Here is a 72,089-nt window from a genome sequence, read left to right on the forward strand (position 1 = left end):
ATCCTACCTACCTTTGCCTTGTATGGTATGTGCACACATGAAAATGGTAGGCCTAGAATACGAAAGGTTTTCCTGTGAAAAATGATAAGAAGTAATCCAACTGTTTTACAGATAGAGCTCAATGCAAGAGGGATATCTGCGAAGAGAAGCCAGAGAGTCATCTTCACAGCCTTTTCTGAGCTGCGGTAGATAACAGCACACAGTCAAACCATCCATCCTAGAAACCGAGTTACAACCAAGGAATCAAAGGGAAAGCGACGGCCAGATTGAGCATGTTGTACCAGTTTCACTCGATGTTCGGCCTCATCATGGAGAGAATATTAGAGAAAAAGGACAGAGAAGTTGGAATATAAGTTTTTATTTACAACCAGACTGATCCTCTTAATGGAAAATGTAATATTACAAAGCAGCAACAACAACAACAACAACGACAACGACAACGACAACCATTTTGCTCCAACAGCACTTGGACAGAGTTCTGTATCGACAACAGATTGCTTAATCCCTAACGCGGAAAAATGGTGCAAATTTTTTTTTTTTTTTTTTCCGTCCTTGCACCCCCCAAAAAATATCAACTTTGTCCTTATTCACACGGAAATGATGAATTCACAATAGAACTGTTTGTGAATCCATTTTACTGTATACATCAGGAGAAGAAACATTGAAAACAAACCTAAAAAGGGACTCACATAAATGATCCCCTCTGCAATGTGACAGATATACAAATACCTGCACTTTTCAGGCTAAGCAGTGCCATCCATTCATATATATTCAATTCCAGGCTCGCGAATCTCTCTCTCCAAAATTGCATTACTTGTAGTTTACATCTGATTCATGATTTGTTTAAGTTTCTGCAGAGAGAGTTTGCAGCCCCATTGAGGTGACGGAAGCTATGTTGCCTGTACTTGGTCTCAGCTGAGCCCTGGCTGCAGTATTGGGTGGAAAGACCACTCGGAGCTAATGGGGGCCTTGTCTAAGATTTCTCCCTTAGTGTTGTCGAAGTTGAACTCATTAATAGACCCCAATGTGATGGAACGGTGTTTTCGATGGCACAGCTCTTCCTCCACGTCTCCTGAAGCTTTCCTTTGTATTTCATCCAAAGCTTCCCCAACACGGCATTCACTACAATTCTCTGTGGTCTTTGCATTCTCTTCTCTTTTGGTAGTTTTTTCAGATGCTATATCATGTAGAGATTCTGATACAGTTTCAAGTGAAGAGAGGCGATCCTTTTCCATACAAGTTGGAACATTATCACTGGTCAACTCAAATGAGACTCTGTGATCAATTACAATTTCACCATTTTGAGATCCATTCTCTGAGTTGGCGAGTGATGCTACCTCAGATATTTGGCTATCCAAAAGTAAACTGTCTCGTGAGGCAGGTTCTCCACCATTTGGAGTCAAAGATCCAGAACCTAGCCTCGAACCCCACTTACGAACGTAAAAATGTTCATAGCCAAAAATCTTGGGAGCTTCCCCCATGCGAAGTTCAATAATAGGGCGTTTATCAGCAAAAGGAGAAGAGGTGCCTGAATTTGAAATTGCTGAGCCTGGTGATATGAGGTGGCTAACTGGGCTTTCTGGGTATAGCTGATAAGGCTGGAACTCATATTGGGATAATGAGAACTTCTGATTGGTCCCACTGTTCCTTCGAGTGCGGGCCAACGATGATGTCAAAAGTTGAGCAAACGGTACATCTGGTGATGAAGGTGTTGTCAGTTGCACAGGTTCAGGTGGGGGAGTGAAAGAAGCAGTGGATGGTTCAGTAGTTAAGGTAGAAAATACAGGGGGTGAAACTAGCTGGGTCTCGTACGCGTAAGGGCCAATGGCAAAAATGGAGGCAGGTCCACCAGGGGAGCAGGCTTTAACAGAGAGCGAAGTAAGGGAGAGTAATCCAGCTGGTGATTGTGTGGTGGAGGGAGGATCTGATTGCAGAAAAGATGCAGGAGAAGAGGGAGGAGCAATGAAGGGTAGTACTATGGTGGTTGAGTGATTCAGATTATCAGGGACAGGAGGGGCTGCAGCTCCAGGCACTGTTGGTTCAGGAACGAGTTCAGCGTGACTAATTTGTTTGCTGTGTTTGCAAGACCCAAAACACCAGTATAGACTCCAGAAGCTTCCCCATCTTCTCTTCTGAAGTCAATCCAAAAAATGCATTATCAATAATTAGGTCGTGCTTCTTCTCTAACTAATAAGACCCTCAGCATTGATGTAAGACACTGGTTACATACTATCATTTACTTGTAAATTTCAGACCCAATAGTGACATGAATCTAGGTATTCATTATCGACAAAGAGCAAGCCAAAGAAAACATATATAACTTCAAAGATCTCTCCTGGGCAATGGAGTAAAAAAGAACAGAAAAGGCACTGACCAATTAACTTGATTTTATAAACTTTACCACTGCAAGTCCTCTTAGGATCAACAATCATCAAGCTGCATGTACTAATTCGAAGTTTGCAAAAAAAGATGATAATGTGAATGACTAGATTCCATTATTAATCTGCATGTACGTGTGGCGTATTAGGTCACATTCGTCATGTTGATGACTATTTAAATGCATGAACACGAAAGAATTGGGCTTAAAGACAAACAATTAACCTTTCCTCCAAAATTTAATGGCACTGAAGAAGCAGTATTGACTCAGAAATGCAATTTTTATTGAAAGGACAAAAATGCATTTCCAGAATATAAACTCACCCCATAAAGTGAAAGAGCAAAGGGGTCTACCATCTAATCTTGATATAAAATCTCTGTAGTACAAGACCACTCCAATTCTTAAGCACAAGTTGGACTCATCTTCAGAATGTTCCAATAGTAGATGACAATTGAATCAAATCTATTAAAAATTAAGCTAAATAAGTATATATTTTCAGGAGGAAACCTTAAGGGGCAGCAGAAATTTTTGGATTGAACTACCCCAATAATCCACATCAAAATCAGTCAACATGGTCAGTGACATGAACCTTTGTGGGATCCTTGGGGCATGTAGTACCAGAGTTCAATTTTCAGTGTTGTAAAACAAATTTGGCTTACTGAATACAGGAAAAAACCATCAGTATGAAAGGTATAAGCAAGCTACTATGCACAATTGACTATTCTTCCCAGGTAAGTTACCTCTGTCCAGTAAACAAAAAGCAGACACTAAAGGCCCACAGGAGAAAAAGAATGTAGAAGCAAAGGTGTGCATGTCTTTGGAATATAGATGCAACAAAGGTGCCCACAGCCCACTTCATGCCTAGGTCCTTGAAATGGACACAGCCTGTGATGTTTCTCAATAAGAAAAATACCCTCGTTTCCGAGATAAGTTACTCGAATGATGTTTCTATAATGAAGCAAGTAAGAGGGTGTATCATGTTCCTATTATTCTTTTCCTCAAAGTGATGAAACCATTCAATTAAAAATTAGATCCTTAATATATATAATGCTAAGTTCATAACATACAGATATTTACTTACTAGCCTCCTATGCAAATCCCTATGCCTCATTGTGTGGAGTATAGTATCTAATAAATAGTTTATAGGGAACAAAAACAAGATTCCCTGAAACGAGTAAAAGCTTCATTGTAGAAGCATTTAAGCAAGCTTTAACACAGTTGCATTTCTTTATTTTAATTATAACATTTATTCATGCTTCAAATTTACTCCTTTGAAATTTTATTACCACTCTTCTTGCATTTTGAACCACACTCTAAAGATTATTGGGACATTTTCTTCTAATTGGAATAGTAGTTGTTGTCAAGATCTGTTCGTAAAGAACTGATAATGAATAACAGTGAGTATAATAATCGATATATATGCAGATACAATCTTATAGATACAATTTTAACAGCATCACTTGTATTTGTAACTAATAAGCCATGCATCTCTATTCCTAATTTCTATATATTACATCTCTAAGCACCCTACAACTACTTGTAATAATCTAGTAATGACTTCTAAAGCAGCCTCGTTGCAACCTGCTTTCCCGCATTCTGCCTTCTATTAGATCAGGGTATAAATGCTGATTGAGCAGGTTGTTCAACTTGACACTGGCCAACTAGGACCACTGAGATTGTTTTATGTAGCTTGCACCAAGCTTGTTCATTAACATTACTGACATCCATCTGCATTTTCAAAATCCATCAGCCCTACCTTAATCTAAGCTAGTTCACGAAAGTCACCAAAGGTTTCTCAATTAATCATCATGCCTCACTTGCCTCGTCTTACTTGTCAATTTACTTTAAAATGTTTTTGGGAAGAAGTTTGTCAATGGATTAAGTGTCTAAAACTACTGAAAGAATAACTCAACCGTTTTACAAGATTATGCTGGGACTTGGTCATCTTTGGCATTCAAGCAAGAACTTAAAATGCAAGCTTGAGTTTGACTTCTTTAGGCTGGTTAATGAGGCAGTCATTGAGCCAAGATCAAGTTTTTAACAACTATCTTGTTTATATACCCGCCAGATAAAGAAGCTATAAACTAGAACCTTTGGGCAAAACTAAAACCTTATAGTTCATATGCATATGCCCAATGTTCATAAGCTTTAACTAGAGCTGAGAGTAATTGAGTTCAGTGTGTCAAGGAAATAATCCCAGGATTAAAGCTGAAGCATGGCTTATTTAATAGGTGATTGAAAGTAAACAAGCCTCCCAAATTGCTCACAGGGGGGGTGGAACCCTATATTTGAGCTTAGCTCACTCTTTATTCAACAAAGAAAATGAGCTTAGCTAATTCAGTTTTTCTTTCTTTTTGACTTTTGTTAGGACTGAAACCTGACCAGGAGAACTTAAACCACCCTACAGATGACTTTACTGCAGTGCTATGACAGCAATGGCCAGTAGAGTTGCCACATCCAATTCAAAATCCGGTAAAGAAAGGCTATAATACATGTCTCTCTTTGCATTCTTCTAAATCATTTTGCATAATTAAAACACACTCTCACTTTTGCATCCTTCTAAATCATTTTACATAATTAAAACACAATTTCTCTTTATGCCCTTCAAATCATTTTTCACAAGTAATACGCAAGCATGCACAAGGGCACTTGTGTTCGCATTACTTACAATTTGAAGATTAAAATCCGTGGTATGGAAATGAATAAAAAGAGTGTGAGCTTTAAATACAATTTATAGTGTTGGACCAATTTAAGCTTTCCTGCAATGGCACTACAATTATTTACAGTCATTTCCGAAATACAATGTGTGCGTATAGCGAATTCTACTTTCAATATACAAATTAACTACATGAAGCCATTCTTCAATCTGGTGTTCTAATACGCCCTTCATAATTAAGCCCAAGTTGCCACTATAAACTAAGATAAATCACTCTTTAACTGAGAACTAAGCTCACACAACACAGCACCATCCAAGTCTTAAGGAACACTAAACAAACAACTTTAAGCTACATCCAAACACAATTCACTTCAAATTCAAGAACTGAAGCACCAGACTAACAATAAAATTGCAGTAAATTCATATAAACAAAACTAGAACAATAAAAATTAACAAACTAGATCATATAACTGCAATAACTACTACTTGAAATTATATTCCTTTATTAAAGCAAAGATCAAGAACAAATCAATCAAGCAATATATATATATATATAAAGATACACATATATAAGCACCTGAGCTGTGGTTGGCTGTACACGACTCTCAGCAGTCACTATCGCAGTCGCTGCGGCGTTTATGGTCTCCACGCTATTATGTACGGTGCTCATATTGAATCTCGATCACGATACCCTAGTTTTCAACACCCGACCTTTTCCGGCGACGATTAGTGCCAAATTCCGGCTACACGGCGGTCGTAGATTACCGGAAAACGATGAGTTTTTTTCCGGCGAGGTTAGTCGGAGACCTGATCGGAAAACGGTAATCACATGAAATTCGAGCGAAATGTAGAGAGAGATAGAGAGAGGAAGTAACAAGAAAACTGTGACTTATAAATGAAACGAGAATCAAACACACACTCTCTCTATATCTATATGTCTATCTTCTTTCTCGCTCTACTTTCTCTCACTAACTGTTATTTTGTAATAATGTTGGTCATGGGGTCACGCACGTAATAACAAAGATTTGCGAGTAATCAAAGAGAGGTCCATGATTGTTTAGTGGATTAATACTTGCATTTAGGTGTCGACTGAATTTACTTGATTAACCCTATGGTGTACTACTCTTGCAACGGCGCATGATAGAGCGTTTACGCTACTAATGGCAAAACTGACGCCAGGTGGAGTAGGGTACTCTGTATTTATTATTGTTTGTGTACCACTGTCGAATTTCACTCCTGTCACGTGACTTTCGTGATTGGAGTTGCTTGGACAGCCCATTTGGATCTCGTAAGGCCACAAAAGTCAGCTCATTTTAATCAATTCCAGCCGTACGATCAGGTGACTTCCATAAGTAATCGAACGGTCATTTTCTTGGATTAATGTCTCTTGTTTCATCATCAATTGCCCAATTTTAATTTTAGTTCTAGCTTGTTTGAATAAGACTTGATTTTTATGAGATTGTATTATTGGGTAATTTTAGTCCATTGAACTGATTTAAATCATTCGAGGCAATTTTTGAGATCATAGGGTGGTCTGATTTTTATTTACTTTCGATGATGATTTATTTTAAAATATTTCATAATGAGCAATGATACATTATTCCAACATAGAGAATGCTGTATAAAAAAATATATGAGTAGAGATGTGGGACGTCTAGTGGTGAGGCCACACCCTCCCACATATATCTCACATCATCCCGAATTGGGAGGATATATTATTTTTCTTTTAGTAATAACCATTGCAACTGATTTGATTTTGATTTATCCTTATTTGTGCAGTGTGCAACTAAATTAAATTAGAATATGAATCTAAGAAACAATAAGGACTTATTTGATTTGTAATTTTGAAAACAGTTCTCAAGAATTCAAAGAATAAAAAACTGTTTTCAGTAAACTATAAAAAACATTTATCTGAAAACAAACCTTTTTATAACTCAGTTTTTAGAACACTAAACCAAACAAAATTTTTTGTATAATTTTCTATTTTTAGTTTTCTGAAAACAGTTGTTTTGTATAATTTTCTATTTTTAGTTTTCTGATAAAAGTAAATTATTCTTAGAGTTTTAAACCAAGCACGCTCTAAGAATTCCTGATCTCTCAATTTTTTTCCCAATTCGAAAATTCAGAATTTCAATTGATATCCTTCCATTACTGGGAGGGATTCAGGAAAGGGATTTATCGAGAAAGATTTCTTCTTCTTATTGTAAAATTGTGATTGAATTCGGAAATAGATGGATCAATGCTTATTTTTAACTCTCAAAAGCATTTGGTTACTTACTACTCCACTCCTTGTCTTTGGGTGCTTAGTTAATAGTTTAACTTAATTAATTTCTATCCCCATATGTCTTAAAGTGAGTCATATTAAAGACCTATTTTAATACATTTAATAATTATAAGTAATTGGATTAAATTATTGCCCAAGGTATACACTTCAAATCATAGTTTACAATTACGTTATTGTTTGTGATCGCAGTGTAACAAATTTAAGTGTAAATCAACAAATTTGTAAAAATGTATAATGATATTGAACCATTAAAAAAAAATTACAAACTGCACAGAACATCAGGTATAGATGGATACGGGGAATCTATGCTTGAAGCATATGATTAAGGGTATATTTGCCTAGGAATCTTTCTCATCCATACTCTATTTTATTTTAATTTCTCCAACTTTTTTACCTGCATTAGTAGAACTTTTTGGCAAGGCATGCACGTGTGCAGATCCACTTGTTTGATGGGTTTTCGTGCTCACCCTCGTGCGTAAGATAGTGACAGTCTTCTAAATTCTTCACCCTATAATTTTCACTACTTTCCACGGTTTGGTTCCATCTATACACACATTTATCCTTTTTCCACTTTGATAATGATATCACAACGCCCCTCCTTTTGGCCTCATTTTTCTGCTTTTCTCTCTCTATATAAACACATATACATACTCTCTCTCTCTATATATATACATACGTTTTTGTGCATGAGGGTGAAAGCAAAAGTGGGCTTTCATGAAACTTTTAAGAAACCTGAAAAACTTTTGTGGGAGTTTCTTTTAAAATCAGCCTTTTTTTTAACCTTTTTTACTTTTTTACAAGTGTGAGTGTAAATAATTAAATAGATGATCTATCCTAGATCCATCTAATGTATGTGTGTAACAAAAGAGAAGACAAAGTCTAAGAAGAAACTAACAATAAAGAAAAAGGCCTATCTTTTTTGGGTACCTAATTTTTTTAAATTGGGGTCCACTAGGATGTACCACTACTGGATATTTCTCAAGCTGACCAGCTTATGGGGTGGCTTAGTCTGGTTATGGTCCTACAAGGCAAAAGCTACACCAGCACACCACATGTTAAAGTGGGTGGTGGTTGAAATTAATTATATATATATATATATATATATATATATATTTAGAGAGAGAGAGAGAGACACACACACACATTACAAGGATGGTATATCCCAGGTCACACCTTTCTAACATATTTTTGCATTTGTGATTGTTATTTGTTCATGAATGAAGATCTCACATTTCTTTGCTGGACTTTTTGGTCCAATGACCATCTTTATATGCAAATTCGTTAAAAATTATTACATGATCGGAATATATGCTGAAATTGACTGTTGGAAAACGTGTAAGTTTTAAAAAAAATTTGAGGAATTTTTATTCACATATCTTGATTCATCATATAGAGACAAATTTTATACAAAAATAAAATATGATATATCATTCAATTAACAGATTGAATACTTATATCAAATGTCTAAGTAAACCTTTAAATCTTTCCTCTAAAGTGAATGTTCTCACTTATTGTAAATCCCTTAACAAAATGCATTCTCCTTGAATCTCTATCTTCTTGGTAATTGTTTTACCGTTAGGAATCACTCATAAGCCTCCACGAATGACCTTGGAAAACTAGGCTTGTGGGAGTATCCATTAGATGAGAATATTAACCCTAACTTTCTAAAGAGAGAAAATAAATTCCTTTTTCCTTCTTCCAAAAAAGCATCCCTAAAATATACATAGACCATGTATATATATAGGCAATATAAAGATAAAGAAAAGGAAACAATAAATCATTCTCAATCTCTAATTCACATGTCTCAAATCTAATAGGATTCCAATATCAAGTTGGACGTGAATTAATAATTGGCCCGGTCCATGAACCTAATTTAATTAATTCATAAATTAATTTCTACTCCACTAAATAAAATTAATTGAACTCCAATTAAATAATAAATAACCTCTAAGTCAATATTGCACTTTGACTTCTCTATACATAATTAGTTATCGGATAAATAAAGCCATCAATCCGACTACTTAATTAATATATTTATTTTGGTACCATTGATTATTTATGGCTCGATCACAATAAAACATTTATTTGACAAAAATAATAATTTAAATAAATAAATATATAATAAATCATTTTGTCTAAAAACACACGAAGGCCTTCGAATTTACTTTATGATCAACCATAATCAATACAAAATAAATACAAGTAACAATGATACAAATATTAAAAATATAACCATTTAACTATTAATTACATAACTACCCAAAGTGTCGGTCTAAGGATCCCAAAATATCCGCCGAACAAATCAAAGTAATTATTAATTAATAAATGAGTTTATACTTTTCTCATACTTAAGAGTCAAATGCCCTGACAGTGATAGGGAGCAATTACATACGACGGCTCTCGCAATATATCTCAACCTAACGCGGATCCAGTTCAAGTCTTAATTAATTATGAGTACATCCATAATTACCGACTATGAATCATTTATGATTACTTTTTTATATTCATGTATTGATCGACATCACATACATATATAAATATCTCTTGTAATCAAGTGGACACTATCAATTCTATAATGAATCGAAACATAATACATTGAATTCACCAATTGTATCAAGCATAAATATTTCAGAAACGTCAGGAACATATGTCACTATAATCCAAATAGGAATTTGCTATGTCGGGGCATATAAATCCCAACAGCTGCCACTTGCCCTCATAGCCAATTTAAATTGCATCTAACTCCAATGTTATCCAGGTGATGATCAAAACTATTGATCGATAACACCTTTGTTAATGGATCAACAAAGTTGTGTTTCAATGCAATGTTCTAGCCATGAGCATATTTTCTTGCCGGACAATATCATCTAGGACATGATACTTTCCTCTCAGTGTACCTTGTTCCTCTATGGAACCTTGGGTCATTGGTTTGGACTACTTCTGCATTGTCGCAATATAGCTCGATAGGCAGGCTAGTATGCTCCACAACCTCTAAATCAGTGAAATCAAACCAAAAGGCTTCCATTTGCCGCCTTTAAGGCTGCAATGTACTTCCCCTGAAGGTTTGAGTCAACAATTGAAATCTGCTTAACAATTTACTAACTGATTTCTCTTCTATTGAGAGAACATACACTAAGTCATGAAGCTCAAAATATCTACTTCTGATTGGAAAACAGAACTATCATACCTGACTGGAACCACATCATCACATCCATAAATGAGTATGAGATCATTGGTTCTCCTAAGGTACTTTATGATATTTTTCACAACAGACCAGTTTTCAAGTCTGAGTTCGGACTGATATCTACTGATTATCCCTACCATATAGCGGATGTCTTGTTTGGTATAGACCATGGCATATATGAGACTCCCATATGCCGAAACATATTGTTCCGGTCTCATTTGTTCAATCTCCTCTGATAGTCTTGGAAAACTACTTACTAGAGAGAGCAATCCATGTCAATAACGTAATAACTCATTCTTTGAGTTTTGCATACTAAACCTGGTCAAAACTTTATCAATGTAGGATTATTAAGATAAGCATATTTTCCTTTTAACTTGATCTTGCAAAAGCTTGATCCTAGGAATATAGCTTACATCTTGAAAATCCTTTATTTCAAAATAATTGAACAACTACTTCTTTATTGATGACAAAACTTTCTATATTATACTAAATGAGTAAGATGTCATTAATATATATAGAATTAGAAAAATAATGACATTCCCTTGTACACTCACGATTTAATTACTAAGAAATCTTCTGGTATCCTTTTGTAGATTAACTTGCCTTCCATAGGTATCACCCTACTAGAAAGTTCTACAAGATCCCAGATTTTATTAGAATACATAGATTCCAACTCTGATTTCATAGCAACTCGCCAAAACGATCTGTATCCATATCGGTTCATGCTTCCGTGTAGCTTACTGGGTCCAACTCATGTTTAACAGGGATATCCATAACGGTCTCAACTAAAAACATGACTCTGTCGGATTGGATGATAATCCTCCCACTACAATAATGTACCGATGCAGGAATCTGTGTATTAGATGATGTTGACGCATCAATAGGGAATTCATATATTATTCTCAATCTCTATAATAAGTGTGTTCACTTATGGTACATCTGGTACTCATACCATATTCTCTAACATTATGCTACTAGGTATATGATCTTCCTATAAATAAATAATGAGTGTAAACAATCAACTTTTTTCATTAAGATCATAAAATAATCCATTCTAGTGCATTCAGAGTAGCCATTAAATCAAGCATGCCTATGATCTGCTTCCAACTGACTTGTCCATATCAAGCGCACATGTGCAAGACTACCCCATATGTGAATGTGATTCAAACTAAGATTTAATTAAAAACACAGCTCAAACGGTATCCTTGAGACAGACTAAGATAGAAAGCAGTTCATAATGCGCATCGATATCATTAATGCTAAACTCTTGAATGAAAGAGATAATGAAACATATCAAATCATAGATCTAACCATGTTAAGCAGAATGCTGTTATTTCTATTTGACACCTTAATTCATTGAGCGTCAATTGCGGAAAAAATTGGTACACAACACCTTCATTGACTATATAGTCTTTGCACTATCCCAAGAAATACTTATATCCATGATCAGATCGAAGTATTTTAATAAGTTAACCTAATCTGTGCTCCACATCAGTCTTAACATTCTCGGAATATACCAAAGTTTAAGACTTATATCGCAACAGGTAAATTTATCCAAAACATGAGTAATCTTGCTTGGATGTTCATAAAACCACACGTGTCAGTATGTACCGACTCCAATTGTTCTTTATATCTATTTCATTTGGCTGATTTAAAGCCCTTAAGGTTATCTATCTTTCAAAATAGGATTCACAAGTTGGTTTAGGCTCTCGTGCCTCACTAGGTTATAAACCTTCTTTGACCAATCTTTGAATTTCATTTTGACTGATTACAACCCCAAAAATAGACACTAAAAATACAATGAGTCAGGAATAACAAATTTTCTCTTAACATTCAATTTAGAAGATGCAACATTAGTTTCTACATCCTGCAAATATTAAGAGTTTGTGGTTATAGTATATCAACCATCTTTCAATGCACCAGAAGTAATCGCACATCCATTCAATTTTATAAAACCTTAAAATAACAATACAGTTTTTATAAACAAAAAGTGAAACAAGAATTAGATTGCGTCTAACATCTGTGCATAAAGATAGTTCTCAAATACTCATATCCTCATACTTTCTAATTTCAGATGTAATACTCCCACTGACTTAGTTATAACTTTGGCATCAGATCAAAAGACAAATATATATCCATATCATCGAGGCTTCTGGATTCCTGAAATCTTTGCAACGAATTGCAAACATGTTTAGTAGCTCCAGAATCTATCCATCAGGAATTAATAGATACAACCACATAACAATGCTCAATGATTAAATATACATTTTTCTATGCCACGTCATTGCTTAGACAGTTCGTCCTTTAATGTCTTAGTTAGCAGCAAAAGAAACAGTTTCTTTCGCCCTCAACATACATTGCCTTATTCCCTTAAATCTTTTGGATACCTATGTTTTGTGCTAGCCTAGTCCTATTATCATCTTTCTTCTTTCATTTGCCCGTCCACTTGGGCCTAGGAGAAGATGGTATAGACTAGTTTAGATTAATAGGAACACCCATATTCTTGATTATCTCTTCATTTGTTATCAATTCTATAAGAATATCAGCGAGTGTGAACTCAAACTGATTCCTTATTTAGTTTACTCTGAAAGAGCTGAACCAGTTTGGTAACAAGGCAATAATCATGTCAACTTGAAACTTACCACCCAAGTCAGCCTTATTAACCTCCAGTTAAATTTTTAAATAATAAACAATCATTTTTAAAATACGATCTCATACTGGAGTTCCTTAGGCTATCTTAATGGTATTCAAGCTGACATAGTATTTAGACATCAGCTCTATCTAATCTCACCAAAACATCTAATTGACATTTAACATGATGCTTGAAGAAAATAAAATAATGCAAATGTTAGCTTTGGAGCATATTTGAAATAAACTCTAAAATATTGCACTAAGTCATATTATTTGTCTTATGTCATTTATTAAAAGTATTAATGTCAAATTGAGTATCTTAAAGTAAAAATATTAAGTATAGGAGTAATCAATACATTTAGTACCACTACATTGTGAATAAAATATCTAATTTCCTTTTCCAGTCAATATATATAAGGTCCAGTTACATTGAATATGTAAGCAAACAGATAAAATGGATTAGACATAATATCTGAATATAAATACATTCATACAATATACAAGGTGAATTATTAATTCTATCATGCATATTGAAAATTAAAATGAGTTTTGTCAACCATATAGTATAATAAATCTCAATAGAAAAAGAGTTCATTATCACTATTGGTGAACAATTCCTTTTAATTAATGCGGGTCCCTCAACTTCATAGCATAATAAATCACACAATCAATAAGTCAATAACATATCTTGATGGAGGAGTTCATTATTACTATTGTTGAGATTTATCTGCTATTAAGTGAGCACTTCCATTAAAATATATTTGTGGGTCCCTTAACCACTGCATGAAAAATCGGATAACCAATACGTCAATAACTTATTCAGTTGGCGAAGTTCATTATTACTATTCGCGGTCAAATCCCATCATTTCCATATCTCTTAAGATAATGCCTTGTCTATCTATATGAAATGATTCCCGATTATATTTAGCCTTTCTAAAACCACCTAGTGTAGACCACTCCGCTGGGGAGCTAACACTATTGACTTTAGATTGAGTGTATAACGTTATTAAAGCTCCAACGAAAAATAAAAAATTAAATATATTATTATTATAAACTAGACTACTTTAAATCATGCGTAGGGCCTTATTTTTAAAGATCTAATTATAATGAATATTTAATATTTTTATTTTCATGAGACAATCATTCTTGTAATATTAAGACTCTTTAAATCATGCATGAGGCCTTATTTTTTAAGATTTAATTACAATGGTTATAATAACGAAGGTCATGGGGTAATATATAAAAATTCCCGCCTCCACTCAATTTTTAATCATTCATAATTAGGGTTTTCTATTCGTGATTTAATGCATGCAAAACGCCTTGATTTTAATCCAATTAAATTTTAAAAATATCTGGATTTTAAATGATTCACTAATATTTAATTTGAGGCATTATTTTAAAATAATTTACAAAAATAATTTTTCATTTCCCAATAAGTGCCCTCAAATTAATTAGTAATCAAATCCAATCAATTTTCATAATTTAATTAATATAAATCAAGTTATTTAATTAAATATCATGGATCCAATGCATGAACAATAATAATTAGCAATTAATTATTTCATGCATCACATACATCAATATATGACAGATAAAGCAAATTAAATGGCTAATGAATTTAGCTTTTAACATTTAATTGTATTACGCGAGGGTCAATCAATGGCTTGTGAACTCCTGCAGAGGCTTGTACGCCCCTAGAGAAGCAAAACGCCGCCTGGAAGGCCCCACACGAGCTCACACTCGCCTGGGGCATGCAGTAGTGCAAGACACGCGCCCCCGCGCGCTGGCATGCGCCTGGGGCGTGTGGGACACGCCTCCACGCGCTGGAACGCGCCTGCACGCGTGTGGAGGGATTATGCCTTGGGCTGGCACGTGCATCTCACGCGCCAGCATGCCATCAATTCTCTTTCTCCTGGCGCGTGCTCCTCACGCGCCAGGTTTACTCTTGGTGCATTACACCTGATCACAGCCTCCTCCGACGCCTCTTCTCGCTGCCGACGATGCTCTGGCCACCGGAAAAACGCCGAAAAATTCTAGAAAAATATGGAAAAATCCCAAAAAATTAAATTAAGCCTAAAAAATTGCAGAAAATTTTTGAAAAATTTCAAAAAATTACTGAAGCATAATTTAACCCTTTTGGACCTTCTTGAAGCTTCTTAGCATCCTTTGATGAAGATTACATGACTTTAAATAAATTTACAATTTGAAATACAATGTAAAAAATTAAATTACAACATTAAATTTTTAAACGGCTAAATCAAAGCCTTAATTACATTCATCAAAAGATAAAATTACATTCAATTATTCTATAAGTTTCATCCATGGCTCAAACACACATCATCATCCATTCACAATTATACATACATCATAATGTTTCAACAAATAAATATATGCATATCAAAATTGGATCCATGAATGATGAATTTTGATAATTACATGATCTCTAGTAATGAATCAAACCATGCTCTGATACCACTGTTGGGAAACGTGCAAGTTTTAAAAAAAATTTGAGAAATTTTCATTCACAGATCTTGATTCATTACATAAAAACAAGTTTTATGCAAAAATAAAATATGATGTATCATTCAATTAACAGATTGAATACTTATATCAAAGGTCTGAGTAAACCTTTAAATATTTCATCTAAAGTGAATGTTCTCACTTATTGTAAATCCCTTAGCAAAATGCATTCTCCTTGGATCTCCATCTTCTTGGTAATTGTTTTGCCTTTAGGAATCACTCATAAGCCTCTATGAATGACCTTGAAAAATTAGGCTTGTGGGAGCCTCCATTAGATGAGAACATTAACCCTAATTTTCTAGAGAGAGAAAGTAGATTCCTTTTTCCTTCTTCCAAAAAATCATCCCTAAAATATACATAAACCATGTATATATATAGGCAACATAAAGATAAAGAAAAGGAAACAATAAATCATTCTCAATCTCTAATTCACATGTCTCAAATCTAATAAGATTCCAATATCAAGTTGGGCTATGAGTGAGAATCCTTTAGGCCTATTATTTTATTGGCTACAAGGAATCAATAATTGGTCCGGTCCATGGACCAAATTCAATTAATTCATAAATTAATTTCTACTCCACTAAAAGAAATTAATTGAACTCCAATTAAATAATAAATAACCTCTAAGTCAATGTTACACTTTGACCCATCTATGCATAATTAGTTATCGGATAAATAAAACCATCAATCCGACTACTTAATTAATATATTTATTTTGGTACCATTGATTATTTCTGGCTTGATCACAATAAAACATTTATTTGACAAAAATAATAATTTAAATAAATAAATATATAATAAATCATTTTGTCTAAAAACACACGAAGACCTTCGAATTTACTTTGTGATCAACCATAATCAATACAAAATAAATACAAGTAACAATGATGCAAATATTGAAAATATAATTCTCTAACTATTAATTACATAACTACCCAAAGTGTCGGTCTAAGGATCTCAAAGTATCCGCCGAACAAATCAAAATAATTATTAATTAATAAATGAGTTTATACTTTTCTCATACTTAAGAGTCAAATGCCATGACAGTGATAGGGAGCAATTGCATACGACGGCTCTTGCAATATATCTCAACCTAATGCGGATCCAGTTCAAGTTTTAATTAAAGGTTAATTACAACGACACCCCTGAGGTTTGCTATATTGACAGCCATATACAACTTAGCCATTTTTTGAACAAAGACACCCCCTAGGTTTACAAACTTGAACAATGACACCCCATTTTAAAAAAAACGGAGCCAAACACAGCCTTAAGTGACATAAAATGTCTAATATACCCTAAGATATATTTTAATCCTCACCTAAAATGACCAAACTACCCTCGCAACTCATATCTCTCTTTCAACATCTCATTATCTCATCTCATCTCATCATCTCATCTTTCTCTCTCTCAACCCAGTTCCTCCTCTTCTTCCACACCCTCCCAATCCGTAAATCAAACCCAAAATTCTCTCTATCTCTCTCACACACACAATATCTCTTAAACCCCCATCTCAAACCCCTAATCTCGATTCTTGCTCGCCGATTCCATGTCGCAGTTCCTCTCATGACCAAGCCCTCCACTGGCTCAGCCGCCCGCCGTCATCGAGTGTCGTGGAATTGGGTTTTAGATTCGTGTGATGGGTAACTATCTCAATTCGGAAAGCATTTTTAGGACGACGGCCGGCGAGCAAAATGGAGTGCTCATCCGGTGGAGAGCTTGACTGTGGATAGATCGGTCGTGGAGGACTCGCGGCGGCCGGTGAAGGCTTGGCTGGTGAGGGCTCGGCCGTGTTTAAGACGACCTTGGCTCTGGGCGACGGAAAGACGGCCTCGGCTGTGGGTGACGGGCTGTTAACATTGAACACCGGTGGATAGCTTGGCTGGATAGAATCGGCGGCAGTTGGCTCGATTGACTTTGGAACGGCGATAAAGGGCGCGGTTGACTGATAGTGGCGGTGACGGGCGTTGACTCGTCCGAGTTGGACTAGGTGGTGGCAGAGCTCGGATGCGGTGAGCGAGGTTAGTTCAGCTCGCCGATGGTGGCGATGGCTGTGAGTAGACGATGGAGGAATGGACTGCGGTTATGGATGGCTCGGATAAGGGCAACGGCGGGACGGTGATGGACTCGGCTGTGGGCCTGTGGTGGCTTGATGGACTGTGGCTGTGGATGGCTCGGATGAGGGCGACGACGGGACGGTGATAGGCTCGTGGTGGTTTGATGGACGGCGGGGAAGAAGGGCTCACAGAATGAATGGGAAGATCTAAAAATTGGAAGAAGAAAGGATATTTTGGATGAGGGTAATTTGGTCATTTTACATGGTCAAAGGGTAAACATGTATTTTCATCATATTTGGGGTGTCATTGTTCAAGTTTGTAAACCTATGGGGTGTCTTTGTCCAAAAAATGACTAAGTTGTATATGGCTGTCAATATGGCAAATCTCAGGGGGTGTGGTTGTAATTAACCCTTTAATTAATTATGAGTCCATCCATAATTACCGACTATGAATAATTTATGATTACTATTTATATTCATGTATTGATCGCCATCACATACATATATAAATATCTCTTATAATCAAGTGGACACTATCAATTTTATAATGAATCGAAATATATTACATTGAATTCACCAATTGTATCAAGCATAAATATTTCAGAAACGTCAGGAACATATGTTACTATAATCCAAATAGGAATTTGCTATATCAGGGCATATAAATCCCAACATTGACATGTAAGTAAACATGTTAGTTTTATTTAATTTTTTATTTGTATGTCAATTTATATGTCAAATTCACTTTTTAAATTCGAGAAATTATTACATGGTGCGAGACATGTTATCTTGGCTAATTATAAACTGACAAGCAAGTAAATATGTTAATTTAATTTAAATTTTTACTTGCGTGTTAATTTTTTATTGATTGAAACTATGGATGTCAATGGGACGGTTTGGGGAGGGGATCTTATTTACCATTCCCATCCCTATCCCTCTTTAATTTTACACCCCCATAATCACTCCAAAACCTGCGGGATTTTTCAAAGCAGTCCCGTCCTCATTCTCGTCCCCATTTATATAATTGGTTTCCCAAAACGCTCCAAATGGAATGGGGCCCCACCGGAGTAGGGATTTTTGCTTTCTCTACTTACAACTTTCTTTTTTCACAAGACTTGAGACATGAAATGAAATAAGGGTCACGTTTTCCTTATACACACACACACACACACACACACACACACAAAAACTTAACTTATTTTATTAATATATTATAGTATGTAAGGGTAATTTAATAAATTTATAGCATATTCGGAGCAGAGCGGGGAGTGGCAACCCTTCCCCCAAAACTTCCCCAAAACCTATCAGATTTTTCAAAACAGCCCCCATCCCCGTCCCCATTTATATAATCGGTTCTCCAAAATCGCCCCCAAACGGGATGAGGTTGGAGGGGCGGGGCAACCCTCCCCCAAAACCGCCCCAAAACACGTCGGTTAAAGCAATCCCTATCCTCATCCCCATTTACATAATCAGTTCCCCAAAATCACCCCCAACAGGGTGGAGCGGGGCGTGGGCGGGTCGCTGTCGGGACGAAAATTTTTGCCATCCCTAACCCGAACAAATAATCCTGGACTATGTAATAATTTTTCCTAAAATCCTACTTATTTTTTCCATTCATGTCATTCACAATTGCATATAACACTACAATTATGCACCATACTTTTTTGAGCAAAGGTTGCATTCAAATTACACAAAAAGGTGTTTGTTGTATGCATAAAAAAGATGTGATATTCATATTTACGCTTGCACTTGAATTTTTTAATTTAGAAAATGATTCGAGTATAATATGAGCATTCATTTAAATAATAATTGTGACAATTTCTTATTTTCTTTGAAAAATTAAACAATAGGTAATAGGTTGTTCCAATTACCAAAATAAAATTTGTAGATTTCGACCCAAAAAAAAAAAAAAAGACGAATAAGAAGAAGAAAAATAAAATTTGTAGATTACAATTTTTCTTAATATATATATATAAATTAAAAAAAATATCAAGTTTACCAATGGTTTGGGCTAAGGCTGACTAAGCCCAAACCTTTTGAGGCCGAGTCATGTTTTGGTCATGCAACATAGACCATGATCTTTTTGGGCTTTTCTATTTTCTTTTAAGACGTTAAGCTTGGACCCAGTCCAAACTATTGGAGTTTTGTCTCAAATATCTTATTAATTTACAAAATATTGTAAATAACAAAGAAATACCAATACTAAATGATGTACGAAAGGTACCACAGAAATTCACAGAACAGTACAGCAACATCATGTGCCCATCTAATTATTTGTCTGGATAATCATTAATTCTAACGATTCTACAAATTTTTGTTTTGGGTTTTCTCTAACAATAAAGTGGCCTACTAAATATTTAGCATAAATAATTTTTTTTTTTTTTTCCCGGAAAGGTAATTTAGCATAACTATTCCTCTGCGTTTGGTGCTAGAGAATCCAAAAAAAACGTAAAATTACAATGAACTACACTGCAAGAACAAATGTTTTTGCAATCAATGCAACACCCATCAATTAGTGAGTGAAAAGTTAATTAAAAAAAAATGGTCATATATACATGGGTCGGTTGATAATTCCTGGAAGGTTTGTCCTTGGCCTTGAATTGGATAGATTTATGAAATTTTTCAAGTCAAAAATGGTTAAGAAAGTGAAGCACAAATGACCAATTGATGTGACATAATATAATTGGTTGATGACATGGATGACGTAATATAATCGTTGTTTGATTCGTATAAAAGATTAATTTTAAAAGAACTGAAAGGGTGTGTCAAGAACTGCAGAAGTTCCAAAGGAGTGATCAAACAATATTTGAGAGAGGAAAGTTGACTATGAAGAGGTTTGGAATGACCATTTCACATTTGAAAATGGACTTAGGATTTGATTATGACTAAAGGAAAATAGACTAAAAAGTATTGGACTTGAAAGTAAAGTGTTGGAATGTAAAGTATCAATATAGGACTGAAAATTCAACATATTGAAAAGACAATGCAAGAATGTAAAGATTGATGAAATTGAATTGTATTGAAAATGCTATTTGAGATGTGTGTTGAATGGTTTGCAAGTTACAACATAGGGCCTTATTTATAGAATTCTCTTATGGCAGTTATTGTAGGTGGTTACGTTGATTTGATCAGATTTTGCAGAGTGTCTCACATACTCCTTCGCCTTCTTATGATGCTTACATGTGTGGGACCATATTTTTTCACATTTCTGCTATTTTTCTGCATGACTCTCCACTGTCTGGGAAAAAAAAAAATTAAAAATTGGTAACTTACCATGTGATTTATATCAAATCGACATTCATAAAATATAATTTCTATACTTTTGTGCAATTGGTTGTACACTCAAATTTTTTTGTCATTAACCACCATATATTGAAACTTCACCATTATGACTCAAGATAAGTTTGTGAAACGAAAAAGACTTGCGTACTCACTATAGTTCAATCATAATTGTACACATAATCTGTGATAAATAAGTAAATTAAAGAGATTGATTGACGAATAATTTGTCCATTTATAATTAGATCACATCAACTATCAGTAAAAATGACTTATTCATTGGTGAGTAGGTAAGTCTTGTTTGAAACGAAAAAGATTTGCCTACTCGGAAGTCTATTTGATAATTTTTTTTTTGCGAGTACTGAATATAACTTGAGATACTTGTCTATACTTCTTCTACAAGTATATACATTTTCAATATTAATATATATTTTATATGCCAATTAAAATAGAGTTAATACCTCTTTATACTAATAAATTATGTTACATAAATTTTTTCTTCCTAAACAATGCTCCTTTCTTGTTTTTCAAAGGATTTGGAAGTTTCACTATTTGTAAAGGTATGATGGTGGTTGATTTATATTGTTTGGTAAAGCCATGAAGAAACTGGAGTTAAAGGAGTTATAAAGACGACAACTGTCTAAGTGTGATGCGTATTGCTTTATATATACTTATATATATATTTTCTACAATTGTGTATCCTAAAAGTACATCAGTCATGTTTATTTATTGTTCTCCAAAGTCATTTTTATTTGTGGTGGGGGTGTGTACGCACGCGACAAAAAATTTATACAATTGCTTTGACTATATAATGGCCCGAACTATCAATCTTCTATTTTAGAAGGCTAGCTAATATTACAAACCTACAATCATTAGTTATGCATGACTCATATGCTAAAAATCAACCAAAAAAAAAAAAAAAATATCTTTCATCAAAATACTATTCACTTTTAGAAATATCTTTCACTATAATACTATTCACTTTTAAAAATATCTTTCATTTTTCAATTCTAACTTTGTAACGAGAGTTAGATTAAGGAAAAAAAAGAGAGCTGAACTCTTTAGAAAGGGTGTCGCCACCACCAACCTACATCCCCACCTCAACCACTGGCCGTGCCTTTCTCTCTCCACTCACCGCTGCAACATTAATCCCATAACAACCACTCAGCATCGCAGATCCGTTCTCACTACTAACTGCCATCGTCACTACCAACTGCCATAACTGCCATCGCCACCATCAACCTCCATCGTTAACTCCACCACCGTCTACCCAGGGCCGGCCTTGGCCCAAGGCGGTCGCCTAGGGCCTCAGAATATAAGGGGCCTCTAAATTTATAGGCCCATGTATGATGGGCCAAAAAAAAAAAAAAAAAAATTTACAACCAAATGCAGCAAATCAAAATTTATAGGCCATGAATGTTGGGCCACCAAAAAAAATTTATAACCGCAGCAAAGGGCCTCAGGAATGATGGGCTACCAAAAACAAAAAATAAAAAAATTAGGGCAAGCATATCACTAGTGATATGTATAGAGGGCCTCACATTTAAAATCCGCTTAAGGCCTCTCGAAATTTTTTCAATCTCGGGGCCGGCCCTGCGTCCGCCCTTTTCTTTCTCTCTCTCTCCCTTCATTACTGCAACATCCATCCCACAACCACCACCCACCATCGCGATCTCAACCACCGAGTAAATCCCTAGCAAAGTACACCTCACTTTGATGACACAATGGAATGAGAGTGTTCAAACTCCTAAGGTGAAATGAGAACGAGTCTCTGAGCTCTCAAAATGAGCCTAGCATAACGCGACTTCTAATTAAGGAAGTGAGTGTTAAAGTTAAAAGATTGTTTCGAGATGAAAAATTGTCACTTTTGAAAAAATGATTTCGAAGTTGAAAAAGGGATAAAAATTGATGTTTCGAGTAGACAGAATTTTGATTTTGAAAATGGACTTGAAAATTGACATTTTGAATAAGTGGGTGTTTTGGGCTTGAAAGTAGAAGTTTTGAAAAGAAAGTGTCTGTGATGTTTAAAAATGACCACGTGAGAGAAAGTGGGTTTTCAGAATGGGTTAGAAAATCGGGTTTTCAACTTGAAACGCAGTAGAAAAATGGATATTTTGAAGAGAGGAGTTTTTGACATGAAAAAGACCACGTAAACCCAAATTTCGGCCAAGATATGAGTTGGTTTGGGCCGAGGCCGACTAAGCCCAAATTTTGCAAAGACCAAGATGGTTTTGATTCATAAAGCCATTGAGTAGTTCCATTTAAACTCAGAGACGATTATTTAAAATTAATATAAATTGATAAGAATTGATATATAACGGATAGAAAATTAGCACTTAATATAAACTCAGAGAGAATTGTTTTAAAAAAATTTACCTTAAATATTAATAGGCAGTTTTTTTTACCAACATTGTTCGTCCTAGCTAATTATCGAGTTCTATAGCTGAAGAAAAATCTATTTTGAGCCTCTCTTAAGAATAAAAAAATTATAACTAATAAAATTTTGGGTTCCAATTGAGCCTATCTTAAAGAATAATAAAATTAAAACTAATATAATTTTGGGTTCCAAATATAAGTTGTGGATCATAATTCGGAAATTTATAAAAATCTTTTACGAATTTGTATAATATGGACTGTCCAAGGTCCATAATGAAAGAAACAAAAGGGTTTTTCATTTGTCCATGAAAAGCATTTTCCTATATGCTGATCGAGTATTGGGCTGGCGAGCCCAATATACAACCCAAGCTTGAAACCACCTCCCCATAAAAGAGCATACAATAAAAATGGCAACAATAACCAATTTCTCAAATCAGTATTTAGTGGATGAAATTCTTATCTCTGGATAAATCTAATTATGGGTCACATCTAATGCATCAAAAGAATAGAAGTCCTGTGCAAGTTGCGACTTGAAAAATAGCTTTGAATAACATTGTTCTTTATTTAATTGAAAAGTAATTTGGATATTTCTAACTGTATATTGATATCGTTTCCTATTCATATGGATTTGTCCGACTATCAAACTATATTTACTGTATTTGGACAAAAGAAACAAAAGGGCCTTGGATTTGTACATTACCCAAGTTTGTATCAGATGGGATGATGAAGAATTGGGCCACTTAGCCCAATATTCAACCCAAACTTGAAACCACTTCTAGATATATATAGAACAAATATATATGCAGTTTTGCTCTGTGACTAAAATGCTAAGAACGAACCTTTTCCACAATACATATACCTTTCGTTCACAAGATTTATATTGGTGGACCTATCCAAACAACCCATGATCCAAAAGACCTCAAAAATTAAGGACAATATCTTCATATGAGCTCTACAACCATGGCTTCTGCAATTTCTACTCCAATATATTTGTTCTCATCATCATCATCATCATCAGCATCTGTGAGCAGGAAACCAGTCCTCTACACTCTAACTAATTCTTCAATTTCATATCCCCAAACCCCAAATTTTCGTTTCTCCACATGGACTCCTCAACTGGGTCTCGGTCCCTTTTCCCCTTGGTGTGGTTTAAAGCATCTGGGTATCTCAATCTCGCAACAATCTGTGAAAATAGGTAACATTTCAACTTTTCTCATATGGGGTTGTGCTATTTTCTCATATATATTGTTCACACTTTTATTTATTTGTGTGTGTGTTTGTGTGTGTGAATCTTGAAATTTGAAAATTTGAATGTTTGTGTTGCAGGAATGAGGCGCAAATGTAAAGGCAAGGCTGTGTACGCATCTTTATTTGGAGTTGGGGCTCCTGAAGCTCTGGTGATTGGAGTGGTTGCTTTGTTGGTTTTTGGCCCCAAAGGTCTTGCTGAGGTGGTTTTTTACTTGCAACTCAATACTGTGTTTCTTGCAAGCTTTGCAACATAATTGGGGCTATTCAATTATAATTTGTAAATTCCTCTTATTTTAAAGATTTTTAATGATATTCTCAACTTTAGAGCATATATTAACTCATATCTCCTTTTCGATTATTTCAATCGAGTTACAATTAATTTGATAACCTTATTAGTTGTTGCGTTAGAAAATGGCATGATAGTTACCTTTTTCTGTATAACAGGATTATGAGTCACTTGGTGGATTTATTTGGCACATATCCCATTAAGTGGTTTATACATTCATGAACTCATACATGGACACTCTAGCACAAATTCTGCTATTACCGCGCATTGTTGAAATAAGAAAAGGGAAGAAGGGGGAAAAAAGGGTAAGAAACTATTGGGGCTAGTGATAGGGGTCCAATTATGTACTTATGAGTTTCATATGTTTGAGTAGAGAAATGAATTCTTCTACTTCAAAGCTATAGGAATTGTGCCCACTTCTAGCTTAAATTTGATTATTTTTGGATACTTAGATCAAATAATGATGCAGCCTAAAAGGAATGATATAAACAGAATTAAGCATTTAAAATGATGGTCCCAGTTTAAAATCTTTCTTGTCTTTGATGGAAACTGAACTGGAAACTTTACGTGAGGAATACATATGGAAGAAAGTAGGGTGATAAATGTTCATGGTGATTTATTAGTGTTCCTTGAAACTATATTAGGATCCAACAAACCATTAATTTGCAATTGGTATCTACTTTGGAAGATTACACATCAAAATTAATTTATTCGGCTCTGTCGAGAATTTGGTTTCAAAGACATGGTGTCTAGAACCACATTACCAGTCCAACGCAATGTTCGTGGTAATTTATTAGTGTTCCTTGAAACTATATTAGGATCCAACAAACCATCAATCTGGTTCACACTTTACTAAAATCCTTCCTCACTTTTCCTATGCACAGTAGAGATGCCTCTTATTTTGCTTGCTTATTTTTTATTTTTTAAAGTTTAATAACCATAGAAAGTAGATAAGATTATTAGACATAGTGAAACTTCTATGAGAGATTTTATGCCAAAAGAATTTCTTCTATTTTTCCAAAGATGTCAAGCGGATTATTACCTTTTACTTAGTAGGCTTCCATAATTGGATCACTCAAGAATTCCAACATAGAGGAGGTTTAGGTGACTACAAATTTGTGAAGGTTGAAGTGCAGGCTTAATTGATTTGATATCCGTAAGAAACAAATCAGCAGCTTTCAAGGAGAGGAGATTGTCAGCAGTGGGGTTTAGATTAGAAACATCTTTGCATTCTTAAAAGCAAACTGGAAAGGAGTGATGGTTTCAAAATGACTCATATGACTGCTTTAAGACACCTATTAACATCTGACATTCCTGATATGGGTTGAAGTCCAATCTTATAGGTAAACAATTTGTTGATTTACCCCTCTAACTTTAGGCAGTGAGATGATAAGAGCTCTGTGCAGTGGCATGAAAATTCTGGAACTCCTCCATCAGGTCTTTGTTCTGTGTGGTCATGGAAACTAGCCACAGTAAAACCATCTTCTAGGAGTTCATTACTGTCAGAATCAAATGCCACTTGCCTTACCTCTTTACTCTCAACCCTCAAGAGGTCTTTGGAGGTCATCATCATCATTCATCATTCTTCTTCTTCTTCTTCTTGACAATCTTGGAAAGTAGCTACAGTAAAACCATCTTCTAGGAGTTTATTACTGTCGAGATATATTACAGCTATGAAGAGATTATGCTGAATAGTTGGCACATGGTGCTGTTAGGACTGTGTTGGATTCGCAGTCCGGACTTGTAGGGGTATGAAAGGAGAGGAGTTATCCATCCCCAGCCCTAGGGTTGTGAGTGTTGCCATCTAGTGTAGGAAGATTTAATTATTAATTTTTTGAGATCCAGGTCTTCCTTCCTTCTTATCCTTTTAGTTCTCGTCCTCTTTTTTATTAATCAGCCCCTTCAAAAGTCTCAATGAAATATCTAAATGCAGGTTGCTCGGAATCTGGGGAAAACTCTACGTGAATTTCAACCTACAATTAAAGAACTTCAGGTAGGAATGTGTGACTTTTGGCTCAAAGTGTTTTCTTCTTACCACTCTTTTTCAAGCATTGATGTTACTAGTATTGAATTTTTTTTCTTTTCTGTAGGAAGTTTCAAGGGAATTCAAGAGCACCCTTGAACGAGAGATTGGTCTTGATGAAATTGAAAGTTCGATGAAAAACACTTACAGCTCCAAAACAATCAGTACTACCTCAACACCTCCTGCAGTTACAAGCTCTAAGGATGCTGAGATGGTCGTTGACCCTAGTGAGTAATAAAATATTTTGAAAATTAAATTCTTTTTCTTCTTATCATATTGAAATGCGAGTTTTTCCTTGGTTTGGTATCTAGTTAATGTTATTTGCTATAATTTAGTGGACCGTTAGTGATTCAGTGCATCATGTGAATGACATTATTTTACTAGGTTTCAGATGAAATATAGGTTTTTCTAAGAAATTTAAATTATTGGGATAGTTTGAGCACCCCATTTTAATTACACAATTGTACTATTGTTTGATCATTTTGCAATTGAATATTACATATTCAAACAATCGTGATGTATAGATAGTTACAAATTGGTGCATGACTTTACACAAGGGGAGGCCTGTTGTTATCTAGGTTCAAAGTACTTGCATATTCTAAGCTCTAAGGCATTGCTTTTTTATCAGCGAGTATGAACTTCCTGTTTATTCCTAAAATTCTGGTCTGTGTAAATTGGGGGTAATTCTGATTTGGAATTTGGCAAACAAAGAAGCAGTTTTTAATTTTCCATAAATTGGGGAAATTTTGTTTGAATCATTAGTAAATTCAGTGATGTTAGGACAAAAACTTAAAATTAAAATTTGATTTTTCCAATTTGACTGAAAACACATAATTCAGTAAATTACAAATTCATATTGAAGTTTTGAATTACCTGAGGTAACATTTATTTTATTTTATTTTTTTGTGTGTGCGTGTGGGATGGAACTATCAATTTACAATTGAGACACAGTGATGATCATTGTTCTAAGACTGGTATTTACCAGCTGAATACAAAAGCAACATTAAAGCAAGTCTGGCCCTGGTTACTACACTAGTCTCATTTTTTCAGATATTAGGTATTTTATTTTGAGAATTATGGCTGCATAATATGAAAATAAATATCTTTTCTAAACATAATTTGTTGCATAATCAGAACTATGATAATTCTTACTCTTGAATTATTGTAGTTTGCATGTAGTGTGTAACATGCTTTCACATTCAAATTATTATGGAGATTATGTATTTATTCCTGTCAATGAAGTTGATGGGAGTATGATTTTACTAAAATTGCAGATGGTACACCATCTCCAAACAAAGCATACTCGAGCGAAGACTACTTGAAGATAACAGAAGAGCAGCTGAAAGCATCTGCTGCCCAACAGCAGAATCAGACACCCCCTCTAGGAGAAAGCCAGTCCGAATCACAGAGTCAACCGCAAGGTTTGTAATTTTTTCAAACAACTTGCATTGTTTATAGTCTTCTAACAACTCTCTCTGATGCTACTTATATTGACTGGGACCAGGTACTGTTCAAGAAGCTGCTGCTGTGAAATCTCCACAACCGAAGCCCGAAAACAACACATAAAACTTTACAGTAGGTTGGAAAAAGTGCAGAATTCATTTTTTTTTTTTTTTACTATTAGTGGAGAGTGTTCTTTTATAGGCCTCTTTAAAAGACAGTGAAAAAAGGTTTGAGTGTGTTCTATGCATTTGTAGAATAGGATTTTGTATACTAAAAACTATTTTAGTGAGTCAAACCAATTTTCTGTGCCAACCATCTTTTTTAGGAGTTAATGTACATTATAAATACCATTTTCTCTGTTCTGGTAAATAGTCATATATATATATATATATATATATATATATATATATTTATTTATTTATTTGACTATGATAGTGTCGGGCCTCTTAGAGCACCTCCTAATCAACCACTGGGCGGGCCTCCTGTCCCACATGTCCTGCATGCACTGGGCAAGGAAAATTTCATTCTCTTCAGAGGGGCAAATATAAACTGGTTATAAGGGCGGTGACCATGAAACTGATGAGTTTATAGGATGTTACAAGCATTATCTTTTCATTTCACATGTTCAGAGAGGTAGTATCTCAACTCTTCAAGGTAAGTATATTGTCTACCATTATCCTTCATAAAGAGCGCATCACTTTTTCTAACAGTGTAATAATTAGCTGTTGCTGGACATGGTTAAACCATCTTAATCGATTCTCTCTTAATTTGTCATGATCAGTTCCGTAATTTTGCGGACCCTTGAGTCAGCCAAGTGTGCATAACCCCCTCTTATGGCGGCCCCCACAAAGGGGCTGTGTTTAGCCGGCTGAGTTGATCTCCAAAGTTGGTCATCTTATTAAACTTAATGAACATTACTACAGTGTTGCAAAGCGGGTTAAACTCACTCATACGTTTATTACGTTTCTTATTGATCCCCAAAATGGGTTTAATAATTTCATTAGGCTGTATATGATTGAATTTGTGTGTATATATATATGTCTGTGCGTGTGTATATACCGTGGAGAGGAAGAAAGGAAAAGATTGGGACCTTTAGACACACATCTTTTGGCTCATTTCTTCGAAGAAATGTCAACCCCTTCTTGCGCGAAAGATCATAGGAGTTTGGTTATGCAACTATTTGGTAGCAACTATTTGGTAAAATGGATAATGTATAAGAAAAATCCTTAATACTCTTTTTTTCATTTGATAGCAACTATTTGGTTAAATGGATCAACATAGACACTCGAGCATAAAATGGTCACGTTAAACTTGATGCATGCTCTGCCATTTTAAGGATGACATCCAAATGGTCTACTTGACCGGATATTTATCTTGTAGTCACTCTTGAGCGGGTGTGTTAGTGTTGAAGTCCCCATTTTACCGGAATAAAAAAATAAAAATAGACACAAATTGCAAAATAATAAATAAATAACCCTAATTTGCCATATATATATATACTTTTAATACTTCTACGGAATCCGATAGCTCGGTTTGGGAAGTGAAATTCTATACCAAAAATCGTGTATAGTCCGATACCGAGGGAAGCTTCGCTTTCGAAGAATCTTGTCGATCCCTCGCTTGTAGCTTCAAAAAGTCCCAGAGGTTTTTGAATCATTTTTGAATTTCTGCGTTTATTTAGCGAAACCCTATTTCCTGTGGTTGGATTCATCAACCGCTTTGTCGCCCAGTGTCCTCTGTAAAGTCACCCGGAGTTCAAGTTCGATCCATTAGGTTCTTCGATTTGTTCAGAAAAGAAACGAGAGACAAGAAAACATCTTTGATTACTATTAAAAGGAACAATCTCATATAAAACTCCCTAGCAAATATCTAAGTCCAATAGATTTTATGCAATTTGTTATTTCTTAAATTTTTATGAAGGGATATTTTCTTCATTGTAATATTATTTTCTGGTTTCACACGCAATTTAACCGTTAACTTTTGTAAAATGGTCTTCAAAATTAAAACAATTGAATAGTTGATGAATTTTAGATCAAATTTTAGTCTAAAGTGCTTATCTTTCTATTTGTAACCTAAACTTACAAAGAGTGAGATTGAATGAAAAAAGAGTATTAAGGATTTTTCTTATACATTGGCCGGTCAAGAAATTTTGATTGAAGTAAGACTTCTACAATTCTCTCTTTTCATTTCTGTTTTGAAAAAAAAAATAGGTGGGCAAAAGAGAAATATCAACTATTAACATGAAATCATCGAATTAGATATGAGCTATGTAGCAAGGACACAGACATGGAATATGGATACAATACGATATGCATACATCGATACGTCAAATTTTAAAAACGTAAGATACGGAAATGCCATAGACTCAGTTATATATAAACATAAATATTTATTTTTATATAGTATTATAAAATTTTAATTCATTTATAATTTCTAAACTAAGAGTTGGTTTGAAATGAATTAGAAATGAAATTATATCATTATTGTAATGATTTTTATATCATATATATCATTATTTACTATCATATTATTTTCAAGATTACTGGATAGACTTGTGTTAGAAACGTCTGAAAAGTGTTGTCAAAGTGTTCGGAATAATAAAATTAATTTGTTCCAGTGGCTTGGTAGAGTTGGTAAGGAAACAGCCTGAGGTGCCATATGTCCCAGATTCGAGCCCGTCCACTTCCATTATATTTTCTGACTGAAATTGGTGCTGAGGTGTGGGATTGTAGCCAGCATCCCAGGTTTGTAACCTAATGTGGGTGTCGAAGGAGTCTTGCCTAGGGGAGTTTATGGTGCCAATAAAAAAAAAAATAATAATAATAAAATTAATTTTTGTTTATGGACACATATATGAAATATCGGACACGTATCAATATGGGTACAATACGAATACGACTCTTTTGTAGAAATATTCGTATTTCTTAGAACATGAGTTATGGAAAAATATTTTCCAACAAGACCTTACGAAGGAAAACCGAAAAGTAGCAACTAATGACAGCACTCGAGACTCAAAATTAGAATCTGTTTCTATTCAAGACCACATTAAATGATTAAAAAAAAAAATGTCATGTTATTACTCGTGTAAGTATTCGCTATGACATTTTATGCACAACTTAATCCAATCAATGACGGTAATGTAATTTTTTGTAACTGTTAAATCTATGTTTGGAGATTTATTTATTTAATTTTTATTTATTTATTTTTATATACTTTGTAGTTAATTTTGAAGTCTAGCATTTTTATAATTAAAAATATATATATTGTAACGTCGGTATCGCAAACGGTCCAAATGATCGCTGGGCCCCGATCCGTTTCCAAAGCCTTGCCCAGTTGGCCCTTTTTGAGAGCTCCGGAGGAGCGCCTAAAACAACGATTTGAAAACCAAAGTACCCAACGGCTACTTCTCTCTCCTCTCTCTCATACCGATCTCTGTCACAATACTCGAATTTCACACTGCGTTTTAGTCTGAAAACTCCACTCATCCATGGCCGAACCTGGTTGCATCAAACCTAGTCCCAGAGTCCGAATCGTAGCAAAAATTCGGGGCTTTACAGATCATGAATCGGAACCTTTGAGTGGAGATTCAACATCGTGGATCTCTGTACACAAACCCAAGGAAGAAGATTCATCTGAAAGAGTTAAAATCTCCTTTGGAGACCAATTAACCAGGTAATTTACCTTTTATGATTCCATAAATTTTTGAATTTACAATTTTGTAAACAAAGGTGAAACCCTAAATCCCCATTTTGGCACTGTTATCATGCCTCTTGTATCTGAAGTTTGTGTTTAAGGTTTTGAGTTTTATGTATAGATATGGACATTTAATTGACGGTTGCTTCTAGAAGAACTAGGGTTTAAGCTTTAGACTATTTCTTGTTAATGTTGGTATCAAGAAACTGAGGAATCATTTTTTTTTTTCTCTTTATTTTAAAGGAAATATTCTTGACCATCATTCTTTCACGTTTCTTATTAATTTTCGTAAATTCTTGAATTTGCAATTACAGAGACACATAATTTACAATTTTGAAATCAAAGATGAAACCCTAAAAGCCCCATTTTGGCAGTGTTTATCATGCCTCACGTTTCTGAAGTTTTGTGTTACAGATATGGAAATTTTATTGATGTTTGTTTATACGAGAGTCACCTTTTAAGCTTTAGACTATTTGTGGTTAGTATTTGTACGACTTTTTTTTTTTTTGAAAGGAAATATTCTTAACCATCATTGTTTCATGTTTGTTATTACATTTTCCTAGTAATACTGTTCTTGTTTCATTTTTCTCTAAGATTTAAGAACAAACTATTTTGAGTTTTTAATTTAGATGAAGATTAGTTCTTTCTATGTCTTGCAGTTGTAAAGATGCATATGAAGTCGATTATTGCTACAAACAAAATGAGGACAATGCTTTATTTTCGAGAGAGGTGAAGCCTTTGATTTCAGGGGTTTTTGATGGTCAGAATGCGACAATTCTTGCGTATGGAGCTAGAGGTAGTGGGAAAACCTACCTAATTCAGGTGAGGTTTTCATAGATACATATAAATATATATTTATATGTAGTTTGGAAAATTAATGTTTAACCATATCTTGAGCTAGAATATTGGGTTTGCTTGCTCTTGATAACTTTTCCAATTTAAGGGTTCCGAGAAGACACCAGGTTTGGCGGTTCTCGCAGTGGCTGAAATCCTCTCAATTGTAGAGGAAAGAAGGAACTCAGTTACCATATCTTCTTATGAGATCTTCCAGGACCATGTTTATGATCTCTTGGATCCCAAACGGCCCGAGGTTCTAGTACTGGAAGATGCTCTAGGCAAAATTAAACTTAAAGGGCTTTCTCAGGTGAGTTAATAGGTTCTTATGAAACTTTATCCTTATATGTAGCATCTTTTGTGTGACATTGCTGTTGTTCAATTTTCAATTACAGGTTTCTGTGAAATCAATCTCAGAATTTAAAAAAATATACTTCAGCGGGTGTAGTTCACAAAAATTAGTGCAGAAGAAGGCACTTGAAATGCCAAAAAGAAGCCACAGAGGTTTAATAATAAGCATTTCTTCTTATGATGAAAATTCAAATACCAAGTGTGTGGGCAAGATGAACTTTGTTGATTTAGCAGGTTTTAAACTCTTAAACTTACAATTGAATTTTAAATTTTAAGCAATTTTGTCAATAAGTCCAGTGCTAATTCTTCTTCTATTTACTATTCACTAGGCTATGAGGATCCCAGAAGAAAGAGTAGCGATAACCTTAATCTTGTTGAGAGTACTAGAATCAACAAGTCTCTGTATGCTCTACTGAATGTCGTTTATGCCCTTAATGCTAATGAAAGCCGTGTGCCATACCGGGAATGTAAAGTCACACGCATGTTACAAGATTCTTTTGGAGGGAAAAATCATGTAGTGATGCTTGCTTGTTTGGTGAGACTCTTGCGTTACTTTTTAAGGTTTTCAGTTTATAGTTTTTTTTAAGCATTTTTTCTTTTCTCTCTCCCCCCTTTTCTGGGATAAGTTTTTTTTTAATTATTTGATTGCATTAACTTTATAGCCTTCTTTGAGTGTAGAATCCATCTTTTTGTCAAGACACTATCTATACAACAAGTTTGGCTTCTCGGTCTTGTCAAGCCATCAATCGAGTTTTCACAGGCTCCACAAAGAAATTTAAAACTGCATTCAAACCAATGGTGCTTTCGTCACTGAAAAATGGGAACCTTGGGACTGTTTCCACTACTGCAAAAAAAGAAATTGGCTCCCGAGTGCGATTCTCTGAAAAGAAAGGCAGTTGCAAGGAGAAGGGAAGGTATTAAGGTTTCTTGAGCATTGTATTAAGTCAAAATTGATTTCTTATATAACATACTGCTAAATACTAGTTTCCCTTTTTACTTGAAGGAAACTATTTGATGAAGGAAATCAGTTGATCAGTTTTGAGCAGGTAAATGATCTGTCACCTTATACCAAACATTCAGTATTAACTCTCATCCTTTTTCTTCTACCCTTGCCCACTCCATGGTGCATGTAGAATTAAGAAAAGTGGAGAAAAAATGTATATGCATATGATGAAGTTGGATATTTGAAATCTAAAATTTGCATAAAGCCTCTGGCTCATAGGGACTTACCTTTCTGATGTGCAAACCTTTGTCGTCTAATAAAGTTGAATATTTAGCTACCAAATAACCTTCTTTTGTAATTGTGTATCATGAGATTTACACAATCATCATTTTTAAAACGTTTTAAATCCTAAAGTAAGGCTAACTGAAATTCAATGCAGGCAAAGTCCACATCAGATAATGCTTCAGCAATGAAGTCAAACATTTCCTCGAACATTGATTCAGCCATTGAACCATCTTTGCAGGAAGAGGTTTGACAATCGAAACCGTACATTTTCCGTCTTCTAATACTTTCTTTTTTCAGGAAATACTTGATTGACACCATCAAGTATAATTAACCTTCTTGTATAATTGTGAATCATGATATTTACAAAATCATCATTTTTAAAACAATTTCAATCCTAAGGTAAGGCTAATTGAAATTCAATGCAGGCAAAGTCCACATCAGATAATACTTCAGCAATGGAGTCAAACCTTTCCTTGAACATTGATTCAGCCATTGACCCATCTTTGCCCGAAGAGGTTTGACAATCGAAACCGAACAGTTTCTGTCTTCTAATACTTTCTTTTGTCAGGAAATACTTGATTGACACTATCACCTCTTTGCAGGAAAAGTCCATTCCAGTTGCTTCTTTAGCCACAATATCTAAAGAAGAGGTAAATAGTATAGTTGGGATAATTTATAACAACTTCAAATGACTTGCTGAGCTCATTACTGTCCTGATGCAGGAAACTTTGCTGCCAATTGTTTTTGAGGATGCAGAGCCTGCTACGACAGAAAAGGTAATAAACCATCCTAACAGATTTTTGGATGCTTCTTCAGCCACAATATCTAAAGAAGAGCTAAATAGTATAGTTGGGATAATTTATAACAACTTGGAATGGCTTACTGAGCTCATTACTATCCTGATGCAGGAAACTTTGCTGCCAATTGTTTTCGAGGATGCGGAGCCTGCTATGACAGAAAAGGTAATAAACTATCCTTATAAATTTTTGATTCTACTGAGACAATTTTTCCGCAAATGCTATATGTTAGTTCAATAGGTTCAGCTGTTTAAATGAACTGTGACCTTTTATCATACCTGACAATAGTTATTTTTCTTGGTTCTGACAATGGAGTTATGTTTTGCACTATTCTTATAAATTTTTGATTCTACTGAGACAATTTTTCCGCAAATGCTATATGTTAATAGGTTCAGCTGTTTAAATGAACTGTGACCTTTTATACCTGACAATAGTTATTTTTCTTGGTTCTGACAATTGAGTAATGTTTTGCACAAACCCTGTGTTCTTAGATTTCTCAGGATGTTTCTCCCCGAGATGAGAGCAACTGTGTAGAAGTTACTCCTGGTACTAATAATTATGCAAAAACATTGATTGTTTTTGAAGATGGTAGGTATATGTGAATTGAAAAGGCTGATTTGCAAAGATAGTAGATGTGATTGTGATACTTTTATCAATTTTCTTTTATGTTCTATGACATTATAGGTAATAGCATAGAAAAGGAGAACCAAAATTCACTTGTCAGTGAAGGTGGGTCACCACCAATAAGTGCAAGACTACGAGAATTGTCAAATAACTTGAAGACCCTATATTCTTCAACTCCATTGCGCTTAAAGGTGATGCCAAAGGAAATTAATACTCCATCTAGGGGTCAACTAGTTTGCACTGATATTGTGGAACCAAAAACCCCAGTTGTTCAACAAACTTTGAGAGTAGGCAACTGTGATATTGCAACATTTGATAGTCCAAAGGAAACATTCAATATGCAAAGTTCGGGGATGAAGGTTAGGTTCCTTACAATTTTTTTTTTTTTTCCTACACTCTTCTTTTGAAATTCATTTCTGACTTTCATGTTGCTAATTTGAGTACATGTTTTGTTCTTGCAGCATTCCCTTGTTCAAGAGTACCTCAAATTCTTAAATTCTGCTAGCAAGTGAGTGCTTTCTCTATTTGTTTTGTTATTTATTATCCATGAATATTTGAGATCGTGGATCATTTTGATTCATTTTTATATCGTATGAGGATATGAAATAACCATCCTTTTTATATGATGGATCCCTCCCCCACCACAAAACTTGAGATAAGGTTTAAATAGGAAAATAACTTTAGTTCTATACCGGTATTCATTTTTAATTTGTTACAACTCGGGACTTAACGCAAGATATCTTGATTGTTGCAAAAGTTGCCCCAACCAATTTTTCACAAAAATTACTTAATGCATACATGATCACCTCCTCCGCATTTCTTCTTGATGAGCTAATACTATTTTTCCCTTTTGCAATTAACAGGGAAGAGTTGAAAAGAGTAAAGGTGATTACCCATTCAAAAATTACATGATGAGTACTTTCATGAAATCATTTCTATCTTTAATTATCGTCTTTTTTTGCCTTAATCCCATATAAGTGGGGTTGACCGTATGAATTATTATCTTATATTTATGTTTATGTGTATGCATAGGGTATTGGAGAGAAGAGAGCGACTTACATTCTTGAACTTCGTGAAGAATCTCCTGAGCCTTTCAAGCAAGTAAGAATTTTACAATTTAATGTGTATTTTACCAGAGCTTGCTATTTTTATGGCTAAACCTCTTGTTTTGCAGCTCGATGACTTGCAGGACATTGGCCTTTCAGCAAAACAGGTAATAGCACTATAGCTATTCAGCTTTCGCTTACTGTATGGTTTATTAATGTTTTTAGTTTTCCCAATTCCCGACTAATAATTGTTGCTGTTTTTCTGCTTTAGTTCTCTTTCTGCCTCATTTATTTAAATGTCCTATCCTCTCTTACTGTCTAAAATTATTTTTTCTTTCTTGTTCATCACATTCATGAAGTCATTTGCTTCTCACTATATATTGCTTCACTTATATTGTTATTGTTACTTCTACAGATCAAGGGCATGATGAAGAAGGTAGCTGGGGAGCTTTTCAATTAGTTGACTAAAGCAATTTAATACAAAACATTGTGTTTGGTATTGGCAACGTGAAGTTGCCACACAAGTATTTGGCTCATTGCGGTAGCGAACACTGTGTGTTTAAAAATGAACATTTACTTTTTGTACATTGGCTTGGTTTTGTTGCTTTGAAATCTGTCTTGTTTAGTGTATGCATTAATTCGGGGGAAAAAAAAAAAAAAAAAAAAAAAAAAAGTTTATGCATGTGGGACGGGGACTGTTTGGTGGTGGATTATGATTTATTCTAGCAATGTGCATAGAAATAATAATAATAATAATAATAATAATAATAATAATAATCTGAACAAAAACTTATTTAGTTGTCAGAAAGAAAACTAATTAAAAAATATTTGTTTTCAAATAAAATTGCCGGTGGCAACCCGTAATTTTTATTTAATTTTTTAATATTTTTCTATTTGCAAAAGAACTACAGCTAACCTTATAATACTCCTTTATTAAGCAAGTTTGGACGGCCTGTATTCAATTAATATCATAACATCAAATTGTACTCACAATAGGAGTAGGAAACCAAACTGAGTTGGGAAGCCTACTTAAGTTGGCAAACTTTTTGGTTGTTTTTTCTTTTTTTAAAGGGCGTACAGAGTCTTTCGACTCAAGGTGTTGGATAGCCAATCCTTGACGTCTATCAAATCAGAAATCGATCTCTAGTGAATTAGGCAACTGCTGGAAAGAAAAGAATAAACCCTTCCTTCAGTAAGAGGACTTCAACAAAATAAAGGGACTGAAATTGGATGAAAGGGAGCAACACTAAATGCACAAGCATTCATCAGTTCTATAGAAACTTACAAAACAAGAATAGAGGGAACATATAAGTTCTAGCATCTATTTTATTCCATAATTAATATTCCTATACAAGAAGACTAGTACAAGAATTTGATTTTAATAACACTACTCCTAAGGAAAAAGAAGTAGAAAGATTAGAAGTGTAAAGACTACATTGTGTAAAGTAAATGCAGAATTTGTATTGGTCGTGGACCTTTCTTGTCAAGCTCCGAATCCCAGTGACCTGGTAAATGAGCAGATACAAGATAACCCGACTCTTAATCGAGTCCTAAATGCAGAAGTTATAAATGATAAACCATCACCCGAGGTGATTAACGCCTCAAAGCTATCAATGGAGTCTCAAAGTAAGTCAATTGGACTAGGGGTGGCAATTTATGTTCGCGGATCATAATCGCGTCTTGTCAATCTAAGGATATTCTACTAAATAGCTCATCCCGAACATGACCCGTTTAATATTCGTGTCAAAAACTATCAACACTAACTCGACCTGTTTATTAAACTTTATTGACCTATTTACTAAAATAAAAAATATATATGATTTAAATTGTCAATAATACTCAATCAAGCAATAAATACTAAAAATATATAAGTTTCAATCTAACCAAATTACTAAATAATCTCTAGTTTACAAAAGAGTAAATTATAGGACACAGGTTTAGATAATTATTTTGGAACTTAAATATAAATTTGTTTATGACACGTATAGTTAAACAGGTTAGACGAGTTGAACTACCTTAACCCAAACACGTTATGATTAACTAAACGAGTTAATCGTGTTGACCTGTTTACGACCCAAACCCGTTTAAAGTAAACCCAAACCCATTTAACTCGTGTCGTGTTTGTGTCATGTCAAATTTTGTCATCCCTAAATTGGACTCTCACTTAAGTCCCACTATACGTTCAATAACATCCATTAGGATTCTAGAAATTATGAGGAATATAAGGAAAATCATAATCAACTCTCACTAAAATAATTATAACTTCTTCCATGGTTGGAATTTTTGAGTGAGGTGAGTACCACTGGAAAGCTTACTTTGAGCTCGTCAGTTTGAGCATAAATTTGACCTAATTTGGATTTAAAATGAGCATTTGAAGTTAGCAAGTCAAAACTGGGAGGGTGAACAGTAGCGAAACCTATTGCGAACCCAACTTTTGGACAAAATAAAGCAACGCAATCGATTGTGATTGGGCACAATTGGCTCTGCTTGGACAATAGGCTAGAAAAGGCTAAAAAATGCCCCTTTTCAAGGTTCAAGGCCATGGACTCCATCTAAGTCTCAAACATGCATTCCAAAGGGTTCAAAAACTAAGATTAAGCATCCCTTGCTTAGGATCATGGACAATGTGAATCAAATGTGTGTGCAAGCCAATATGATCATAAGTGTGCAAAATAAGATGAAACGTGTGTAATGCCATGGATACAACATACAACATACATATAAATAGGAATGGCCTTAAGGCCTCATTACAACATTGTCCAAGTAAAATACCCGTCAAAAGAAATGTTACATTATCCAAAAACACACAAGAAGTTAGATTAAAATCCATAAAAATACGCTACACATATAACATGTCCAAATCTTCATGAATATCCCAGAAATCCATCATGTTCAACACCAAGGTAAAAATGAGGGGAAAATTCCACAAGTGCAATACCATTTTATGAGAAAGATTAAATCAATGTGGGTGAGCAAAATAATTTCTCAGTAGGGAATATGCTAGGTAAATAAGTTACTTTTCTTGGGACCTTATAAGCATAATATGGCTAAGCGATGCATGAGACATGCTCCCTAACGCCTAGTCTCAAAAGGGGACCTATCAAAGGATCATCCTAGACTATCATATGAATGAACTATATAATGCAAAATCAACCATTTCACTATAAGCAAACATAAGCACAATAGTGAAATAAAGAAAATCACAAGTTGCAATAACACATGAATGCCAAATTGAATAATAAGATTCGAAATCAACAAATGGGATAATTGAAACACACCCACACTCCAAGTCACATAGCCATGATATGCGCCAAAAAAATGGTTATTTTAGGGCTATTAACCCTGTCAGAAACCAACTAAGTAACCACTAAAAATTAAGGAAACTTATGTTTCACTCGTGAGCTCATCCTCTTAACAAGTTAGATTCCCAAAAAGGGACATTTATTTTAGGACGGAGGGAGTATAAGTCTAGAAAAATATCTTTGAAGTAACTGCAACCAAGTATTTGAGCTGTTAACTTCTTCTGTCTTATTTTTCCTTTATGAAATTGAGAATGTTGTAGTATTCAATCTCCACAACAATAGAAAATGATGCTGTTGACTCTATGGATTTCTCCTAAGGGCAATCTGGTACTTTTGATGATAACAAACCATTAATGATGTTCGATGTACTAATGTTTACATTGAGTTTAATTCCATATCAAAAGGATCTTTGTGAGGAATAAAGGATAACTCTAACACAAGAACAATTCTAAATTATTGAAGCTGAAATCATTCTGGAACTTGTCACCAAAGCAAAATGCAACTGGCATAAGGGAGTCTATGCAACTTCAAAGAACAGCAAAGCTTGCCTATTGGGTAGACATGTTGGTGAGTGACTTAGGAACAAAATGTAAAGAATCTGTGAGATCATTTGAAGCTTATTCTAAGATCATTCACACACTTCAAATCATCACATTCATGAAAATTAAGTTGCCAATCATTTTACAAGACTGACGCTCTACCACTGAGCTATAGGGGCTCTTATATGTTATTAGGGTGGCAGGGACAACGAATTTGGTGATGGAGGAGGGTCCCCCCTCCTCCCCTTTCCCGCCGGCGGGATCTTCAAGCCGGAATCCAGTCCCATCCCCCTCTTGGTGCCGTTTCTTTAAAGAAACCATATCAAATTTCCAGAATTTGAGTTATTATAGTGAGGTACGTGGAAAGAAAATTTTGATTAAGGAAGAAGATGTTGTAGAGGAAATCAAATATTGGTACTCATTTGTGGTTGGCTATGTGATGGGGAAAAAGCCTTATTATCCTTATTTTAAATCATTTGTTGAAAAACAATGGTCTAAGAACTCCACTCTAATCTATTTGAATGATGGTTTTTTCTTGGTCCGGTTTCATGATGATGCTGATGTGCAGCAGGTCTTATCTCGTATTCATACATTAGAGGGAAGACCAATAATTCTCAAACGATGGAGTAAAAATGTCAATTTAGTAAAGGAAGTATTGGAATCGGTTCCAATTTGGTTGAAGATTTATGACCTTCCAGTGCATTGCAGAAAAATATAAGTGGTTTCTATGATCTGCTCTTCTTTTGCCAAGCCTATATACATAGATGATTCCGATTCTTCTAGAGATAAAGGGAGATATGTGCAAGTAATGGTAGAAATTGATATGAAGGATGAGTTGCCAGACTCAATGGAAGTGGATTTTCACAGGGTTGATTGTGTGCTTCACTTTGAATATAACTGGAAGCCACAACTTTGTACCATCTACCAGAGGGTTGATCATGTTTCTAAAAGGTTCCCTTAAAAGGTTTTACAGACCAAACCGCAGAAGAAGAAAATGGTTGATAAATGGGTTGTGAAACAGAAAGGAAAATTGGTGGTTCAAGATGAAGATGAGGTGCTTGAAGAAAGTACCACTAAAGAAGACAATAGGAGCAGTTCTATTGTTCCTATTCAAACCTCAAATACTTTCCAAGTTTTACTTGAAGATTCACAGAAAGAAGACGTGGTGTTTATTTCAGAAGAAGAGGGGGAGATCCTCTAATTAGAAGAAATAGTGGTGACACCTAATAAGGATCTACAGATAGAGACAATTCAAATAGGAAGCACAATTGCAGTGAAAGAAGGCTTAGTTAATCAAGAAGTTCCAAGTATAAATGATATGTCTGATGTGGTGGGTGCACAAGATGGGGTTAAAAATGATTTAAGTTCACAAGTAATATCCATTAGGGTTCTTGCGAATTCCAGTATCAAAAAGGATATTACTAACGATACACCTACCATCTCTTCCAGAATCAAAAAAGATATTACCAAAGCTACACCTGCCAACTCTTCCAGTACCACAGAAAAGATCAATGTTAAGAAGAAGAATATAGGTTCGTTGGCTTCTCATAGAGTGACTAAAAGTCAAGGGGGTGCTCCCTTTTCTCCCCCCTCTCAATGATCACACCTTGGAATGTGAGGGGCTTGAATAAGCCCAGACGACAAAGAGAGGTTCGTCAGTGGATCAAATCCAATGACTCTCATCTTGTTTGCTTACAAGAAACAAGGGTTAGATTATCTAAGTTTGAAGTTATCTCAAAGAAAATCAATAGGAAATGGAGGTGGACTTATAACTATAATTCTCATGATTCGGGTAGATTATGGATTGGTTGGGATCCATTGCTATTTAATGTCACTGTGGTGAATAAGATGGATCAGTGCTTGCTCCTCAAGGTGAATATTGTTCAAACTGCTGGTTTATTGTACTGCTGTGTATGCCTCTAATTCAGTTGCTGGAAGAAGAAGACTATGGGACCAATTGAATACTCAGTCTTCAATTGTTACTGGTCCATGGCTGGTTGTTGGGGACTGGACTGCCATCAGATTTCACTCAGATAAGTAAGGAGGTCGAAGGGTCCCCCAAAAGCTTCTTGATGAATTTAATGATTGTTTGCAGCATACTGGCTTGACAGAAATCTTTGCTACCAATGGGGATTGGTCATGGTGTAATCGTCAAGGCAGTGATAGAAGGATATTGGCAAAGCTTGATAGGGTATTTTTTAACGATAATTGGATGCAATTGTTCACTAGTACTAAATTATCTTATTCAGTTTCATCATCTTCAGACCATTATGGAGTTGTTATAAACATTTTTAGGCAATTTGCAAGTGGTCCAAAGCCCTTCAAAATGCTCAAAGTATGGTGTTTGCATGAAGATATTTCTGAGGTGATTAAGACAGCCTGGGATGAACCTGTAGTTGGTACTCCAATTCATATACTTCTGAAAAAACTCAGAAATGTTAAAGCGGCTGTCAAAATTTGGAATAAGAATTCATTTGGAGATACTGAAGAGAGGGTCTCAAACTCAAAACAAGCTTTGGAGGATTTACAGATGGAACTTCTGAATAATCCTACAAATGATTTGTTTGAAAAAGAGATTCAAGCTAAGGAAGTTTATTAAGATGCAATGTCTTCTTAAGAGATATTATATGCTCAAAAGTCCAGAGTTCTCTGGCTCAAGGACACTGACAGATGTACAGCTTACTTCTACTCAAAGATGAATCAGCATAATCAGTTTAATGCAATCACTTCTATGGAAAATGAAGATGGTCAAGTTACAAATGATACAGGAGAGATTAAAACAGCTTTTGTTGATTATTATCAAGGTCATTTTCAGGAGAATACAGTTGATACTTCCTTTAAAGTTCATCCTAGGTATGCTCTATCTTTTGAAGATAAGCTTATTAAGGATTTCCCTATTACTCAAGAAGAGATAAAAGCTGTTGTGATGAATTTTTACTCTAGATAAAGCCCCTGGTCCTGATGGATTTCCAGCTAGGTTTTATCAATCCTTCTGGTCTATTGTTCATCCTGAGGAATGTGCAGCAGTTCAACATTTTTTTATTGAAGGTTCTCTTCCTATTGGGGTGAGTAGTTCTTTCTTCACCTTAATTCTAAATACTGGTTCTGCTGTTAAATCCAAAGATTTCAGGCCAATTGCTTTGTGCAATCTCATTTATAAAATCATTTCAAAAATCCTTGCTTTAAGACTTTCTTTGGTTCTTCCTAGTCTAGTGGAATTGGAGCAAAGTGCCTTCATTAAAGGTAGAAAAATTCAGGATTCAATTATTATGGGGCACGAAATGGTGAGTGAATTTAGTTCTAAGCATCTAATCATGGCTTTGAACAGCTGATATTTCTAAGGCATTTGACTCAGTTTCTTGGAATTTTCTTCTGAAGATTTTGGAAATCTCTGGATTTAGTTCTAATTGGGTGAAATGGATTAAAAGTCTTTTGAGCTCCACAAGATATTCTGTTTTATTAAATGGTTCTCCCACAGGTTTTATTCACCCCTCCAAGGGTTTAACGCAGGGTTGCCCCCTCTCCCCTTTTCTGTTTACTCTGGTAGCTGATCAACTCTCCCATTTTATTAACACAGAAGTTTTAAGTGGGACACTTGTTCTGTCTAATACTGTCCTGAAAGCAAATTCCAATTGTTGTCATACCTTTTTTGCAGATGCTCTCCCAATCTCCTGTAAAACATCAATCTTTAATGCTAGAATTCTTCAAAGAATTTTAAAACATTTTGGTGATGCATCAGGCCTTAATATCAGTTATCTAAAGAGTAGTGTGATCTTCTCTAAAGCTTTCAGACGTAGAAAAGCAATTCTGAATCTATTACAATGCAAAGAAGAGCATCTTCCCTTAAAATATTTGGGTATGCCTTTGTGTGCAACTGGTTTAAAAAGACATCATTGCAATGTTCTTATGGATAAAATTTCTCAGAAGCTTAAAGATTGGAGCACCAAGTTGTTGTCAATTGCAGGCAAAATGGAATTGATTAAAACTATTATCATTCCTATCTGTTTGTACTGGTGCAGTGTCTTCTACTTGCCTATTGCTAGCATCAATCAAATTCAGAAGATGTGTAGAGATTTCATATGGGGTAGTAAAGATAATTTGAAGAAAATGCATCTTCTAAGCTAGGATATGATGTGTAGAACAAAAACAGAGGGAGGTTTAGGTATCAGAAAATTGAAGGATCTCCAGGTTGCCTCTCACTGCGTTTTGGCTTGGGATTTCTTGTTGAGTAAAGATAGATTATAGGTCCCCTGGTTTCAAAACAAGTATGCAACTAGATCTATATACTGGAATGCTGTTCCAAAGTCCTATCATTCAGTTCTGTGGAAAAATTTGCTTAATGTTAGAGATTTAATGCTGAAGAATATTCAATTTTCAATTAGGTCTGGGCATCGTTTCAAGGTCTTGACTGACCCTTGGTGTGAAGGGGAAACACTACTTCAGAAATTTGGACATAGATTGGTTAGAAGGCTGGGGTTCTCATGGTCTGCTCTTTTGTCCAGTTTAATTATAGATGGAGGATGGAACTTTGCTCTTTTGCATGATGAAACCTTCAGGCCTATTAAAGACTACTTGTAATACCCCTACTTTTCAAAAGGATAAAATGGGAATTTAAGTATTTTGATTTTTTTATTGCATTTTTATTTAACTAAGTGGCTTATGTGCTTATTTGACTTATTTGACAAATTGTATTTATTGAATTATTGTTTTTTTAAATTACTCTATAATTGAATTGTTGTTTATGGGCTGAATGATTAAATTGTTTGTATTATGTAAATTATATTATATTATTTATTTGTGTTTTTGAATTAATTAATCATATTATTTCTTTGTGTTATTTGAATTATTTAAATTAATTTAATAATAGGTAACTGTAGATTGTCCTGTTAAGTGTTTAATTATTTAGGGTTTTAGGTTTCACGGATGGGCCAACTGGAATTGTAGCTAGGTTTAATAGTTATACACGGATTAGGGTTTATTGTCTAAGCTTATAAATATGTGTGTTACCGTGGTTTAGGGTTTGAAAATAGAAAAACAAAACGTAAACATATTCTGAAATACAGAGAGTTACAGGGAAGAATACAGAGAGAGATACAGAGGGGAAGTCTAGGATTTTGCCTTAGGCTACGGTTGAACCAAGGAAGGATTGAAGGGGTTGTACGTGTGTGGAACCAAGGAGAAACAAAGGGATTGATCGGTGAAGGATTTGCCTGAAAATCTAGAAACGAAAGTTAGAGATTTTAATCTAAAGTCTCAAAGGCAAGTCTTTGTTCTTCTCTTTCCCTTAAACTTGTGATCTGTGCATGTTTAGATGGACTCCAGGAGTTTAATAATGTTTAAAAAATCTTCTATGCATGTTTAAATTGATAATGAATCTCGTTGAATGAAACTGATATATAAAATTCTTTAAGTTTCTGTTAGTTGGCTCCTTCTGTATACATGTTTAATTCTTGCTTATTTGAGATTAATGATGCATATGGTTGTCTTGTAATTGGTTTGGAATGTTAATCGAACACTGGAATAAGAATTGAAACACATTGTAGAAGTTTGGAAATCACCGGAGTCGAAGGAGACAAGGTGAAAACAGGAGACGACTGCCATGGGAGGGAGAGCAGGCTCCCAAAACCATTGGGCCGGCTCCCATTGAGGTGGAGCCAGCTCTAGGTGTAATGGAGCCAGCTCTCAAGGTCCTAGAGCCGGCTCTAGGTGAATTAGAGCAGGCTCCAAAATTTAAGAGAGCCTGCTCCACTTTAAATGGTCCAGATTTGATGTTTAGGGACTGTTTGGACTGAATAAGTGTTTCTCAGTTGGTTTAAACTGTTCCAAATAGTGTATGGGACTGTATTAGACCTATAACAGTAGGGGAAAACATTAATTCATAATTGGATTAAGGGATGGAGAGAGATGGATTTAGGGAAAAACCTAAAAACGGCACACTGTTGTGGTTAATTATGTGCTGAGTTTTGAAGCTTCTATTGTATATAAATTTTATACAGTTTAATTATGTTTAAACATAGTTATAAGCATAGTAATCCTCTTGAAATCATCTATGCTTGGTTTGGAATAAATTGATACATATATTCTGTTAATTGTGCCAATTACTGGGTTATGTGGATGACTTATATGCTATAACTCGTGTTAGCCATTTAAGTATTCGGAAGGTGATTTTTAGGTTCTGTAATGAATGCTTAATGCCGTAATATATGTATTGAACTATACTTGGGTATATTCTGGCTAATGGTTGATAAACAACGATTATGTATAATCTGCAATTAACTGGACTTCGGATTTGGACTTGATAATGGTTTTGGGATTTAATTGTTGAAATATTAAATATTATTCTACAATTAATTGGAATATGTTTTTAAACTGAACTTGCCGAAATATTATAATATATTCTGCAATTACTTGTATTATGGTTGGTAACTGGAATATGGATTTGGATTTAAGTTGTTGAACTGTTATCTTGGTTCTGTAATTTATATGGCTGTGGAGGATTGTATGCACCAGTATGGGACGGTAGCATACTAGGGATGGAGTAGTAAAACATTAACTCCTACCTATTTTGGAATAAGTTGGATTAACTATAAACAGTTAAGTCCTACTTACGTGGATGTTTATGCACCGGTATGGGACGGTGGCATAATAGGAATAGCCCAGTTCAGAACACTGAGACCTACCTATGCTAGGGATGGATTAGTTCTAATACTAAGTCCTACCTATACAAGAATAAGATGGATTAACTACAAAAGTTAAGTCCTACTTATACTTAGGTGTCAGGTCAATAAAACTTTTGAATGACACACCTGGAACGGACTTTATATATCTATATTATGGTGCCATGGTATGAGCTTGAGTCTCAAGACCATGTTTAGGGTGCGTATATCGCCTAGGATGGATAGCTGGACAGAGGTTGTGATACCTCCGAATTTCCGGATGCGGGTTGGCCAGGCCTACACCCAATTACCCGAGGATATCAAATCAATTAGCAGTTAACGAACACATAATACAATTAATAAACAAGAATAAATAAATTGCTGAAAAGAAACTAGAATGATAGTCTAAACCTCAGAGTAAAATTTAATTAATAAAGAATTATTCTAATACATTCAAATTCTCCATTTCTAATACAACTCGGGAATCCGTCTAGTGGACCCCTAAAAATCCCAATGGAAAATTTCATAGCTGGGAAGAAACTCAAGTCTAAAACATGGAAATAAATCCTACATCGTTGGGAGTGTGAATGGAACCCTCTGCTCAGCACAAACACGTCTAAGTCTGGAAATGTCGTGAACCTGAAAAATAAAAGTGCATTAGGCCCACGAACAAGTTCTAACCTTCTACAATCCAAGCTGATGCTCGATACGTATATACATCCCAAGTAGTTCAACAATAGCTAATAGTCCTTACATAAGTATATTCACATTATAGGACTCTCACTGAACTATGGAGAGGGTCTCAACCTGAATAGAAGGCAACATGCGAAAACGCACCCAAAGGTGGGCATGAGTACCTAGACCTAACAGGGTATACCTCAACCAACATAGCTAGTTACGCATCCTACTGCATATACGCACCCTAACTGTCGACTATGAGACTCAAACTCAAATCGTGGTACCATAATTTATATATATAAATTCCCATCCAAACCAATGTAGTGCCGCTCAACTGTTCGTCCCTCAAGACACCACATTTAATCAGGATTTTAAACGTTCTAGTTAAAACCCTATCCTTCCTAATACAGAAATATAAATAACCATCTAGTATGTCGTTCAACTATTTTGGTTAACAGGACATGAAACCATGTAGTATTTAACTGTTTTAGTTAATCCATTCCATATGTATGAATGGGTAGGGATTAGCATTTTGATCTAATCCGTCCCTCCGTATTCCACCATCCCAGACTGATGTATACCATGCAAATCATCCGTAATGATGCAACATTTTGAGCAGTTCATCAAAGAAAGTCCACATAATCCATATAGTTGATAATACAGAATTTCAATAGTTCATCAACTAACAATCCAGAACCCATCCGTGTACTAACAACACAAAGTTTACTAAATCATCAAGTTCAAATCCAGCATTCATCCAGTTAATTGACAGAAAATATATATGTATAATTCTTCAATTAATCCCAGTTCGACATCCAACTAGATTGACAACACAGGTAATAAATGCAATTATCAGCTATATAACCTATCCAGCAGTAATCCAACATTCACAGTTGACCATATAAATAATAAATGTAATTATCCACTCTATAGTATATCCAACAAATCCACAGTCACTCACTAAATTGTAAGTATGAACTGCTTCACATTATGCATGCCAAAACCTTGTTAACTAACAAACTTATTTAGCCCTACCTCAACTAGTTCCATGATTTTTAATACATATCAAATATATATATATAGTCCTTAAATGAATCCAAATAAGCGTGATAGATTTGTTTTACAAATTTACGTACTTATCCTATACTATTCCACCATTGTTCAGGTGTGAACAACACACTCAATGTAAGTGCACACCTTCCATTCCTTACAGGCATGTAATTCGTTCTGTAGTCCTACATGCCTATAATCCATCATAGAAACATGAACAAAGCCTAACTCCATTCCCATATAAACTGCTACAACTAAGGCTGTGTGGTTTAGATCCTAAGTCCCAAAACAGTTTACTATTTTGCTTAGAATTTCTATATTGTTCCAAACAACATTACTGGTTGGTTGAATATGAATTAATGAGCCCTCTGAAGACCTAAATTAATCCCATCATCAACCCTAAGTCCCATTTACAGCTCCTAAACACCTCTGCCATAACCAAACAAGTCCTAGAACTCTCAAAAACTCACAAAACTGGAAACACACGAGGAGAGCAGGCTCCCACAAGGTGGAGCCGCCTCCACCAATGTTTGAGCCAGCTCCAGACCAAGGTAGATCCAGCTTCAAACCATGTAGAGCCGGCTCCATGGTCTTTTGGAGCCGCCTCCAATTCTCCCTCTCCTTTGTTCGTTTGTTTCTTTTCTGTTTGCCTGCACTACTTCCGTCCCTCTGTGTTACAGCTTCTAACACCCTTGTTTGTGTTCAAAACCACCCAGAAGAAACCCATCTAACCCCTTCTACCATTGATTAACAATAAATTAAAAGAATAATTATAGGGTTAAATATAAAACAAACAGTTCGTTACAAGTTCCTAGCACATACTGTTATAAGGAGTTCTAAACATGCAGAGTCAGTTTTAAATTCCATTTAACGATTTCCTGGAACTACTTAGGCATGCAAAGAACATGAGTAAAAGGGAAAGAGATGAGGTTAGAACTTGCCTTTAGCCTTTCCCCGTCTCAATTCTCCGGCGACCCTTTGTTTATCTCTCTGTTTCCTCCCAACTGTTCCAAAACTTCTCACCACCTTACTGTGTCGTAATGGTATTCTAAAACCCTAGGCGAACCCCTTAGACGAGTATTTATAGGCAAACTAACCCTAGGCTCAAATAAAACCCTAATATAACTCACTCGGCCCATAAACAATCCTAGGTTATAATCCACTGTCGGCAGAACTAAAAACTGTAAACCTAAACCTAATTAACTTTAACCAATTAAACAAATAATGACATGCAATTTAAATAAATTCACATAATAACAAGTAATTCAAATAAATCACAATCACAATTAGGGCAAATACTTTAAGATACCTCAAGCAAGTTAGAAAAATAACAATTAAATAAATTATTCACATAACAACAAGTTAGAAAAATAACAAAGCAAGTTAGAAAAAAAATAACAAAGCATTTAAACAATTAAAAGCGAATTTAATTCAATTAAAGAAAATAAAAACTACAATTTAAACAATTAATTAATTCAAAACAATTAATTAAATCAAACCACTATGCAAATTCAAAATTTAACACCTAAGCACAAATCCACACAAATAAAATAAAATTTAAATTCCAATCTTATCCTTTTGAAAACTAGGGGTATTACAGAGTTGTTGTTCCCTGGTAGGTTTAGGTACACATGACCACATTAGGTGCGATTTGCATGGTATCTCTACTCAGGCTGAGACAGACCTATTGGACTAGTGAGCATCCTATAGTGTGTACTTATACATATATGGACTACTCTAGATATTGTTGAGTCTATCTAGGATGTATCTGCGTATCGGGTTTATGTATGGTTCGTAGTAGAATAGGACTTGTATGTGGGCCTGACCCACTCTTTTATTTTTCAGGTATTTGTTGGTACCAGGCTTAGAGTTGATCGTGTTGATGTAGATACAGACACTCACTCTTCTGACTACATAGGATTTTCTTTCCTTTTCAGTTTTGGATTTAAATTCTGTATTTTAAATTATCGCTTGGGATTATTAGTGGTCCACTAGATGGATTCCCGAGTTGTACGGATTGGAAGGATTTAAATGATAATAATTCACTATTTAAAGTTTAAGGATTTTTATTTTCGTTTTCTTTCAGCGTATTATTATTTTATTCTTAATTCAGTTTTATTCCTGCTTGTTTACATATTAATTGTTTGGTATCCCTCGGATCTGTGCTCAGACTTGATCACCCATGGCTCTAGAATCAAGGGGTATCACACTACTTGTCACTTCTACCTATCCATGCTAGACCAGATAATTTACTTTGGGATGGTGGTGCCTTTGCTCTAAAAAAAGCTTGGCAAGGCTGTAGAACTATATGTACTAAGGTTATGTGGTCTAAAGTTTGCCGGGGGAAAGTAAGACCTCGTTGGTCTCTGCATGTAGTTTTTCTATTTCAAGACAAATTGCCTTCAATGTATAATTTGCAGAAGAGGAAAGTGTCATTGGCTCCTCGCTGCTCAAACTGCTTACAACATATTGATACCAGGGATCATGTGTTTGTTCTTTGCCCATTTGCTAGAAATTTTTGGGGCTGGTTAAAGGATACTCTCGAATGGGGACTGGACCTTAACTCAATTTTTATAATGGATGATATGCTAATGTAGTGTTTACAAAAACTAATAATTTATTTCATACCATGCTTGTTGATGGCTGTTGGAGTATATGGAAAGAAAGAAACCGAAGATTGCATGGATATAGCTTTAGTTCTACTACAGAGGTGCCTAGGCAAATTTTATTCGAAGTCTTAGATGTGTATAATATCCCAATTAGAGACATTATTTAATTAACATTTTATTAATTTTCTTTTATTTACTGGAATTGCTTTTCTTTAAGATCTTGTTCTTTCTAGTAAAATTTTGAGGGTATGCCCTCTGTGCGCCTGTATATATATATTTTTTATACAAAACCCAATTATGAAAAAAAAAAAAGTTGCCAATCATTCACACTAAGCATCCAAATACTGAGGCATTATAAAACAGTAAGAAAATAGGCTAAGGGACAACTCAGCCAACTTAGTTATCAATCCAGCCGACTGGATTAGGCCGAGACTCATCAAGTTCAAAAGACAACTCAGCCAGCTCAATTAATATTCTAGCCGACTCAGTTCACAACTGAGCCGACTCAATTTAATAATCCAGCCGACTCAATCCGGCCAAGGCTTATCACTTTCAAATCCTTAAAAATACACAACTCAGCCGACTCAGTTATTAACCGAGCCGACTTGTTCTTGAACTAAGCCAACTCAGTTCTCAACTAAGTCGACTTCTATTGTTGGTCAAACAGATCTGGTATAGAAATCTTTCGTCTTTCAACCCATGCTTCACTTTATGATTTTATAGTTTGATTCACATGTGTATACTGACATGTTGACTGTCTTCTAGCTGTGTTAATGTTCTTGTCTTGAGGTCAACAGCTATATTATCTATAAAAGAGACATACACATGATTCCAAATTTGATATATGCCCAATGCACTGTGCATTTCTGTCAAAGAAGGTATCTCTGTCATAAAAAGCTTCTCTGCCAAATGTTGCTATGTCATGTCTTAATTAAGAGGAGGTTTTACAACGGCTCTTAACCAAGGAAGATATCTATATATGCTGAGTTTAGTTGTTTGCAAAGGGGTGTGCTTGAGCTTTTATTCATAACGATCTATTCATACCATCTTACAGAGTAAAAAGTTTGGCCATCCTTCATTCATTGATTCTCTAAGCTAAAATTTTGATATTTCTTCTCTCACACACTTGCATCATTTAGAGAGAGTGAGCTTCATTTATATCATTTGATTCTCAAGAGAGTGTTCACTATAACTTCAAGTGAGAGATATCTGTATAACTCTTCTATACTTCATTGTAAGACTAAGAGAAAGAATTCTCTTAGCAAGGTTATTGTAAAGAGCTGGTTTAGCCCTAAGTAAAGACTAAGAGAGGCTGTCTCTTAGCTAGAGGAAGAAAGAAATCACTTTTATTTAAGGTTTGCTCTCCACCCGTAAGGAGAAGCCATAGTGGATTGGGAAGTCTCAAGAAGGGTTTTGAGCCGAGGAATAGGAGTTTTTGAACCTCGCTAAAATCGCTGTGTCTATGTTTGAAATTCCTCTATCTCTTCTCTTTACATTTCAGTTTATATTTATGCTTGTCTATTGATTTACTTAACACAAGACTATTTTTCCAATATTGCATATCTGTTTAAGTTGCTATCTGTAATTATAATACTATAAAACTTTGAATTTGCCATAGTTGGACAAGGACTCTATTCCCCCCCCCCCCCCCCCCTCTAGAGTCCATTCTAGGGCAACAAGTGGTAGCAGAGCCTAAATTCTAGCTATACAACTTAACCTTCTTAGAATACAATCATGTCTAACATTGGCTCATTGTCTTCTTTAGAAGGTCAGTCCAACAATCAACCTCCTTTAATTGATGGTAATGATTTTAACTGTTGGAAAAATAGAATGAGAGTCTTTCTTGAAAATATTGACATTGAAGTATGGGATGTTATTGAATTTGGAAACAATGTTCCAACTAAAATAGTAGAAGGAAATGAAGTTCCCAAACCAAAATCCGAATGGGATGCTAATGACTATAGACTAGTTCAATGTAATTCCAAGGCCAAAAACAATCTCTATTGCGCATTAAGTAAAATGAGTACAATAAAATTTGTGATTGTGACACGGCCAAAGAAATTTGGGAAAAACTCATAGTCACTTATGAAGGAACTAGTCAAGTTAAGAATACTAAAATTCATAGACTTGTGCATCAATATGAACTCTTTAGCATGAATGAAAATGAATCAATTAGTGAAATGTTTTCTCGTTTTACTAACATTATTAACCCTTTGAAGAATCTTGGTAGGGTATATCCCTCTTCTGATCATGTTAGGAAGATCTTATGGGCACTTCCAAAAGGTTGGAACTCAAAGGTTACCACCATTCAAGAAGCCAAAGACATTGAGAAGCTACCTCTAGATGAGCTCCTTGGGTCCTTCCTATCATATGAAATAACTATGAAAGACCAATCAGCAAAGGAAGCCATTCAATCCAAGACAACAGCTCTCTGAGCCACCACAAATGAAGAAATGTCTAAAGATGTTATTGAAAGTGATGAAGAGATTGCCCTTGCCACACTTTTTTACAAAAGATATCTTTAAAAGAAGAAATATAATAAAATAGGCAATGTCAAAAAGAGTTCTTCATTATCATCACGTGACTCCTCTCTAAAGGAGCAATCCACAACTTCCATTGTGGAAAACCGGGGCACTTTAAAGTTGATTGCTTTCTCTATAAAAAGGAAAAGGAAGAAAAATCCAAGAAGAAATCCATGAAAGCCTCATAGGAAGATGATGACTTTCTCACATCCGGAAGTGATGATGACCTTGCTACAAACAACTTAGCTAACCTTTGCCTTATGGCAAATGATGATGAGGTGTGCATAAAGTCCTCTCCTATCTTCAAGGACAAATGGTTCCTCGATAGTGGTTACTCTCGTCACATGACCGGTGATCGTTCAAAATTTTCAGCACTAAGACCTTATAACGGGGGAAATACTACATTTGGTGACAACTCCAAAGGAAAGGTAATCGGTATTGGAACTATAGGTATATCTTCAACCTTATCCATTGACAATGTGCTTCTTGTTAAAGGTCTCAAACACAACTTGTTTAGTATTAGTCAACTATGTGACAAACGTTTTAATATGATATTTAAATTGGATAAATGCATTGTTGTAAATGATGGAATTCAAAATTTCAATGCTCTTAGAAATGAAAATCTATACACTTTGCTCTTATGTGAATTGCATGACCAAAACGTTAAATGCTTTGTATCATCTAGTGACAATAATTGGTTATAGCATAGAAGACTTGGTCACACTAGCATGGACTCAATTTCAAAATTGTCTAAACTTGAGTTAGTCAAAGGCTTCCCAAAGACTAACTTTGTTAAAGACAAAACTTGTGGTGCTTACCAAATATGCAAACAAAACAAGTCTTCTTTCAAAAAGAAAAAGGATGCAACTACTTCTAGACCACTTGAGCTAATCCATATGGATTTATTTGGGCCGAAAAGAATTGCTAATCTTAGTGGAAAGCGATTTGCTTATGTCATTGTCGATGACTTCTCTAGATTCACTTGGGTATTTTTTCTTACATACAAAAATAAAACCTTCTCAATCTTTTTAAAAAGTGATAGAGGAAGAGAATTTGACAATCTAGATGTTGAAAGGTTTTGTGATATAAATAGATATGATCATAACCTCTCAGCACCTAGAACTCCTTAACAAAATGGAGTGGTTGAAAGGAAAAATAGTTCTCTTCAAGAAATGGCTAGGATTATGCTTAATGAGCATTTGTCTCCTAGATCTCTATGGGCCGAAGCCGTTAACACTTCATGTTTTGTCATTAATAGGGTTATTGTTAGAAAAATTCTCAACAAAACTCCCTATGAGCTTTGGAATCAAAAGAAGCCCAACATTGCCTATTTTAAAGTTTTTAGATCTAAATGTTTTGTGCTTAACGATAAAGATAAATTAGGAAAATTTGAACCTAAATCAGATGAAGGCATCTTCCTTGGTTACTCTTCTAAAAGTAGAGCTTATAGAGTGTTCAACAAAAGAACACAAGTTGTGGTGGAATCAATTCATGTAGTCTTTGATGAATCTAATTTTCCATGGCCAAATATCTCGTTGGATGATGATGATGAGAAGATTGACATTGACAAAAATGTTGACAATATTGACATTGAAAATATCAAACTTGATAATCCCTAAAAAGGTAATGCAAGTGAAAATCTCTCTATTGATAACCCTCATAAGGAATGAAAGTTTGTTAATGATCATCCCATTAATTAAATAATTGGTGATCCATCAAAAGGGCACAACGTTACAACTTAAAAATCTTTGCAATTATGTAGCTTTTGTCTCTCATCTTGAACCTAAAAACATTCATGAAGCTGAAAATGATGAGTCTTGGATTTTAGCCATGCTAGAAGAGCTTAATCAATTTGAAAGAAATAAAGTTTGGGAATTAGTACCTAGACCTAAAGAAAAGACCATCATTGGCACTAAATGGATATTTAGGAATACGAAAGATGAGTCAGGAAACATTGTAAGGAACAAGGCTAGACTTGTTGCTCAAGGTTATAATCAAGAAGAAGGCATTGATTATGAAGAAACCTTTGCTCCCGTAGCTAGACTTGAAGCTATTAGAATGCTCCTTGCATTTACATCATATAAGAACTTTAAGTTGTTTCAAATGGATATCAAAAGTGCATTCTTAAATGGCTTCATAGATGAAGAAGTCTATGTAGAACAACCACCGGGCTTCGAAAGCTTTGATTGGCCTAATCATGTATTTAAATTATCCAAAGCTCTCTACGGTTTGAAGCAAGCTCCAAGAGCTTGGTATGAAAGACTTAGTGGTTTTTTATTTCAAAATGGTTTTGTTGGAGGTAAAATTGATAATACACTTTTGACCAAAACCATTGAAAATAACTTGTTAATTGTTCAATTTTAGGTTGGTGATATTATCTTTGGATCAACTAATTGCTTGCTATGTGAAGAGTTTGCTTCAATCATGCAAACCGAGTTTGAAATGAGCATGATGGGAGAACTCAACTTCTTCTTAGGGTTGCAAATCAAACAAACACTTGATGACATTTTCATTTGCCAATCCAAGTACGTTAAAGATTTGCTAAAGAAATTTGACTTGGAAGACGCGAAGCATGCCAAAACTCTAAGAGTCCTTCCTTGAAAATTGATAAAGATGAGAAAGGCATAGAAGTGGATATCAAAAAATATAGAGGAATAATTGGTAACCTTTTATATTTAACGGCAAGTAGGCTGGACATTATGTTTTGTGTTTGCTTATGTGCTAGATTTCAATCATGTCCTAAAGAATCTCATTTAAGTGCAGGAAAACATATTTTCAAATATCTATGTGGCACTATAAATGTCGGTTTATGGTATCCTAGACATACTTCATTTGAATTAGTTGGATATTCCGATGCGAACTTTGCCAGATGCAAAATTGATAGGAAAAGCACCAGTGGGACTTGTCATCTTCTTGGACAATCTCTTGTTTCTTGGTCTTGTAGAAAGCAAAACTCAGTGGCCTTATCAACGACAGAAGCTGAATATGTGGCTGCAGGAAGCTGTTGTGCTCAAACTTTCTATATTAAGCAACAACTTGAGTATTTTGGGTTGGAATATAATCATATTCCTATCAAATGTGACAACACAAGTGCTATATACATCTCCAAAAATCCTATCCAGTATTCAAAGACTAAGCATATTGAAATTCGATACCATTTTCTCAGAAATCATGTGTCTAAAGGGGATATCAAACTTGAATTCATTCCTACCGACAAACAAATAGCTGACATTTTCACAAAACCTCTCCATGAAGATAGATTTTGCACCCTAAGAAGAGAAATTGGGTTAACAAGTGAGCCTGCAGTGATCAAGACCCTTCTTTCTCAAAATTTAGTGCCTCAGTCTAACTCAGCCGACTTAGTTCTTTACTAAGTCGACTCGGTTCCAAACTAAGCTGACTCAGTTGGAAACTGAGCTGACTAAGTTCGATTGTCACAATGTCTAGTCCCGGTCTAACTTAGCATACTAGGTTTCTAATTGAGCCGACTCAGTCAGTCACTGAGCTGACTTTGTTTTGACGGGTCATGTGATACCTCTTGATGCTAGAGCCACGGGTGATCAAATCTGAGCACAGATCCGAGGGATACCAAACAATTAATATATAAATGAACACGGAATACAAAATAATAATAATAATAAGAAATAAATAAAAATGGCTGAAAGAATTCTGAAATATAATCCTCAAAATTATATAATTAAAATCCAATAATCCCAAAACCTCAGATAATTAAACAACTCGGGAATCCATCTAGTGGACTCCTAATAAAATCCCAAACTGAAAAGCGAACAACTGAAATAAAATCTAAAGCTAAACCATGAAGAGAAATCCTATGTCGTCGGAAGAATGAGTGACCATCTCTGCTCAGCACGAACAAGCTTTAAGATTGGAACCGTCCGATACCTGAAAATAATAGTAGGTCAGGCCCACGAATAAGTTCTATTCTAACTACAATCCAAACAGAGACCCGATATGCATGTACATCCCAAACAACTCAACAATAACTATATAATCCATACATATATATATCCACACTAAATGACTCTCACTAAACTACAAGTCGGTCTCAACCTGACTAGTAGGCAATATACAAAACGCACCTGAAGTGGGCATGAGTACTTAGACCTAATAGGGTACATCTCCAACCATCATAGCCAGCTATGCATCCCAATGCATATACACTTCCTAACCGTCAATCCTGAGACTCAAGCTCATATCGAGGTACCATAATTATATTTAAAATCCATCCAAAAACCATAGTAGTGCCGCTCAATTGTTCGTTGCCTTGACATGACATATCTGTAGGAATTAACTTTATAGTTAATCTATCATTTATTCCAGAGTAGGTAGGACTTAGCGTTTTTAGCTAATCTATCCCGGGTATGTCACCGTCTCATACCGGTGCATACAATCCATAAATCCTCTATCGACAATATAATTAATACATTAATCATCAATTATTTCCAAGTAATTGACAATACAAATGATATATGTAAATATCAATTTATCCACAACAAGCATAATAGAAATATGTAAATTTGCATGCTTATTTGCTATCACTGTAACCTGATTAAACTATAAAACCACTCACAGAAATTTGCTACAATAAGGTTAAGTAATTTAAATCCTCTACCTCCAATAACAATAAACCAATTTATTTAAAAATTATCTACTGTTCAAGCTATAAACATTAGTTGGTTTATTATGCATTAACAAGCCCTCTAGAGTTTTAATCTGATCTTAGACATCAATTAAACTTCCCACGTATAGCCCTAATTACATCTGCAATGACAAAAACCAACCCAGAAATCCAAAATCCGTCAAAAATCAACAAAAAAGGGGAAGAGTCGCCTTTCCCACAAGGGGAGCTGCCTCCCCCTTGAGCGGAGCCGGCTTTCCCTTAAGGAGAGCCGCCTCCTAGCTTGGTAGAGCCAGTTTCCCCTTGTGGGGAGCCACCTTCCCCTTGTGGGGAGCCACCTTCCTTCAAAAGGAAACCGGCTCTCCTCCTGTTTTCCTACTCTACATCTTCTCCGGGCAACTTCCAGTTCCTCTGTCCTCCATTACAAAGGTTCCTAGGTTTCTAAACTAGGTCCCAGATTATTCTAAAAATATATTTAAATCCATTACACATTGTTTAAACCAATCACAACAAGAAATTACGCAAGTAAACTTTAAAGCAAACTACTACAAGTTCGTTAATATTTTTACTGTTCTAATCCAATTTCAACATGTACAACAGATTAATGTAAAGTTGATTTACTCCTGGAATTGAATAGGCATGTAAAGAACACGAGTCAAAGGAAGAGAGTTAGATATAAAACTTGCCGTTAGGTCTCAATTTGAAACCTTGCACCGTCGTCTTCCTAAACTTTTCCAGCAATTCCTACTGTTCTCAACTCCTCTGTTACCCTTGGTTCCACTCACAAACAACACTCCTTCCTTCTCTCCTTGAGTCAGCCTTAGTCTTAGCCAAACCCTAGTTTTCCCTCTCTCTGTTTTCTCTCAGACTTTTTTGTACGTGTATACAGTTGTGTTTTACAACCCTAGGCAGACTTATAATGATATATTTATAGACCAACTTAGGGTAACCTAATTCTAATCTTATGAGGAGACGGAACAAAACACTGAAATAAAATATAAAATACAGTCGGCAATTTCCTATGTATAAAACCCAAAATAAAAACATGTTATTCAACACTTACGTTAAACAAATAAAACAATTTAGTCCCACAAAACGATTAATTGAATTTCCACATAAGCACACATTAATGAAAACAAATAAAACAATTCAATAAATAAACAAAATAAATTCATAAATAAGCACATAATTCAATTAAATAATTAAACCATTAAACAAATAAACAAATAACCAAATAATCAAATAAAAGTGAAATAAAACAGTTAATTAAAAATACCGAGGCTATCCTTTTAAAATTAGGGGTATTACATTACATTCTTCCCCCTAACAAAAGGAATTCCGTCCTCGGAATTCGCTCTTATCTTCTTCCAATATTTCAGGAAACTGCGAGCGAATGACATCCTCCCGTTCCCAAGTAGACTCAGCCTCATTATGGTGACCCCACTGAACAAGCACCAAAGGGATAACCTTATTACGAAGAATCTGATCCCGACGGTCGACAATACAACACGGTGGCTCCAAATATGTTGCATCTGGCTGCAACTCAATCTCCCCAACATCGATATGCTAATACCGATCCTCATCTCGTAGAAATTTCTGCAACATGGAAACATGGAACACATTGTGCACACGATCCAAATGATCTGGAAGTGCTAACAGATAAGCTACAGCTCTAACTCGATCCATAATCATGAATGGACCGATAAACCATGGTGACAACTTCCCTTTTTCCCAAAGCACATTACTCCTTTCATAGGAGACACTTTGAGGAGAACTTGATCCCCAACTTGAAATTCCAATGCATGAGTATGATGATCGGCATAACTCTTCTGCCTACTCTGGGTATTGTGCACCCGAATAAGAGCAATATTTTTAGAAGTATCCTTAATGAATTCAGGACCCAAAAATCTGCTCTGACCAACCTCCATCCAACAAACAGGAGATCGATATGGTCAGCCATACAATGCTTCAAAAGGTGCCATACCAATAGTCTTTTGGAAGCTATTATTATATGCAAACTCTACAAGTGGCAAATAATCCTCCCAGTGGCCCTTGAAGTCAAGAACACACGAATGGAGCATATCTTCCATGATCTGATTAACCCTTTCGGTCTGACCATCTGTCTGAGGATGATAAGCAGTATTAAGATGCAACTCTGTACCCAAAGCCTGCTGAAAACTCTTCCAGAATCCTGACACAAAGCTTGAATCCCTGTCTGATATAATAGATAACAGAATGCCATGTAACTTCACAATCTGTGTAATGTAAAGTCTCGCCAATTACTCCGAAGTGAAGTCAGTGCGAATAGGCAATAAATGAGTTGATTTAATCAACCTATCAACGATGACCCAAATATAATTATGATCCTTAAAAGAATTTGGCAATCCCTCTACAAAATCCATAGAATTTCTCGCCCACTTCCATTCTGCTATAGGTAGTGGCTGTAGAGCTCTTAGCGGCCTCTGATGATCAATCATGACCATCTGACAAGTACTACACAAAGAGACAAAAATAGCAATGTTCTTTTTCATACCTGCCACAAAAACTACCACTTCATATCCTGCTACATTTTGTCTCCTCTTGGATGAACAGAAAACTCAGAGTGATGAGTCTCAGTCATCACATCCTTTCTCAAATCGTCAGCAGAAGGTACTACTAAATGCTCTTTGTACCTCAAACCTCCATCAGTTCCAACATAGTAAAATGGAACCTCCCCAAAAGTTATCTCTGCAACTTTGTCAATGCACTGCTGATCCGTGAGTTATGCCTTCAAGACCTTGTGAATGATAGAAGTGTAACTACCATGCAAGCCATAAAAGCATCAGACAACTCGTCAACTGTTTTCAAAGTATTCCAATCAGTGGTGAATAAAGCAGAATGACTCGCATAGGGTTGACGACTGAGGGCATCTGCCACCATATTCGCTTTCCCTGGATGGTACTGTATAGAGAAATGATAGTCTTTCACAAACTCTAACCATCAGCGCTGTCTTATATTCAACTCCCACTGAGTGAACAAATACTACAGACTCTTGTGATCACTAAATAATCTGAAGGACTCCTCTAACAGATAATGCCTTCAAATGCATAAGGCAAAGACCATAACTGCCTACTCCAAATCATGTGTTGGATTGTTAAGCTCATGAGGCTTAAGCTTACAAGATCCATACGAAATCGGTCGTTCCTCCTGCATCAAAACACACCAAAGACCATGCAAAGAAGCATCTATATAAACCAGATATTCTATCCCGCTCTATGGAGTAGATAGAACCGGTGCAGAAGTTAACTTATTCTTTAGCTCATCAAAAGCTTTCTGACAGTGTTCATCCCACACGAACCGTACCCCCTTCCTAGTTAGGTGAGTGAATGGTCCCACTATCTTTGAGAACCCCTGAATGAATCTACTATAATATCTTACTAATCCGAGGAAACTTCGAATCTCGGTAGGTGATGTAGGCTGTCTCCACTCTACCACTGTTAAAACCTTGTCTGGATCTACCGCCATTCCTCTTTTTGACACTACGTGACCCAGACACTTCACTTCCCACTGCCAAAATTCATACTTCTCGAACTTGGCATATAATTGGTTTCAAGAAGCGTCTATAACACTATGTGAAGATGTTTCGCATGATCGTCCTCCGACTTAGAATAAATCAAAATATCATCTATGAAGACGATGAAAAATTGATCTAAGTAAGCCCTGAAGACTCTGTTCATTAAATCTATGAAGACTGCTGGTGCATTAGTTAATCTAAAAGGCATAACATGAAACTCATAAGAACCATATCTAGTGAGAAATGCTATCTTAGGAACATCTTGCTCCCTAACCCGAAGTTGATGACATCAGGAACGTAGATCAATTTTAGAGAAATATGTAGCTCCCTTTAACTGATCAAAAAGATCATTAATTCTAGGTAAAGGTTACTTATTACGAATAGTGACCTTGCTTAACTCCCTGTAATCTATACACAGGCGAAGTGAACCATCCTTCTTCTTTACAAATAAAACTGGTGCTCCACAGGGTCAAGTACTCATACGAATAAAACCTTAACTGAGCAATTACTGAATTTGATCCCTCAGCTCTCGCATCTCCACCAGTGCCATCCTGTATGGTGCTCTAGCAATAGGCGTAGTGCCTGGTGCAAAGTCAATCACAAAGTCTATTTCTCGACTAGGTGGCAACCTTAAAATCTCCTTAAAACATCCAGAAATTCCTATACAATTGGCATGCAATCCAATGATACAGTAATCTCCTCCTCCGTTTTCTCCTCCACATAGCACAAATAAGTGCTAGTGACCCTGTTAGAATGTGCATAGCGACGACGTACATATCTTGACCAGGTATGGTAAAAACAATAGACCTATCATAACAATTAACTCGGGCATGGTAATGAGATAACCAATCCATCCTAAGTATCACATCATAAGTGTGCATGTCTAGGACCAATAGATTGGCTAGAAATCTAAGTCTACCAATATCTAGTATCACAGGCCCATCACTCTCATGTAAAATGGCAGTATTTCCTAAAGGTATAGAAATACCATAAGGTCTATCGCAAACTCGCATCGTCATCCCGGATAATACAACAAAAGATTTAGATACAAATGAATGAGTAACACCTGTATCAAATAAAACACGACCCTATGAACCATGAATAAGAAACATACCCTTAACAGCCTGAGGTGTTTGAATATCCTGTGGCATGGGGTTGTACACCATACCATAATGCAACTGCTACGGTGCCTGTCCTTGGGGCTGTGGCGGTGCTGGTAAAGTCGGATATATCTGTCCCTGAATTCATCTGTAATCCAACATATAGAATTGATTCCCACAAGTTTCTTTTATAAACTCATTGGCAATCGTCCCATCCCACACAACGTACCTTTAAGCAAAAAGTTATTTGCTTGTCCAAATACAAATCACTCCACTGTGATTTTCTTTCATTCTCGCAACAAACACATTCCAATATAATTTAATAAAACCATTATGTATAAATTATAAAAATGCTATCATAAAACACAATAGAGATAGCCAAACCACTAGTTCACTTCATTAAGAACTTCTTTAAATCATAAACCTCCAAAAGAATAATTATCAAATATTCCTTATAACACTACTAGTGTACGTGATTAAATCCGTACCACACTTTTTTTAATACCTCCACTACTACTAGTAATTAAAATTACTCTTAAAAGAGCATTCATCTTTAAACTCCAGTACTCTCCATATTGGATGCTCTGGTATCTCCTCCATCATGATCTTTTTCGGGGTCCTCCTCTCTACTTGGCTAAGCTTCGAGCACCATCGAAGTTGTGTTGGGTTTATAGTATGATAGCCAATTTCGCACACCAAAAATCTTCCTTGGCTTATACTCTGAAACAACGTCTATTGGAAATAATTCATTGGTCTCTAATACTGCCTTCTTGATATGCCTTCACAGGGGAATCGTTGGAGTAATCTTTTTCCTCCTTGGGTCCTTCCTTGCTTTCATCGCGAACCACATCCTTTTCCTAGTGCCAAACATTCTAAAATTATAGAATAAACCTGACATCAATACGTTCTAAGTGAACCATAAAGGAATACAACGAATCCTAAACTTAAGCTCTAAATAAAAGAATACGATACGTGGAAGTCTTAATACGAAAAACCCTAGAGACACTGAACCTGGAGTGCTTTGATACCAACTGTGATACCCCTTGATTCTATAGCCACGGGTGATCAACTGTGATACCTCTCGATTCTAGAGCTATGAATAGGTAGGACTTAGCGTTTTTAGCTAATCCATCCCGAGTATGTCATCGTCCCATACCGGTGCATACAATCCATAAATCCTCTAATTGACGAAATAATTAATACATTAATCATCAATTATTTCCAAGTAATTGACAATACAAATGATATATGTAAATATCAATTTATCTACAATAAGCATAATAGAAATATGTAAATTTGCATGCTTATTTACTATCACTGTAACATGCTTAAACTATAAAACCATTCATAGAAATTTGCTAAAGTAAGGTTAAACAATTTAAATCCTCCACCTCCAATAACAGTAAACCAATTTATTTAAAAATTATCTACTGTTCAAGCTATAAACATTAGTTGCTTTATTATGCATTAACAAGCCCTCTGGAGTTTTAATCTGATCTTAGACATCAATTAAACTTCCCATGTACAACCCTAATTACATCTAGAATGACAAAAACCAACCCAAAAATCCAAAATCCACCAAAAATCAACAAAAAAGGGGAATAGCCGCCTCCCTCACAAGGGGAGCCGCTTCCCCCTTAAGTGGAGCTGGCTCTCCCTTAAGAAGAGCCACTTCCTAGCTTGGTAGAGCCGGCTCCTCCTTGTGGGGAACCGCCTCTTTGAGTAGGGAGCCGGCTCTCCTTCTGTTTTCCTTCTCTGCGTCTTCTCCGAGCGACTTCCGGTTCCTTTGTCCTCTATTACAAAGGTTCCTAGGTGTCTAAACTAAGTCCCAGATTATTCCAGAAATATATTTAAATCCATTACACATTATTTAAACCAATCACAGCAAGAAATTATGCAAGTAAACTTTGAATTAAACAACTACAAGTTCGTTTATATTTTTACTGTTCTAATCCAATTTCAACATGTATAACAGATTAATGTAAAGTTGATTTACTCTTGAAATTGAATAGGCATGTAAAGAAAATGAGTCAAGGAAGAGAGTTAGATATAGAACTTGCCTTTAGGTCTTAATTTGAAACCTTACACCGTCGTCTTCCTAAACTTTTCCAGCAATTCCTACTGTTCTCAACTCCTCTGTTGCCCTTGGTTTCACCCACAAACAACACTCCTTCCTTGTCTCCTTGAGTCAACCTTAGTCTTAGCCAAACCCTAGTTTTCCCTCTCTCTGTTTTCTCTCAGACTTCTTTATATGTGTATATAGTTTGTGTTTTACAACCCTAGGCAAACTTATAATGATATATTTATAGACCAACTTAGGGTAACCTAATTCTAATCTTATGTGGAGACGGAACAAAACACTAAAATAAAATATAAAATACAATCGGCAATTTCCTATATATAAAACCGTAAATAAAAACATGTTATTCAACACTTACGTTAACAAATAAAACAATTTAGTCCCACAAAACAATTAATTGAATTTCCATATAAGCATACATTAATGAAAACAAATAAAACAATTAAATAAATAAACAAAACAATTTCACGAATAAGCACATAATTCAATTAAATAATTAAACCATTAAACAAATAAACAAATAACCAAATAATCAAATAAAAATGAAATAAAACAGTTAATTAAAAATACCGAGACTATCCTTTTAAAATTAGGGGTATTACAGGTCAAAGATATTTTTTAGGGTTTGTTTCTTTGATTCTCTTTATTCACCCTTAATCGTCAAAAGGGGCTATCACAAGAAGCGACACCACTCCCCTTCTCTCCATCAATATCGGTAAGATTCATTCCCCTTTTCTGACTAAAAATTCGTCAATCACCTTTAATTTGCTAATTATATCGGATTTGTGCAAGATATCTTTATTACAACCATCTCCACATTCCCAAACCCTAACTTTACCATGTCTATCGGCACTTCACTTCGTCAAAACCCTAAGAGAACTAGGCGTACTTATGATAATGAATCAGGTCTTAGCAACCCAATCCCTCCACAAACCATAGCCGAACAAGTTCACGGCATGCCTTTTCCTTACAGTCGTCTCTTCAAAGGACCATTCTACAAAACTAAGTACATGAATAGGAAGGTTGCCAAGGGTAAGTGTCTTACAGAGGAGGTTTGTGATGAATTCCATCTCAATGCCTTCAACCTATTCAAAGATGTAGTTCTGGAACATTTTGTGCACTTGGATATTCCATATTACCCCCGCACTGTCAAAGTGTTCTATACCTACCTTGAACGAGCAGGCAAAACCCGTGATGTTCGCACCTTCCTTGGGTTTGCTACACACACATTTGGAGTAGAAGAACTTGGGGGCTGCTTTGGAAATCTTTAGCGGAGGCATTCAACATTACTTATCTTATAAATGGTATGATGGACTTGACTTTGACAAGCATGAGGCAGTGCGTCAAATTCGATATAACAAGACTCTCACTGACATCTCCTGCATCAAAGCCAACCAGCTCACTCTTGAAGCCCGAGTCCTCCACATCATCATTACATACACATTTCTCCTTAAGTCAGGGAGTCACTCGATTGTCTTTAGAATAGAGGTGTTTCTTATGTGGTATGTCCTCAACGGGAAGTTGTTTGACTTTGCCTATGTTGTACTCCATCACATGTTCAAATGTAAGGATAAAAAGTCCGGATTTCTCTATTATGCCATGCCTTTGACACTTTTATTCACAAGATGGCAATTTCCTCTTGAATTTGAAGAATCTAAATCGCTTGAGTCCAGGGACAAATTTAGTCCCACTCAAATGGGACTCATGGGGCTTGAGCATGATAAGCAGGGCACCTGGTTCTACCATAGGCAAAAAAGGTGGGAAGATGCCATCGCCAGGGGAGAGGAACCAATCGATAAAGATAGTGATGCTGACGAGCCTCAAGGTACTGATGCTGAGAATGATCATGATTCTATTGAAGGTGGAGACGATAATCCTTCACTTGATGATGCTGCCATTCCATCCAATGAGCCCTTCACTCGATCTATCTTACTAGAGCAGCTAGCTATCTCACGTAGAATGGAGACAAAAATGGACACACTCACTAATCGTGTCGACACATTGGTTCTCAACTATGAAGAGTTGAAGGATAATCTCTCTGAGATTCGTAGCGCTTTGGACCTCCCTCCATTTTAATGTTGCCAAAGGGGGAGAAAGGAATAGTTGATGTGTTAAAGATGGTTTAGCTTAAGATATCTTGATATTTTGTGGAACTTTTATTTCCTAAATGCTAGCTATTTTGTTTAGATGTCAATCATGTACTGATTTCAATATTAAATAAGTTGACATGTACTTAGTTATATATAATCTTATGTGTTTCATTTCTATAAATCTCTATAATTTTAAATTAATGCTTATTGACAGGGGGAGCATTATTCCAATGTTTTTAAAGAACACATCAATATTTTGTCATCATCAAAAAGGGGGAGATTGTTGACTCTATGGATTTCTCCTAAGTGCAATTTGGTACTTTTGATGATAACAAACCATTAATGATGTTTAATGTACTAATGTTTACATTGAGTTTAATTCCAGATCAAAAGGATCTTTGTGAGGAAGGAAGGATAGCTCTAACACAAGAACAATTCTAAATCATTTAAGCTGAAATCACTTTGGAACTTGTCACCAAAGCAAAATGCAACTGGCACAAGGAAGTCTATGCAACTTCAAAGAACAGTAAAGCTTGCCTATGGGGTAGATAAGTTGGTGAATGACTGAGGAACAAAATGTAAAGAATTTGTGAGATCATTTAAAGCTCATTCTAAGATCATTCACACACTTCAAATCATCACATTCATGCAAATTAAGTTGCCAATCATTCACACTAAGCATCCAAATACTGAGGTGATAAGCGCCGAATATTGTATATTCAAGCGCCCTAAATTGCATTAGTAAAGTCCGTTGTATGTTAATTTATGTAGATTATCTTCATTTCTATGTTTTTATGTATTTTCAGGTCCTTTTGCCAAAAAGGAGCAAAAATAAGACTTTGTGGATTTTAGACCATCAAAAGGGCACAAGGCTGAATTTCTGGCAGCAGTGGATCCTGGACTTTGCTTGCCATTTTGACCTAGAAAACTCAAGAACTGGACATCCATCATAACATGACATATTTGGAGCTCTGAATCAGCTTTCCAAATCTTCAAGCGGTTCGTCATTCGGAGCTCGGAGCAGAGAGTTATGGCCTTGTTACCAGAGGTGCGCGGAACTGCCTGGCAGCAATGAAATTCTGCCTTGATCTTCATTTTCGACCAACCATCCTTGAGAATTGGATCTCCACCAAAACATGAAGTATTTAAATCTCTGAATTATATTTCCAAATCTTCAAATGGTTCATCATTCAGAGTTTGGAGTGCAAAGTTATGGCTGTTTAATCAAAGTAGGTCTGGGCGGAGCAAGGCAAGAATGGAGCATTCTGCTCCAATTTCGAGTGCTCGAGCCCTTATTTCGAGTGCTCGAAATTAGGGCAGAATTGCATCCGGAAATGGCCCATTTTCAGCCACTTGCATCTTGGGTTCCTCAATTCTAATTTCCCTCTTTAATGGTTGGTTGGAGATGTTGGTTGGTGGGGGTTTTTTTTGAGCCTTATCTCTAGAAGATAAGAGGGGAAAGCCACACAATACATTTAAGCTTCATTTCTACAAGATTAGAGGAGAGAGAAGAGAGCAAGAAAGGTGTTCTTGAAGCTCCAAGGAGGTTGCACGAAAATGGCCATGAAGATGGAGCTTCTTCCTTCTTCTAGCTTGGCAATGGGTAACTAACTCCCTTCTAGGGAGGTGATGAAACTCCTTCTTGTAAGCTTGTCTTGTTTTTGATTTACATTTGGGGATGTAATGTATATATATGACCTTTCCATGAACTAGAGCTTTATTTGATGTGAAGAGCTTCAATGTCTATTAATGATCATTTTGAGTTTAAGATCTTGTCTTAAGATTGTTTCCTCTTATGATTATTTTGCTTCCATTTTCATAGTGACAATGAAGATGAGTTTATGGAAATGTTTTTATTGGCATGATGTTTGGGAAATTTGATAGTCTATAGCTTAGGGTTCTCTTTTGATAGATTATTCTTGATTCCTAATGTCATGTGCTTCTACTATGTGATTAAGGGCTTGATAACTCTATGCTTAGTGAGTATGTCTAAGGTTGCAACCTAGTTTAGGTAACCAAAACATGCAATACTTTGATAAGTTATTCTTGCCTATTGATTTCATAAAAATTCTTGAAGGTAATGTAGCAATTTTATTTTGTTGCATTTCATGGTTATGTGTATATATTATTCCCCAAGTAAATCATGTATTAACATGCTTATGGATAGGTAGTGGATTCACTTCCCTAGCCCTCTCTACCTAGATCTCCTTCCTTTACATTTACTAGCATTCTTGTTTTATGCACACTTCAATTACTAGCTTAGTAACAAACCAATCAACATTTCCTTCTTACACCTTATCATTCTTAAATAACTCTAAATACTTAGGTTGCCTTAAGACTAGCGCAGTCCCAGTGGTTCAACTTACCCGACCAATAGCCCTATTTTACAATGATTCGTGCTATTGCGAAGGTTGATGTATGATTGACCAACCGATCAATTTTTGGCGCCGTTGCCGGGGACTTGCATACAGTTTAGCGACCAAGGTTCTAGGGTTAAATTTTAGTTTGATTGTGAATATCGTGTTTTGTGAATATTCCTTGTGTGTTTTAATCATCTTTAAGTTGTAAGTGAGATTCTAGGAACTTAAAGCTCGCCGTGGGAATGCTAGCAAATCGTAAGTCTAGAGGACCCCGGGTAAGTCTCTTGACCTTCTAGTTTCGAATTGTGAATATCGTGCATGTGTTAAGCTTAGAAGTAGATAAATTGCAAGCCCTTATCGAGGCTATTTCAATTGTGTATTTTCAATTCCAAGCATCGGTCCTTGTCGTGGCCATTTTAATTTTTGTCTTGATGATTGAGGAGAAAGGGAATATCATTGTATGTGGAGTTGATGATAAAGAATTGTTGTGTTGATTATGTTGTGTGTTGTTGATGTTTAACTCCTAGATGGAGAATAATTATCTCCCAACTCAATTCTACACACCACATGCGTTTTGTGCTTTTTGCTCTAGTAATACACATCATACAAGAGATTGTCTTCCAACAAGACAATTCTCAGATTTTTATCTAGAGCAACCAAATGCAAATTTCTCTGAACCGGGTAGTGATCCATACTTCAATGGTTATGACTCGGGTAGGGGAGATCACCAAAATTTCTTGTGGCATGACATGGAAAATTCAGCCCCACAATCTCATGGGCAACATTTTCAAGCCAATTTTCAACCCAATGATCATTATTTCCAGCCCTCTTCTCCTTTTCCACCGTCTCCATTGGATGAGCTAATTGTTGCTAACAAAAAAATGATGGAGTCTATGCACACGCAAATGATGGACTCCAACAATCAACTATTGGCTTCCCTTGTTAGCATGCAATCCACAGTAGAGTCTATCAATCAAGTGGTACCATATCACCAGTCCCAAGTTAGTGCAATGATAGATGACCAAATATCTCAAATTCAACAAAGGATTAATGCTAAAAATCATGAAGAGGAGGAAACATTTTCATTTGAATTTATGGCCAATCCAAAAGAAAATTCTATGAATGATGAGATTATTCCTAGTAACTTTCATCATGAGAATGATCAAGTGGTCATCACATATGAAAATGATGAAATAGTGGTTGAAGATCAAATTGTTGCCACTCATAAAATGGAAGAATTTGTGGTTAAAAATGAGGAAAAAGATGATGAGATTGCATCCTTTAAAACTCCAGAACAACCCTTAAATAATCCTTTGCTTGATGCACCTCCTTCAATGGAGGATCCTCTAAAAGCTTGTTTGGCTCATTTCAATTGTGAGGATTTTAATGTTGACAATTCCATTTCGGAGGTGAATTCTTTGCTTAATATTCATCCACCTATTCATTCTCTTCCTTGGTCAACATCAAATGTATCTCTTTCTTGGGAGCTTGCATCTCATCCCATTCCCTCACTTGAGTTGTCTCGAGTTGTTGAGCCCGAATCGCTGGATAAGTGTGAGGAGGATGTTGAAATTCTGAAGGATAACTTGTTAAGCATTCCCGTGCTCAATATGACCCTTCATAAGTCGTTGCTTGGTGCACCCTCACCTAATCCATCTTCCTATAATCCAAAATAGCCCCATAATCCAAAGTTCTTCATTGAGGATGAAGAGGGGATTGAGGTCTTTCCATTACCTCTTTCCAACTTTTGTCTTCAAGCTCTTTTTCTTCCGCTTCCAAAAGAACTTTCTTATTTAGGGAAGCTTGAATCTCTTGAGAGACATGGTATAGGGTGACGAGGACAACTTGATCTCGGTACGTCTAGCTATCGACATTAAATTTAGCACTCATGGGAAGCAATTCTTCCAATTTCCATGCTTCCCTTGTCTTCAATTGCTCGTGCCTTGAAATTTTCTGGGAAACGGTTTAGAAAGGCCAA

General features: G+C 35.5%; 3 protein-coding genes across 3 annotated transcripts; 2 read left to right on the forward strand and 1 right to left on the reverse strand.

Moving 5' to 3' along the window:
• Positions 1-320: 320 nt before the first annotated feature.
• Positions 321-6,044, reverse strand: LOC132271781 (uncharacterized protein At1g76660). Its single transcript, XM_059773256.1, has 2 exons — positions 5,611-6,044; positions 321-2,132 (listed from the first exon to the last, which is right to left on the reverse strand). Exons 1-2 carry the CDS (start codon positions 5,701-5,703, stop codon positions 912-914), a joined length of 1,314 nt encoding a protein of 437 aa, XP_059629239.1. The 5' UTR covers positions 5,704-6,044; the 3' UTR covers positions 321-911.
• Positions 6,045-24,174: 18,130 nt separating this feature from the next.
• Positions 24,175-28,672, forward strand: LOC132271782 (sec-independent protein translocase protein TATB, chloroplastic). Its single transcript, XM_059773257.1, has 6 exons — positions 24,175-24,555; positions 24,687-24,808; positions 26,828-26,887; positions 26,985-27,144; positions 28,192-28,338; positions 28,422-28,672. Exons 1-6 carry the CDS (start codon positions 24,306-24,308, stop codon positions 28,481-28,483), a joined length of 801 nt encoding a protein of 266 aa, XP_059629240.1. The 5' UTR covers positions 24,175-24,305; the 3' UTR covers positions 28,484-28,672.
• A 3,072-nt stretch (positions 28,673-31,744) lies between these two features.
• LOC132271783 (kinesin-like protein KIN-10C) lies at positions 31,745-37,518 on the forward strand. The gene is made up of 19 exons (XM_059773259.1): positions 31,745-32,032; positions 32,713-32,875; positions 32,997-33,197; positions 33,283-33,472; positions 33,568-33,773; positions 33,917-34,152; positions 34,242-34,284; positions 34,621-34,710; positions 34,892-34,981; positions 35,069-35,116; positions 35,189-35,242; positions 35,375-35,428; positions 35,755-35,851; positions 35,948-36,246; positions 36,349-36,395; positions 36,751-36,772; positions 36,920-36,988; positions 37,062-37,100; positions 37,349-37,518. The coding sequence occupies exons 1-19, from the start codon at positions 31,848-31,850 to the stop codon at positions 37,391-37,393; spliced, it is 2,178 nt and encodes a 725-aa protein (XP_059629242.1). The 5' UTR covers positions 31,745-31,847; the 3' UTR covers positions 37,394-37,518.
• The last annotated feature ends 34,571 nt before the right edge of the window (positions 37,519-72,089 follow it).

This window comes from Cornus florida, unplaced genomic scaffold (assembly GCF_030987335.1).
Source record: "Cornus florida cultivar Cherokee Brave unplaced genomic scaffold, ASM3098733v1 CherokeeBrave_3.0.0_Hap2_Chr08, whole genome shotgun sequence".
NCBI lineage: Eukaryota > Viridiplantae > Streptophyta > Magnoliopsida > Cornales > Cornaceae > Cornus > Cornus florida.

Excerpts from the sequence above, each read along its gene's own strand:
- LOC132271783 (XM_059773259.1), top strand. The coding sequence starts at position 31,848 with ATGGCCGAACCTGGTTGCATCAAACCTAGTCCCAGAGTCCGAATCGTA. Across the intron at positions 34,285-34,620 it reads AGTTGATCAGTTTTGAGCAG|GCAAAGTCCACATCAGATAA; the intron begins GTAAATGATCTG and ends AATTCAATGCAG. Across the intron at positions 34,982-35,068 it reads ACCCATCTTTGCCCGAAGAG|GAAAAGTCCATTCCAGTTGC; the intron begins GTTTGACAATCG and ends ACCTCTTTGCAG.
- LOC132271781 (XM_059773256.1), bottom strand. The coding sequence starts at position 5,703 with ATGAGCACCGTACATAATAGCGTGGAGACCATAAACGCCGCAGCGACT. Across the intron at positions 2,133-5,610 it reads TACAGCCAACCACAGCTCAG|AAGAGAAGATGGGGAAGCTT; the intron begins GTGCTTATATAT and ends GATTGACTTCAG.
- LOC132271782 (XM_059773257.1), top strand. The coding sequence starts at position 24,306 with ATGAGCTCTACAACCATGGCTTCTGCAATTTCTACTCCAATATATTTG. Across the intron at positions 27,145-28,191 it reads TGAGATGGTCGTTGACCCTA|ATGGTACACCATCTCCAAAC; the intron begins GTGAGTAATAAA and ends CTAAAATTGCAG. Across the intron at positions 28,339-28,421 it reads ATCACAGAGTCAACCGCAAG|GTACTGTTCAAGAAGCTGCT; the intron begins GTTTGTAATTTT and ends GACTGGGACCAG.